The sequence below is a fragment of the Quercus lobata genome, chromosome 10, assembly GCF_001633185.2.
Source record: "Quercus lobata isolate SW786 chromosome 10, ValleyOak3.0 Primary Assembly, whole genome shotgun sequence".
In the NCBI taxonomy this organism is placed as follows: Eukaryota; Viridiplantae; Streptophyta; class Magnoliopsida; order Fagales; family Fagaceae; genus Quercus; species Quercus lobata.
Window position 1 is genome coordinate 37,547,815 of NC_044913.1, and position 72,089 is coordinate 37,619,903.

At 35.2% G+C, this 72,089-nt stretch overlaps 4 protein-coding genes across 4 annotated transcripts in view; 2 read left to right on the forward strand and 2 right to left on the reverse strand.

Annotated features, from left to right (window-relative positions):
• The first annotated feature begins 7,668 nt into the window (after positions 1-7,668).
• LOC115963964 lies at positions 7,669-11,564 on the forward strand. Its single transcript, XM_031083229.1, has 4 exons — positions 7,669-7,827; positions 9,902-10,386; positions 10,469-10,700; positions 10,829-11,564. The coding sequence occupies exons 2-4, from the start codon at positions 9,919-9,921 to the stop codon at positions 11,299-11,301; spliced, it is 1,173 nt and encodes a 390-aa protein (XP_030939089.1). The 5' UTR covers positions 7,669-7,827; positions 9,902-9,918; the 3' UTR covers positions 11,302-11,564.
• Positions 11,565-13,492: 1,928 nt separating this feature from the next.
• LOC115965871 (zinc finger CCCH domain-containing protein 13) lies at positions 13,493-41,334 on the reverse strand. The gene is made up of 12 exons (XM_031085163.1): positions 41,214-41,334; positions 39,156-40,593; positions 38,671-38,678; positions 33,089-33,264; positions 28,213-28,273; positions 28,022-28,120; positions 26,428-26,522; positions 26,044-26,157; positions 21,662-21,729; positions 20,753-20,863; positions 19,989-20,220; positions 13,493-13,728 (listed from the first exon to the last, which is right to left on the reverse strand). The coding sequence occupies exons 2-12, from the start codon at positions 40,481-40,483 to the stop codon at positions 13,618-13,620; spliced, it is 2,403 nt and encodes an 800-aa protein (XP_030941023.1). The 5' UTR covers positions 40,484-40,593; positions 41,214-41,334; the 3' UTR covers positions 13,493-13,617.
• Positions 41,335-46,751: 5,417 nt separating this feature from the next.
• On the reverse strand, positions 46,752-54,673 carry LOC115964156 (glutamine--fructose-6-phosphate aminotransferase [isomerizing] 2). Its single transcript, XM_031083505.1, has 11 exons — positions 54,211-54,673; positions 52,629-52,801; positions 51,528-51,636; positions 50,590-50,735; positions 50,122-50,286; positions 49,117-49,477; positions 48,765-49,015; positions 48,574-48,688; positions 48,212-48,467; positions 47,966-48,134; positions 46,752-47,128 (listed from the first exon to the last, which is right to left on the reverse strand). The coding sequence occupies exons 1-11, from the start codon at positions 54,458-54,460 to the stop codon at positions 47,045-47,047; spliced, it is 2,079 nt and encodes a 692-aa protein (XP_030939365.1). The 5' UTR covers positions 54,461-54,673; the 3' UTR covers positions 46,752-47,044.
• Positions 54,674-71,578: 16,905 nt separating this feature from the next.
• The window catches only part of LOC115964701 (elongation factor G, mitochondrial-like), a 2,530-nt gene continuing 2,019 nt past the window's right edge, over positions 71,579-72,089 (forward strand). Inside the window, exons 1-3 of the mRNA XM_031083962.1 lie at positions 71,579-71,692; positions 71,823-71,911; positions 72,055-72,089. The exon at positions 72,055-72,089 is cut by the window's right edge and continues 32 nt beyond it. Coding sequence (XP_030939822.1) covers positions 71,579-71,692; positions 71,823-71,911; positions 72,055-72,089 — 238 coding nt within the window. The remainder of the gene's footprint in view (positions 71,693-71,822; positions 71,912-72,054) is intronic.

Sequence of the window (72,089 nt, forward strand, 5' to 3'; positions counted from 1 at the left end):
TAAAAAAAGAGATGAAAAATCATAGACAGAGGATGAAAACGCGTCTAGGTACAAGGACCAGTCAAAAAACCCTAGAAGAGGAGTCCAAACGGCACCCGAACGCAAAAGAACAATCGGAGTCCAAAGGTCAATTCGGCACTTTTGAAGTGCCGAACGGCACTCTAAAAGGGCCGAATTTTCCTTGGTTAGGCTTTGGCCCAACGGCCTTCGGGTGACGATAATGCATACCCTTTTCGATCTTTTCATAAAATGATGCATCTGGATTCAAACCCTAATTGTCTGTACCTATTTTTTAGAGCCCTCTGACCTCTATAAATAGAGACTAAACCTCATAATTCAGCACTTTTTTTTCACACTCTGGGAGGCATACATTTTAGGCTCTCAAATTGCCCATATCTTCTGATCCCTTCTCAGAGTGTTGCTACTTAAATTAGGGTTTTTAGGTTTCAAAGAGAATTGCATAAATTTCTTTGAACCCTAAAACACCCTCTCAAGAACAAAGAGTGCTCATGCAAGAGGTTGTTTCTTAACCCTTTTTCTTATGATGTGATGATGCATGTTATATCTCTTTCTTTTTCAAATATCCATAACATGAATTGTTAATTATTATTTTGTTTACAATGTGATTTTTTTTTTATGTGATTGTTATAATCTCTTTCTTGAATGTCAATAATATGCATGTGAATACTTTTTTATTAAAATAAAATAGATCTACATCTTTCTTAGATGTAGATCTGAATTTTTCTTGAAATAAAACAGATCTGCATCTTTTCTAGATGTAAATCTGAATTTTTCTCAATATAAAAACAGATCTGCATCTTTTCTAGATGTAGATCTGAAATTTTCTCAATATAAAAACAGATCTGCATCTTTTCTAGATGTAGATCTGAATTTTTCTCAATATAAAAACAAATCTGCATCTTTTCTAGAAGATCTGAATTTTTCTCAATACAAAAACAAATCTGCACATTTCCTAGATGTAGATTTGAATCTTTCTCAATACAAAAATAGATCTGCATCTTTCCTAGATGTAGATCTGAATTTTTCTCAAACAAAAAGATATCTGCATCATTATGAGATTCAGAACTAAATTTTTCTTCAAATCAAAACTGATTTGTATCTTTCTTAAGATACAAATTTGATATTTTAATACATGCAAATTGTTGAAATAAAGAAAGAGATCATGTACTACTATGTTTGTGTTTGTTTTAATTCATGATTGCATAAATTCATATTATGAGTGAAACTCTCTTCTTAAAAGAAAAATTCTTCTCATCTTTTTTTTACATATAAAAAATAGATCTAATTTTTCTGTCATTAAAAACCATTTTTTATCATCATAAAACATATCTGAATTTTTATCACCAAAAACCACTTTTCTTTCTATATACTACAAAACAGATTTGGTATTTTGACAAATCAAAATCATTTTTTTTAACAATAAAAAAAAAATCTGAATTTTTTTAAAACAAAATAAGAGACTTCATTCATAAATAAATTTGTGTGATTTAATTTTTATTTCACATGTTCAACATATCATTCATGACTTGCATAAAAAGGTTCATTGGTCACAAGAGTCTAGAAGACCAGACTCTGTCTAGGCGAAATAGGTGCCTAACACCTTCCCATTCCGTAACCTAGCCTCCAGATTTAGGTCATTGGTTAAGTAGATCTAGCCTTGTCGTTGTTTTTTTTTTTTTTGGGTAGAATGTAACTAGGACAAAAGCCATGTATTTTGGTAGATTATAACTAGGACCCAAAGCTATGTAACTTTTCAATTTTCCAAATATGTAATATTTATTCAATCAATGAAGAGAACAATTCAGTCATGTATTTGTATATATTTAGTTTTTCTTATTTTTTTTGTATAGAAAAAATAAGTGGCGACTCCATATCACTTACCTAAAAAGAGAGGTGCCCTTAAAGGTACCCGAATCTTTTTTTTTTTTTTTTTAGGGACGCTTTTGTTGAGGTCTCTTACAGAGGGGAAGGAGGGGCCTCGCCGTGGGACACCTGAGGGAACAACAGGCTAGAGGTGTACCGGGGATCCCGTAAAGGGAAGGCTGGGCGCTCCACAACCTCCTACACCTCGCCCTATGCAGACCCAGAAGAGTTTTCACCTTCAAAAGGACTGGGAGTACGCTCCCTCCTTTTTCGTGAGGAAGAAGAAGCCATGGAACGGCAATGCAACAAGAAACAGGGAAGTTAAGGGAGTGAAGGACAGAGAAGAAGGGATAGAGAAACAGAAGCTAGAAGGAAGAAAATAAGTATGAAAATAAAAAATCTTTGGAAGTGAAAAGATGGTTTGAAATAACGATAATAATGGCGCAGGGACAGTTGGAGAAGACGATGTATAAAAAGACGCATCAATTGCCAATATTTAATTTTATAAGAGAGTTATTGGCAGTTATTAATGGGAGTTACAGGGAACATAAAAAGTGGATGGGGAAGTTTTACTCAAACACTTAACTACCACGTTCCGTGTAAAGAGGGAAAGTTGCAAAAGAAGTGTAACACGTAAAAACCGAGATACCAAAGGATAGCAGGGAGAAGCAGGATCCTGAGGGAAGGAGAAAAGGGACCCTAAAGCCAATTAAAACAGCACGGAAGGAATTCCTACAGAAATCAAGAGTCTTGTCTACTCACGTGTGGGCTGCAAGCAACCCACAAGCTCAGGGATCTAAATGTTGAGGTACAAAAAATCATAATGTTGTACCAAGGCCCAAAAACAACGCAAAGGATTGAAAACTAGGAAAAATAAAGCATTTGGGCTTCCAATAAAGAAAAAAAGAGAGGAGAGGGCCAAACCCATTAAGGGTCTATAAGGAGGGGACCCAAACCCAACCCGACCCTCAAAGGTTAGAAAAATCACTGGGGAGCCTGGGAAAATAACTAGGCCAGGATACTTAGGGATTTCCAGGAGCCTGGGATCCTCGGAACATGCAGGAAAGCCAGGTTGGGATTAAGACAGTTCAAGGGGGCGCCAAGAAACACAAGGAACAAGAACAGATGTGTCCTTATCAGCCATCCAATGATACAGAAAAGGGGTCAGAGGGTCTAGAAAGCAACAACTCATGAGCAAGAGCCTAGTACCTCAGGGAACCTAGGAAGAACCAGGATCGAAGGTGGCATGGGATCCAGCCAAAAGGTGGGTCTGAAAAAAAGTGGAATCTAGAAGCCTTGGAGAAGGAAAGAACAAAAGCCAGCCTTCTAGGACCTCCCAGAATGGGAAAGTCAGCAAGAGGCTTTTTGAAGAAGGAACCTCAAAAGAAGAAAATAATGAGGAATAGGGAAGGGATCAACCACCAATGTTGCTGGCACAACATTGGTTCTAGTACTTAGGGGAGCAAAATTGAGGGAATCAGTGGTACCCCGGAAACCCTAAGGTGGCACTACAAAAGGGGAAGCAGCCAACTGTGAAAGTCATTCAGCAACAGTAAATTAGAGTAAAAATTCTTGAGAAAAACTCTATTAGAATTCACTTGGATTCAAAAAGAGAGAAAATGGAGGGAAATACCATCCGGTATCTTCAAGTAGCCACTAGAGAACACACTTGGATTCAAACTTTGCAAGCCTTAAAGACCAGAAGAGCCATCTAAGTCTGTGATTTTTGAACTTATTTAGACCTTGTAACACGTCCTAGTGAACATAATGTATTACATAATCAAGAAAGTAATGAAGTATTTTACATTATTTTAAGGATCTCTAACGCTTTATTTTATGTTCCTTCTTTATTATTTCATTCCTTTGTTGTTCCTTGCTGTTCAATGCATATATTTCCTATATGTTAGCATGTATATGTTGTAGGATTCATGCTCTGTGCACCACCTGGTTCAAAATCAGCCCAATTTAGCTTCGGTGAACCAAGCCCAGTCCCTTAAAACAATAAGTATTGGGCCCAGGATCCTTGTTTCTACTTAGGCATTTGTGCTATAAAAAAAAAAAAAAAAAATGAAGAAGAAGAAGAACCCACACACCCTTACATGAGCGTGCTCTTCCAATGAAAGAATATTTTAGGATTCAAAAAAAATTGTTCACCTCTTTGAAGCCTAAAATACTTTATTTACAAAAAAGAAGTTCCTAAAGTAAAAGCCCCCGAAACGTCTTTAACATAAGGGGAATTGAAAAGTCAGAAGAGAAGAGCCCCTAATTCTGATTTGTTTCCTCTATTTATAGAGGTTGGGATGCTTCAATGAGATCAAATACGAAGTGGGACGCATCCTTATCTCTAAAAAATCGAAAAAGGTAAGCCTTATCTCAATCAGGGAGTCCCCGAGCCGAGCCAAAAATTTGGGCCAATCGGCACTTGGGGAGCGCTAATCGGCACTCCAAGAGTGCCGAATGGCTCTCTTGGGTGCCGAGCCCACGTTCGAGTTTTGGTCCAATTTGGACTCCTTTTTTGAGGATTTTTGAGTTGGGAATTGTACTTAGATGCATTTTTTATTCGTATTCTAAAAAACTAATCCTTTTTTCTTGATATTCAGGTCTTTAAAGTGATAATTATTTTGTAGATAAAAATTCCAAAAAGTCTTAATTATCCATAATTTCTTTGTTATATGATTATCAACTTTATTCCCATGCAAACAAGTCTATTTTTGACATTGGCCAACAACCAATCACAAAATTATTTAATTAATTTTAATTGTTTTAGCCAATCAGAATTAATTTAGATTAATAATGCATGGTCGATTCCACCCAAACAAAATGCATGCAGACCGTGCAAACTTGATCATGTGATATCTTTCAATCTGACGTTCTGATTTGGAAATCAAACACACCGTCATGACCGTTAGAACCTCAAGATCATTCTTATGATATGCATTGAATGAATTAATGCATGTAATGCAACTCTAAATTTTGGGTATATGAATGGTCACTCTAGTCATCTTCCTTGATTAAATTATGGGTGCAAAATCAAGTGTCTACACAAATACTTCAATTATGTTTTTTTTTTTAAATACAAAATTACTTCTTCAAAAAAAAAAAAAAAAAAACCCTTATTCTCACCACCCATTTGTATTCAAATGTTTGATTCCTATTTATATTTGTTATCTATTTGAATTAAAATACTTCAATTATGTTTATATAAAATATATATATATATATACAAAATTTCTTCTTCCAAAAAAAACCCACTACCTCATGTAAAAACTACTCATTCTTATTTCGAAATTTTTATGTTTTTTTTTTTTTAATTCTTTAAAACATTCCAAATTTTTTTATTATCCAAATTCTATGTAGTTATCACAAATCCCCATCCATCCACACTAACGTATATCATTTTTCTTTTGTTCAAATCTCAATTTTTTTTACTTATCCCAATTCTTATCCCAATTAATAAATTCAAATGTTCCATTGGGTTTCAACTTCTTACAGTACAAAATTGCCCTCATTTGAACACGTTAAAATTGCATCTACCCACTTCTATCTCAACTCCCTTTAGCCACTATCAAGCATATTATGTCTCCCACCTTCCTAGTTCTCAAATTCATTCTAATTTAACAAACCCACCAGTTTCATGACAGAATCAAACGCAGCAACCTTTGAAATCCGTTGAATTTCAATATTTTAAGGTAGATTATATCTAATTTATGGAGAAAAGAATTTTTATTGATGTATGTATTTAAAGGTGTTTGTTGTTGACAAAGAACTTGGTGAGAGAGACAGAGATCATCGACTACAAGCCCGATCTTAATTTCTATTGAGGTATGTATTTGATTCATTTGTAATGTTTTGTAATGTTGAGCCTATTTTGATCAATTTTTGGTTTTACCTTTAGCCTAATTGTACTTGCAAAGTGCGTATAATGAATCTATTAAGATAAAATAGTTACTTTTTTGAGAACTTATGTGAACTAGATACTAATTAGAATATTTGATATCAGTTTTATTATAAATTAATTGATTAATATATTTTAAATATTTAATGAAAAAAAGGTCCTTAGATCGACTCAAACTAGTACAGACTCGAATTAATATTTAAATTTAGATATTTCATAATCAATTGTTTAAATTTAGATATTTAACCTAAAATGCTCATGAATTGACCTAATCTAACCTGACTAATGGACTATTTTTGAGGGAAATGAAAATCAACTGTTGGATTTAGACGAGGCAAACGGGCCAGTCGAGTCAGATCAATCCGATTGAGGGTCAAAATGGATTTCGGTAAAAAAATAAAATAAAATAAAATAAAAACTTCATATTTTAGTGAGTTAGAAATGGGTCGGATCAATCGAATTGCAGGTCAAGTCGAGTTGACCCATATTTTTCACATGAAATTTTTTTTAAGAAAACAACATGTATTTTCCATTTGGAAAGTCACACAACAAATTACTTGATGTAAAATGCTTTATTTTGAATTCACCACTCATATCAAGAAGAGCTCAACTAAATAAATTAAAACTTGTTCAATAATTTTAAAATTATACAAAGCCCAACATTACTAACCAAAAAAAAAAATAGCACAAAGAATAAGTAAAACAAATACACAATTTTAATTTCTACACAATAACAACATCTCAAGATATAAAACAAAATTACAAATGCCTTATTGGATAACTAATTAAACAAAAAATAAAAACATATAAGAAATTTACAATATTGAAAACTAATTTTATAATCTATTATCTATTTCAATTTGAGAATATACATTAAATTTTTATTGTTTATTTATTGATATATGGTTTTTTTTTATATATAAATATCATGTTATTGTTAAGCAACACATTCTCCAGGAAATATTATAATTTATTTTGAAAAGCCGTTTATTTTGGACATAAATTGTTAAAAATTAGGCCTAAGCATTCATAATTTATACTAATTTCATTGATATTTTGTCTTTACTCTTTTCACATTTATGAATGTTTCTCATACATGTTTATAATTTTAAATATATGTTTTTAACTCTACTGTAACCATATTATCTTGGTATGTATTTTGTTATTTGATACTTAAAAATCTTCACTAATTATAGAATGTCTCAACCATTCATCTTTCAATTCATTTGCATATAGTTAAGGTCTCAATTGTTTCTTTAAAACTCACAACAAACAATTAAACTGATATTGTTTTAATTTTATTATTTTTTACCCCAAAAAAAGGGTTTAAAAAATGGTTCGGGTTGCAAGTTGGACCGAGTTAATTTGCAAAAAATGAGTCGGGTCACGGGTCAATCTGTTTTTGGTTCGAGTTAAAAAAAAATTTGGATTCGACTTAGTGTTTTTCAGGTTGAATTAGCAAATTTTGACCCGTTGAATTAATTTACATTTTCAAACAGAGAGATGCTACATCCACAACATTTTCACAACTAATCACAGATGGTTAGTTGTTATTGGTTCAAATTTGAACGTAACACTAAGATTACTTTTTTATCCCAACAATAATAATCAGTAATAACCTGTCACATAGGATTTGTTGTAAAAATGTTGTGGACATATCATTTCTCTTTCAAATAACCCACCAATAGTAACTCAACAATTTTAAATAAATGAATTTTTTAGTAGAATGATAGATAAGTAACATGGTCCACGGGACTACAGTATAATTTCTGCCGTTTGCGGCTTTGCCCATTCCAAAAGCTCTATATGGGCCCTCTCTCCATATTCCCTGTTTTCGAACCATACATAAATAAATTTTAAAATTTTAAAAAAAAAAATTTAAAAAAAAAAAAAAAAAAAAAAAAAAAAAAAAAAAAAAGGAAAACGAAACCCTAAAAAAACCCTTTTGATCGGTAAAGAGCATAGCAGTGACTGTGAGTGAAGAATTTTAGAAGAAGAAGAAGAAAAAGAAAAGGGGTTTTGGGGTTTGGCATAGGCATTTCATTCTGGTGAGTTTGCGTTTCCTCTCTGTATATTTATTTATTTATTCGCTTCTATTGTTTCTATCCTCTGTTTGGTTGCCAAGAAAACCCACTAACATTAAATGTGAATTCTTTTTTGTTTCATTTCTTGAAACTATGAATAACTCACCTCTCAGATAAGCCAAAGTCGCTGTATTTGTTTGGCGCAGCCCATAATGTTGATGATTCTGAGGTTTTGTTCTTTGGATTTACGTTGTTAATTCAACACCACTTAACATGTTCTTGCCCACTTTGATATTCACAATATTTTGTTTGATTTCTCAATGAATTTATTATTATTATTAAGCTGGTAAGTAATTCATATATGAACATTGTCCTTAGACTACTTTCTTGTTCCATATTTTCTGTCCCGATCTTTGTTTCATGTGATTTTAAGTTTTGTTGGAGAGCATTTACCAAAAGGAAATGCGTGTTTTGAGAAACAGTGCACATACATATAGTAATTAGAATTGGGAACCACTAGTGAATTCTATTTCAGATTCAGGGTGTTAGTGTTGTGTAGTGTTTTTTTTTTTTCCAACACTGCCTCTCTGGAACCTACTGCATAAGTCTTTTTTTTTTTCCTTTTTTGGTTGTGCCCTTAGAGAATGAAATAACAGAACATTTTCTTCAAAAAATACAGGGAAAATAAGTTTCACACATGGGACTGCCTGAATGAAATCACCGTGACTGCATGAAAATTATAAATGGAACAATGTTTAACTCTTTACCTTAAAATTAAGATACCAAAAATTTCTCTCTTAGATCTTTTTTGAGTGTTCAAGGGCATTTGGAGGTTTCGCCACTTCATCTTTGACAGAATTTTTGGATCCCTGTAATTTTAGATCTTAGCTTTTCTTTTTTCTTTTTTGATGAATAATTTTTCTTTCACCTCTACTGTGTATCTACCTTATTCTAGGGTTTGCTTATTCTTTCTTTTGATAAAACTTCTATAACTCATCGAAAAAATCAGTTACCAAAAAATGATTGCTTGGTAATGATCGCATTCTTTGTTTACCAATCTGGTTTTTTTTTATAATTTGTTTATCCTTCCTTTATGTGAAGTTTTGTAACTCAGCATATTGATATGGGGAACCGTTGATTTATATAGAAACTGAAAATGATGATGGATGCATGACTAATTCCTTCGTCTTGCTTCTTCTTCCTTCATTTTTTCTTCCCTCTCTCTCAGTTCTGTTTATCTATTTGCGTGTGTGTGTCTTTGGGTGACTGACCTCTTGTGGATATGATTTATAGTCATATCAGAGAATTGGAATGATTATGGGCTTTATTGTTATTTTGGAATGACGACAGTTGGGAAAAGTTCTGTGTTGATTTGTTGAGACCTAAACCATGTCTATTGATCCTAGTGCACCAATGAATTTTGTGGATGAGGATGCTTCTTCGGGCTCCGGAGATGATGCAAACATGTTAGATGGACACAAGCGTCAATCTGGGATGCCATCTAGTTCAGGTCGTAGGAAGAGAAGTCGCAAGGCTACTGGTGATGCTATTGTGGATGCCATGCTAGAAATAGCCGCTGCTTCAAAAATGAGGGCAACTGCAATTATGAAGAATGAGGACCGGTTTTCTATAAGCAAATGCATAAAAGTATTAGACGAGATGCAAGGTGTTGATCAAAGGATTTACTTTTTTGCTTTGGATTTATTTGAGAACCCCAATGCCAGAGAAACTTTCATATCTCTTAAGAGTGAGAGACGGTTGCCATGGTTGCAGGGAAAATTTTCTGCTTCCTCTGGTTGAATGAATTGGACTACCTTGTTGGTTTTGTTCTTTTTTGGTTTCAAAGTTATGCTTTGTACAATCATGAAGAATCTTAAGTAACTCTTATGTTTGTAATTAGTTCAACTTTGTGGTTCATGGCTTTGTCACTTTAGTTTGATGATTTAAATGATCTTTTCAGATTTAGTTTCTACTTTGTATTTGTTGATTAACTATGGCCATAAGACATGATTGAACTACTATTAAGAACAATTGATTGTTTATATTCATTAGTGATTGTCTTGTATTGCAAATACTGTATTTTTATTTTATTATACAGATAATACACTTGCTGGCATGGACGACTATGACTTGGATTTGGATGAGATGGAATTAGTTGCAGCAGCTGCTGGCTACTATTATCATAATAGCACAACTAAGCAGCCTCGTAATTTATCACCTCATGGAAGTAGTTTCATGACTGAAGTGCTTAATGGTCATGATGATGGATGTCGGGAAATGTTTCGGATGGATAAACATGTATTTCACAAGTTATGTGACATTCTTCGACAAAGAGGCATGTTACGCGACACGGCCGGGGTTATGATAGAGGAGCAGCTGGCAATTTTCTTGAACATCATTGGTCATAATGAACGTAATAGAGTAATCCAAGAGCGGTTTCAACACTCAGGCGAAACCATTAGTCGGCATTTTAATAATGTGTTAAGGGCAATCAAGTCACTGTCACGTGAATTTTTACAACCTCCTCCTCTCAACACTCCTTCAGAAATCCTTGGAAACAACAGATTTTTCCCATATTTTAAGGTTTATATTTAAGCACCTGCTTTTCCCACCTTATTTCACATGCATCATATTATGTCATTGACTCTATTTTCTTTCATCTCAGGATTGTATTGGAGTCATTGATGGTATGCAAATTCCTGCACATGTCCCAGCAAAAGATCAATCTCGATTTCGTAATAGAAAAGGTATTCTATCTCAAAATGTATTGGCAGCTTGCACATTTGACCTACAGTTCATATTCGTTTATCCTGGTTGGGAAGGCTCGGCCGCAGATTCACGAGTATTAAGGGCAGTCCTAGATGACCCAGATCAGAATTTCCCTCAAATTCCTGAAGGTTTGATCTCTAGTTATTTTTAAATCATTTAAAATGCTACTTGTCTGCCACATCTTATTATTTCTGGATATTACAAATGCTACCCAAAAAATCATCCTTAATTGATCTATTGATGATTTTTCTATCAGGAAAGTATTATCTTGTGGATACTGGTTATTCAAATATGGAAGGATTTCTTGCTCCATATCAAGGGGTTCGGTACCAACTTCATGAATTTAAAGGTGCTAATCAGTTACCTAGAAATGGGAAGGAATTATTCAATCACAGGCATTCTTCTCTAAGGAATGTCATTCAGAACTCTTTTAACGTGTTGAAAACTCGATTTCCCATTCTCAAACTTGCCCCTCAATATGGTTTTCATATACAAAGGGACATAGTTATAGCTGCGTGTGTTCTGCATAACTACATCCGGCGAGAGGAAAGAAATGATTGGTTGTTTACTAGTGTAGAAGGGGTGATGGTGGATGAATTGCCTGAATTTGATGAACTTCCTGATATGCAATTGTCTTCTCCAATACAGGAACAAGTGGCTTTCTCATTACGAGAGTCAATTGCTGCGGCCATGTGGGATGACTTCATAAACAATTGGGATGAGTGGTGATTGTTAGCATTAGCGAACAATGAGTTATTGCTGATGTAATAGAATTCTCTTGATGGAATGGAACATCTAACTTCCTAGGTAAACATCTGTTGTTTGGTTTCTCGTTCATTTTGAAGGTTCCATACGGCATATACTATTTTAAACCCATGTACGTGTCAACTTGTCAAGAAACGTGAATAGAGTTCATATCTAAGGTTTGTTTAGATACTACTTAATGTTGAAAACTGAAAACACTATAGTAAAATAATTTTTTAATGTGTGAATAATATTGTGGGACCCAAATTTATATTGAAATTTGTGTTTGAATGACTTTTGTGTGTTCGTGAACGGTGCCGTGGAACTCATTTTTTCAACAAAACACACAAACGCAAATGTGCTCTCTGTTTCAGCGCAATCCAAATACTCACACCTAGTTACCATCTAGCCCAAAGATGTAGGTAGTGGCAAAGTCAGGATTGTGATTGGAATAAGACGATTGAATTTTTTTTTCTTAATATATATTACATCAGTATTTTGTAAAATTATCTAAAATATCATAAACAAAATTCAATTTGCAATACATGCTTTTTTTAATTTACATATATACAATATAGTTGAGTGGATTAATTTATAACTCAATAATATAGTTTTCAATTTGCCTATCAACCTAGGCTTTCAAGTTAAATTACAACACATTTATTATAATGATTAAGATAAAAGAATATTATTAATAGATTAACAGATGTCTAAAAATTAGACAATAATCATCAAAATGCATAAATATAAATTGAATCAAAATAATTAATAATAATTTATTCTATTTATATGTTATATAATATATTTACCAATTAAAAAAAATAAAGAATAAAAGAAGACAAGCCATACACCACGATGGTTCTAGAACCATAAATTATTTCATAACTTTTTGCCACAACTTTAACATAAAAGATTGTGAGTGGCTGTCTATTACTTACATATAGATCTACTATTTTATCTTCACTACTCACTCTCTACTGCATCTAAAGCAAAATTGAAATAGAACTCAAATTGAAATAGAACTCTTATTCAACTAAAACACTAAGAGAGTAAAAATCTAAAATGTATATTCAAATGGAGAGATGAGAGTAAAGTAGTGCTTGAGTTGCAGTGGGTTTTTCACTCTACAGAATTTTTGTGTGATTCTCTTATCTAGAGATCTCAAGCGGGGCCTGAAGGCCCAAAGGAATCAAAGTTGTGTAATGGGCTAATGGCATACAAGCTAAGCTTGAAGGCCCAATTTGAAATAAAGAATGTGAAAAGAGACTCATATGATATATATACAAGGTTCAATGATATATAAATCTTTGTTAAAAGTAAGCACATTAATTTGGGCCCAAAAGGCCTGTCAAAAATTGAGTTAAAAAAAATAATAATGCAAATTTAGCCCAATTTCAACCCAAACCCGCCAAACCGACGAATCCGACCCGTGGAACCGTTGACCTGAACCGCCGGGTCTAACCCATATATTGAATCGGTTGCGAGTCACGTTTTTGATAACCCGATCCAGTCGGGTCAAATCCAATCAAACCCAAACCTGACCCGATCCAACCCGTGGACAACCCTACCTAAGGAACAATATTTAAGATACTATATCTAAGTTTTGCCTTTAGCAATTCTCTTTTATATTTTCTCGTGTTTGTAAATGCTCTTAAAAATGTCCATTTAGCTATAACTCTTTGGTGTTTATTTGACATCAATTTCATTTTATTTTTGGTAAATTCCATACGTATTTGATGGTTCTCAAATCTAGGATCTCACCCACCAGCAAATACTTGGAAGGGGAGGAGGTAATTGTCGAGTTATAGCTCAATGGTCACTTTCATAATTAGAATATATATATAGATACCAGTCTAGTACCCCCTTTGTTGCTGGAATAACCGAAAAAGAATTTGACCTGAGTTTGATAAACCCAAAAGGGGCAGAAAACAAATCAAAATAGAGAAGTGGGAAGGGCGAGCTGGGAGAATGAAAGAAAGGGCAAGCGATGATTAGTGCAGGATTTAGATTATCAAACTTAATCAATATGACAATAAGAAAAAGTAAAGAACTTAATCAGGTCAGCTGAATTAGAGTGTATGCCATTTTTGTAATTTAATTACGTTGAAAAGTAAAAGATCATGATCCGTATGCAGAAGTTGAAATAAACGATAACAGTATATTGGCTTCTAAAAAATAAAAACAATAACAGTATATTTATAACTTAAAACCTGTATCATTACAAATCAAGTCTTGTTTCATACATCAGATCAGGATTAAATTGTTCCTAAATACATTTTAAGAAAACATTATAAAGACTTGCTAATTCATAGATAGAAAATGAACCCGAGCAAGTGTGTATTCTTTTCCTGCAATCCAAACACCCGTCTGTGACCACTGCACATCTTCCCAGTCAAGATTCTCCTCCAATACCTATTTAGGCAAAACAAGGTCCAATTAAAAACAGGAAAAAAATAATAATAATAATAAATAACATACATGATAGAGCAGAAGATATATGTGGAAGAAGTAACATACACATGCAAAAAGTAGAGACAGATGCAAAGATCCAGCACATACAAGGAGACAATGGAATGACAACAACTATTCATCCATCGAAAATCAATCATTCTTTTAACCACGTTTAGTTGACATTGATTTTGCAGAGGATAAAAAGGGGGGAAAGAGAATAAAGAAGTGACGGTAGTTTTCTACTGTTTGGTAGAGCAGAAAATAGAGAAGAAAAAAAAAAACAAATAGTGTGGCTGGATGTTTTCCACACTGGCCACCATCTTCCCATCTGTCCAAATTGGCAAGCGGAGGAAAATGAGGAGAGAAAACATAATGAAAGTTGGCCCTTATCTCTCATCCCACTATGCCGCCCACGAGTTCCAACACACCACACCAAGACCAACTTCACTCAATTCTTCAACAACCACAACTAAACCCAACTACTATACCCACACACCAAAACAATGAAATTCAAAACACCTACAATAAAAAAAACAATACCCACATAACAAAACATAAAAACTCTTAAGCAAACATCTCAAATCCTTAAAATGCATGTTGATCTATTTAGCTGCATGCATTTGATGAGTTTTTGGATGATAATCATACGTTTCCAATTGGAGTATTTCTTAAAGATTTAGTGTGTTTTATCTGTAGAAATACTAAATTTCACATAAACGGGATTGAGAATCTGGCCTAGTTCCATATCATCAGTGCCGCCACCAATCCCATAAACTAGGTTGCACGGACACGCCATTTTTGGCGTCGTGTCCGCGTCCGACACGTGTCGGACACCGGAACGGGGACGACGCGCCAGATTCCGGTGTCCGGCGGTGTCCCTTTTCTTTTTCTTTTGTTCGCTTCTCCGACACGGCGCCGACGCGGCTCCGACACGGCGCCGACGCGATTCCGACGCCTCCGACACGCCACCAGTGAAAAAAAAAAGAAAAAAATCACAGATTTTGACCGGAACTTACCAATACCGTTGATTTTGTGATAACCCTAAAATAATATAGCAAGTTTAGAGTCTCTTAGACGGAAAGTTGAAACCACATCTCAGATCTTCTCAACCCACCCTCCCTCTGTCGCTGCCGCTGCCGCTGCCCTCTGTCCCTCGCCGGAGTTAGATCGGACCGATCGGCGAGCTCCGACGTCGACGCCGTGCCATCTGTCCTCTGTCCCTTCCGATCTCTCTCTCTCTCTCGGCGCGAACCGATCTCTTCTCTGTTCTCTCTGTCTTTTTTTTTTTTCTTCTTTCTTTCTTTCCGATGTTTACTTGAATCTACTGTTACTTAGACAATGTATAACGCGTTTTGCTTTTGCTTTTGCTTTTGTTTTTGTTTTGTGTTTTTTTTTTTTTTTTTTTTTTTTTACTGCTGCTGTGGCGTGTGGTCTGTGTGCCCTCTGTCGTTTTTTTTTTAATATATATATATATATATTTTTAATATTAGTTATAACTTATAAATTTATTTTGTATGTCCTGCTATAGTTTTATTTATTATTAAAGTTAAATATTGTAGGTAATTTTACTAAAATGAATATTGAAAGTGCTTGAAGATTTTGTGTATTATTGTAGTATTTTGGGTGTTAGTTTACTTATTTGTAGTTCTTACATAATTTAAATTCTAAACATAAATGTATTTTGTCTAAAAATATTAAAAAATATGCCTAAATATAAAATTTAATTAATTATTTAACCGCCGTGTCCCCGCCGTGTCGTGTCCTTATTTTTCAAAAATTGCCGTATCCCCGTGTCCGTGTCGTGTCCGTGTCCGTGTCCGTGTCCGTGCAACATAGCCCATAAACCTCCACAAACCCCTCACTCAACAACACCACCAATCCAGCAAACCTCTGCAAATCCTCACTATCGTCAGCACCACCAAAAATCCTGCAAGCCTCTGCAAATCCCTTGCTCTAGGCACCACCACTATCCCTTAACTCTGTCTTCTAATTGTAAGTCCTTGTTTTGAAAGAAAATTTCTCACCCATTCGACTTTTATTCAACAAGAAAGACGCAAACAGCCATTACAGGTGTTCATGATGGTGAACACAAAAAACAGCAAACAAAAACAACTGAAAACAGGAAAAAAAAAAAAAAAAAAAAAAAAAAAAAAAAAAAAGCAACTTAAGTGGCACTACTAAGGGTAGAAAAGAACTCCAGAGCAGAAGAACAGTTTGAATAACCCCAGCACTTAGCCCATTCAAAAAGAGTATTTTGGCTGAGTGCTTGTAACTGATCAAGCATTCTCTCCAGAACCTCAAAAGAGCACCAGTTTCTTTCCAACCAAACAACCCACATCAAACAACCACGAACCATATTCCAAACATCCGAAGCATATTTTCCCAACCAATTACTCCAACAAGACACCAAACTCTCCACAAAACTTGGCATGACCCATTGAATCCCAAAAGCTTGTAACATTTGCACCCACAAAGAATAAGCTACCAGACAGTGAATGAGAAGATGGTCCACAGATTCCACAGAGCAGCAGCACATACAGCATCTATTCGCCAAAGGAAGGCCCCGGAGCATCAAATTATCAAAGGTAAGAATCCGGCCATGTGCTGCGGTCCACAAGAAGAAAGCCACCCTCTTAGGCACCTTGACTTTCCAAATCCCCTTCCATGGGAAGTAAGGAGCTGAACCCTTGATCTTATGATAGAAGGACCGAGTATCAAACTCACCATTCCTATTGAGGCACCAATGGGGTCTATCCCATCCAATACCTCTTGGGATCCAAGATTGAATGAGTTCTAGGAAAGAGAAGGCAGCCTCAAATTCCCTCTCATGAAAATTCCTAAAAAATCTCACATTCCAACATCTACCACTCCCATCCTCCTAATGAACCAACAAGTCAGAAATAAAGGCTTCCTTGTCACAAGAACACGCATATAACTGAGAATAGAGCAATTTAAGAGAGAAATCCCCCACCCACCTATCATGCCAAAAACAAATACGGGAACCATCACTCACCACAAAAGCTAAGTGTTTGGAGAACCTCTCCCAACCGACATTAATACTACACCAAAGGCCACACCCGTGTGCCCTTCTACAAGCTTTAGTAGTCCACCCCCCTTGACCCTCACCAAATTTTGTGGCAATAACCCTCGGTCAAAGACTAGTACCTTCTTGGCCAAACCTCCATAAACATTTCCCTAAAAGAGCTTGGTTGAAGTGACCTAACTTCCTAACCCCCAAACCACCCATCTCTAGAGGTGAACACACCTTCTCCCAAGCCACCAAAGAATGTTTAAAACACTCCTCCGAAGACCCCCACAAGAATTTCCTCTGAATACGCTCCAATCTGTCAGCCACAGCTACAGGGATGGTAAATAAGGATAGATAGTATGTGGGAAGATTGGAGAGGGTACTCTTCAAGAGAGTAAGCCTACCACCCTTAGACAAATATAGACGCTTCCAACCAACCAGCTTCTTCTCCATCTTCTCCAAAATAGGGTTCTAAATGGATGCAGTCTTGTACGAGGTGCCTAAAGGCATGCCCAAATATTTCATGGGCAAGCTACCCACCCTACAACTAAGAATATTAGCCAAAGCATCAATTTTACCAACCTCCCCCACCGGGACAATCTCACTCTTCCCCACATTGACCTTTAATCCAGTAAAGGCTTGGAAGCAAGACATAGCCAGTCTAATAGCCAACAACTGATCTCTAGAAGCATCGCAGAACAAAATAATATCGTCTGCAAAAAGCAGATGAGATATGCGAACCCCGATAGAGTTCACAGGTCCCACATGAAAACCACGAAGCAGACCACTATCCTCGGTTTTCTTAAGGATCCGAGATAAAACTTCCATAACCAAGAGGAAAAGAAGAGGGTACAGAGGATCTCCTTGTCTCAACCCACGAGAGCTTCCCAAAAAGCCTATCAGAGAACCATTCACAAGAACTGAGAAGCGAACAATAGAAATGCAAGCCTTAATCCACTTCCTCCACTTCAACCCAAAGCCCATCCTATTCAACAAATAAAGCAAGGCATCCCAATTAACATGATCATAAGCTTTTTCTATATCCAGCTTACAAACTACACCCGGAGAATTACACTTCAATCTACTGTCCAGGCACTCATTCGCAATTAACACTTTTAGTCCAAAATTTGTCTTCCACCAACGAAGGAATTTTGGGTCTCCGAGATCAAACTGTCTAAAACCACCCTCAGCCTATTTGCCAACACCTTAGACAGCAACTTGTAAACACTGCCGACCAAACTAATAGGCCGAAAATCCTTAATATTGACAGCATCAGATTTCTTAGGAATAAGTGTGAGGAAAGAAGCATTAAGAGACCTTTCAAAAACTGAATACCTGTGAAAATGCTTGAAGACAGCCATCACATAAGTTACGCACCCCATGGGACTTGAACCCACAACCTTACTCTCCATTTCATTATCAAGCGAAGAGGAACTGTCATCTGAGCTAGAGCCCATTGACCATCTAAAAATAAGCTCAAACAAGAATTCAAGCATTGTGATATACATGTAGTAAAAATATGTTTTGTCCTCAGTTTGGGGTTGCTGTCATTTTGGCCCCTTGTGTTCTAAAATTGTCAATTTACAGTACACCCTCAACTTTGAGAGCAAACTCAATATGCCCCTTCCACCCATCTGTTAAAGTTTTCCGTTGACTTCACTAATTTTATTTTTACCCATCATTAAGACATGCTTAACCAGTATCAAAAAGGCTGAGGATCTGGATTCTGAACCCCATAAAGAGAGAGAGAGAGAGAGAGAGGTTTGTAATTAAGTACAAGTTCAATTCTATACCTGACTTTTAATATTACTCTTCAAATGATAACTTATTTTTGGAGTAAATTTTTGTTTCAGAGTTCAGAACGTGGTTTCTGTAGCTGATTGCGAAGAAAATTGGGTTAATTTTCACTTGAAAGCAAGAATTAGAGAGAGGTGTTGAATTGTCAATCTTAGAGATTTCAAATTTAAAAGAGTTTGATTTCTTCTCTTTTTTGTGTGATTTTATAATCCAAGATAATAAAACATTTGTTTGTGTTCAATTTGTGTATAGCAGATGTACAGATTACATTTCCGAGAGATTTGAGCAGCTTTTTAGAAGGAATCTGAAACCATTTCTATGAAAAACAAAATTAAGAGCAATTTTTGGAAAGAGAGATTAGATTCTTACATTGATTGCTCAAAAATGGAAGAAAATACAACGTAATAAACACATATCTCATTTGTTTCATTTCTGTTCATTTGATTGCTAAGGGAACTGATAAGGATAGGAAACTGTAAGTTTTGAATATAGAAGTTTTTTTAAAAAAAATAATAATTGTAATCTTTAGCTGGGTTTGATGGTTTGGGTATGAGTTTCAAGTCAAGAAGAGGATTTGAATGAAGCTTGGCTATGTTTTTGCACTTTTCTCCTTAGTGGTTTATATGGTGGTTTGTAAGGGTCAAAAAACTCTCAACCTGGAATAAGTTAAGAGTTCGGGTTCCAATTTCATGCTGGGTAAACATGTTTTAAGAATGGGTAATGATAAAGTGAAGTTAATGGAAAACTTTTAACAAATATGGATGGAATGGGCACATTAGGTGTGCTCTCGAAGTTGATAGGGTAAATTGACATTTGAAGAGCATAAGGGACCAAAATGACAGCAAACCCAAACTAAGAGGGACCAAAACATATTTTGGACTGTATATTTCATTTATTATATAGTAAGGGTAAAATAATAAGTTGTCATTTCTTTCCTCAAAATTTTTCTTTGGAACCAAAAAATGAACATCATATTTATTTTCTAACCTCTCACTTTTTCCCTCTTCTACCAAACATACAAGAAGGAAATTTGATATCTTCTCCATCCTTCCACTTTTTTATCCTTCCATTTTTCTTCCCATCAAACAGACACTAAATTGTATGTGTATATATACATAAATTCAAGATACACCTGGTGAAGCTTTAAGCTATGTGTCATCACTCAATATTTTTTATATTGAATGTGAATCTTAACAAATCCACCGTTGAACACAAAATTTGTCATGCATGTTAAGAATATAGAGAACATGTAATCCAACGATGGGATTTTTTAAATATTTAATCCAATAAAAAGTTATTAAGCGGTGTAATATTACTTATTAGAGTTATATCAGGTGCATATATAAGAGAGAGAGAGAGAGGGAAATCAAAAAAGAAAATTGGAGATGAGGGTTACCTCCACATGTTCAAGCGGAAGTGGGATCCCAACGGACCGCATGACTTTCTGAGGAAGGGGCTTCTTACAGCGAGACCATCGAAATACATCAATGACCATGTTATCACAATCATTTTTTTCACCATTTGCGGGATGCGGGTGATGATTCTGGGACTTCTCTGTCTCCACGTCATGCATCTGAGATGCCGGTATAGCTTTGACCATTTTCTCTCCAGTGAAACAGAGCTCGTACCTTCAGATAATATTCAAATATAAAAAAAAATAAAAATAAAAAATAAAAAATAAAATAAAAAATAAAATAAAAAAAACATAAGAGAGAAACCTAGAAGTCACCACATGGACTTCAACCTCCAGTACCTTAAAATTCCAGAAATTATGTGTCTACAATACCATAAAGAGTATCTAGGCAATCAACAGAATTAATAACCCTTTTCTACCATTTGAATTTTGACATCAGGCAAATATAGAATTTTGAAAGCATCTTCCAGCCAATTTTATAAAGCAACGAGAACAAATGCGAATTTGCATTTTAAACTTGAGAAAGAGGATCAGATGGGAGAAACCAAGCTAGAAATTGGCCCCAAAAAAAAAGAAAATACCTTCATGAACTCAGGTTCCTTATCCATTAAAGTCATCCACCCCCCCCCCGGGGGGGGGGGAAGGTATATACCATAATATAATAGCCATAAACCATGAGGTCTCTGAAAACATGAAATCCAATATATTGATAATCAAGCTGCATAAGAACTTAATAAAAAGAATACCTGCATGAATGTGTTTCTAAATACAAAACTTCTCCCTTCTTCAATCTTGCAGATGTATAAAGGGGTTTTTTCAGACCCTTGTCAGCAACAATGCTTATACTGTACTTAATCCTGAAGAAATTCACAATGTATAGACTGTGAGTTGAGCATTAAAGGCTTACAAAACAAACAACAAAAGAAGCTGCAGCAAGAACAATAGAAGCTACTAAATGAAGTCCTGCATCTACAAGCAGTTGTTATGAGTGCAAAACAGAAATTAAGTTCAAGTCTTGAGCTTTGATCCTCCGTTATTAGACATTGCTATTTGTGACCAATTAAAAGATGATTGCATTAACAAAAAATCATAGCAAATAAGCTACAGTTAGTTACCTCAAAGCAGATAAACCATAATCACCAACAATGTATATAAAGCAATGCACACAATATGAATGTCAACAAGCACCCATTGAGAAAAGTTAAAATTTTTATTTATAGCTTAAAAATTATATGTTCTAATTCCGCTCAGATCAAAACAATAACAGCTTGATTGAAGATCCACAATTATCATTTTGATATGTGCCAGCCTACTATGAAGCCTCTTTCCAGACTGAATAAAGGAAACAGAGTTCACAAAAGACCCAAAGAATTCATTAATAAATAAGTATCAATATGGAGGGTGGGATATGGTTTATAAACATATGAAGATGGTCACATAAATATACTTTGACCAGACAGTCACCCACATTTTCTTTTATGGAAATAGATTCCCTACCAAAAAAAAAAGGCTACCACTCCAAATGTCACACACACAAACACGCAAAAGCACAAGCACACAAACTAAATTTTAGAATAGATACTTTCAACTGGATATAAATGCATCTCAAAGTATTAACTTAGTGTCATGCTCAAAGAGAGAGAGAGAGAGTATACCAGGGCTCATTGCAGAGGTTGTACTGTATCGTAACTTCTCGTACAAATCTCTGTTGCCGCAATGCATTCTGAAGAATGAAAGCATGACAATAATCAGTAAAATTCATATCCAATAATTTTCCTAATAATCAGGAAAATTCATATCCAATAATTTTGTGTTTTGAATTGAACAAATTGCATCCCAAGGAGTAGCACAATCAACTTGGGACCACACTTCATATCACAGAGGTCACTAGTTTGAATTTCCCCTTCCCTCTCTCCTTGAACCAAAACTTATCCCAACAAATGAACAAATTGCAATTATGCAAAGGTAAGATTTCTACTGTTTGGTGATGCTTCCATGCCTTATTGCTTCTCTTTTTACCTAACAGAGCACAATATAACTCTAGAGAGTTCTAGAAATCATTTGAATAATAGAGCAGACAATTACTAATCAATGTGAAAAGTTTCTAAACAGTAGACCATCTTCTGACCCTTCTTGCCTCATTAAATTGTATTGAGGATCTAAGAGCTGCCTGACTTCTTTCTTTGCTGGCCATTTTAGGCTTCATGGATCTCCCTGAGTAGTATGTGTGAGAAGTGACTAGTCACTTTCTGAGTAAGTTTCAATCCTGGTTAATGCTTTTGAGACAAATGATTTCCAATATGGAAAGACCCATTTTTGACTGGGAGGTCTCAAATAACTGTAACAAGAGTGCACATATAAACCCCCAGATGAAGAACCTTAAAAAAAGTATGAGAATTTTGACTACCATTTTTGGATTATGCTCTTCATTATATTACATCTCTTCATCTAGTTTACATTTAAATCTTCCAAAGAAGTAATCAGCCACATATATACAGCAAATATTATATACCACTTAACTTTTTTATAAGTGAGTTTTTAGCCCTAAGTAGAGGTGGAATTGGAGATTCAAACTAATGACCTCTACTTCATGAAAATTCCATTGAAAACTTAAAAATAGAAAGACTATAAGATTTGTCAGTGTCCACCATTGGTTATGGATTACACTTCTTTCACACCACGCCCTTTCCACAATCCACAGTTCATACCACCATAATTAAAAACTGCATTCGCCATGCAAAAATAATATACTTATAAAAAATGCAATAATAATATTTACCACTACCCAAGAATACATTTATAATTAAGAAAATTCATCCAAGCTTAGTGTATTCAAAGAAACAAATAAGTTTTAAGCCTTCTAAGATAGTCCATGCAAATCATTTTTCACAAGTGTCACTTATACAAGAAGAAAAAGATTATCCTAGTGCACTGCAAGCTTGGAGATATGAGAAACCCCAGACCCAAATATAAACTTATTTACAACTTAAACTTCTAGTCTACACTTGACACAGGACAACCAGAACAAAACTAAACAACAGAAAAAGGGATATGACCTCGGAGTCAGCACCTAGGCCTTGCTTGGAGTCTGCATCAAACGGGGAAACCACTAGAAGTTAGCACCTAAGGTGAACCTAGAGTCAACACCAAACCAAACATCCATTTTTTTCATTTATCAAAATATCAGCTATCTCCTCAAGGAGTATAATAAGTTGCTTATAAAGGATTGCTAAACCCTAGTTCTAATTGGCTAGGAAACCCTAATTACCTTATTACAAAAATAACCTTACTTCCAAATTAAAATACTAATAGCCTAATAAACTACTAAGACCTAAAACATAAAGATACATTTGACTTGCAAACATAAATAATATTAAATAATAATCTTTTTGCGTCTCCCGCATCATTCTCCTCTGGTTGGAGAAAACTCAACCTCGAGTTTTAAAGCATTGAAGGAGTAGAATGTTGATAAGTAACACTTGCTTCAAGTCTGGAATCACCTTAGGGAGCACGGAGAAAAGAAAAACCTTGAATTCCACCACATCAAACTCATTTGGAATAACAAAATCAATGTGTGGAATCAGTTTAATCTCATCTTGAACCTTATGAACCATAGGAAACAATGTAGTTTTAACCTCTTCGACTTCACCAAGATGTAGATCTTTAAGCACTATGGAGGGTTGATTAGAAGCACATTCAACTACTTCAATTTTCACATCATGTGCACCCTCCAGCTTGCTAGGTAGTTTTTGGGTGGATGCCATTATCTTTTCTAGTTGGGCATTAATCCTAGTGATTATTTGCTCTCCCAGTTTCCACAAAATAGGTGAAACATTCTGATTTTCCTTTTTTACACTAGCAAAAAGTGAACTGAGAAGATCCAAGGAAATGTCTTCACTTTCATCTATGACCAGATTCATAATTGTTTCTATGGCTGAAAGTCCAGCAAGTGGATGGTTGGACCTAATTATCTTCAAGAAACTTTGAAACATCTCAACAACCAATGCATCACTCAAGATCCAGCATCACCAAGCATAACTTGACCTTTGCAATGGTATCAAGAATTGAAACCACCTTCTTACAAGAGCAAGTAGACACATGAGACATATTTTCAAATGCTGTCAAAATCAATTGAAATATTTCTTTCATTTGCTCATCCTTATATGGGGCATCTGGTGCTGTTATCCTTGTAATCTCAATAATGCAAGATAAAACTAAAACCTTCACATCCATTTCAACATGTCACAAAAGTTTATTAGTGATTAGTGCCTTCACTGAGGGTAAAAGTGCATTTCACATTGATTTGGATGGTTCTTTCTCCACATAAACAAATTTTCAACTTTATCAAGAAGAGTGAAGAGATCATCAATGGAGGAAGGAGGGTTAAGGAGTGTATTCCCAGCCTCCTTAATCTCCTTCTCAAATTCTCTATCAATGGCAATCATTTTCAGCTCAAACTTGGAGTCACAAAACACCGATATGGAAAATTTCGAAGTTGAAGTACACTTGATGTGCACAGGATGGCTTTTGGGTTTAATGGGTTAATATGGCTGCTTATATGTTTTTTAAATTGAGCCAGGGTGGGTTTTGCAATGGATGGGTATAGGACTGGGCTGTTTAGTTAATTGGTTTTGATTTTTTTTTTTTTTTTGGGATAGTGGTGGGCACTCACTTAAAGGCTTGGGTTTAAAAATGACTTGGGTTGGTTCGTTTTAATTGAACTGGGTCAGGGAATACTAAAATCAAAAAAGGCTTCCTAATTGGATGTGTTGAAAGCAAGAGAGGGGAACTTGATTAACAAATGGGTCGAATTAGGAAATGGTCTAGGTTATAAAAGTGGGTCGGGCCAGCTTGATGGTTTTTTTTTTTTAAATGAGAATGGGTTTAGACAAGGCTAGTGGGTTACCTCATGAGATCGGATCGATGGAGGCTGATGAGATTGCAGTGGCGTGACACTGGGCAAAACTAAAATCGTGGCGGTGCAGAACAGAGGTGACGGTGAGGACCAGTCAAAGCGGCGGCTCACAGAGGTGGTGGTGGTGGCATGCATAGCAACTGTCGTGAAAGGATTCAACCAAATCTGAACGTGGTTGCTTGTTGGTGGTAGTGTGGCACAATTGCAGCACTCTTATTTCTCCTCTCTATGTTTGTGGTCGCAAGGGATTTGGAGACTTGATTGTGGGTTTTTGGATTGGAGTCTTTGGTTGGCTTGAATATCTGGTCTTCTGATGGATGGCACAACTATAGGACAGCTTTTTGGTACTAAGTAGGGAAATGACAAAGATAACTTTCTAGTGGTGGAAAACACGGCAGTGATGGGGTTTTTTTTTTTTTTTGTGATTTTTCTAGTTCCGGATTGACTACGGGATGCTTCAGACAGATCGATGTTTGCTCTAATACCAAATATGACACAGGACAACCAGAACAAAACTAAACAAAAATAAATAAATAAAGGGATATGACCTAGGAGTCAGCACCTAGGCCTTGCTTGGAGTCAACACCAAGCGAGGAAACCACTAGAAGTCAACACCTAGGGTGAACCTGGAGTTAGCACTAGACCAAAAGAAACCAAACGTCCATTTTTTTCATTTATCAAAATATCAATTATCTTCTCAAGGAGTACAATAGGTTGCTTATAAAGGATTGCTAGACCCTAGTTCTAATTGACTAGGAAACCCTAATTGCCTTATTACAAAAATAACCTTACTTCCAAATTAAAATACTAATAGCCTAATAAACTACTAGGACCTAAAACATAAAAATACAATTGACTTGCAAACATAAATAATACTAAATAATAATCTTCTTGCGTCTCCCGCATCAACACTAGCTTGATCTGCAGTCAAATGCTCAACCACTGAGCTATGGACCCACTGTTAAACCTTTTGCTCTACACTAGCATAAAAGTAGAAATGTTGAAAATAAAATAAAATCCTGATAATGTAGGCAGCCATGTAAAAGAAGTTCTAACATGCAGAAAAATCAACTAAGAACATAAGTCCAAAAAGTTAGTTGAAGAGAAGCTGTCAGGTAATACCGAAGCTGCGGCCCTAGTAGTCATTGTCCGCTCAACAGCCACTGGAGCAAGGGTAGGCTCCACTGTTGATGTATGTGTAAGACAAGGCTCAAGATCAATCGTTCCTCCTCCTTTCTGAAATCAAAAGAAAAAAAAAATGTAAGATAAAACATCAAGATTTCCAGGCCAACAATATTGCAATAATTTCCTAAATTGCCGATCTGTGTGTTTAGATTACTGATTAAAAATAGAGATACCATTTACAGAGTCAAATAAAACTAACATTAAACCAAAAATTTATACAATCATCATTGAAATTAAATCAAGAAGCATTACAGGAATTCCATAACTACTCCAGAGGGCAACAACGGAAAAAACAGAGAATCTAACTAGACTTTTTACAACCTTCACAATGCAGCAACGCTCAACACGGTAACTACAACCAATTGCCGCACCCCAAGCACGTGAACGAACATTGTTTCTCAAAGTGGAAATGTAACCTAATAAAAAAGTTAGTAGTGAAGTGTTAGAATTACACAAACAAAACATGAGTAGAATTGATCAAAAGATAAACATAAAAATTGCAATGGCAGGAATAAGGTAAAACCTAAATTTAATAAATGCTCCATTCATTTCGCTGTAAAATGTTTTTAGTAAAATATTTTACACATTTTACAGTGTTTGTTTTGTTGTAAAATGGTTGGTCAACTGTAAAATATTTTCAGTCAATGGTAAAACCCAATGCAAAAAAAACATGTAAAACGCTTGCGCTCAAAATGAACATAAAACATTTTACATATTTCAGCTCTCTCACCCTCTTGGCTCTCTCACCCATATTTCAGCTCCTGCATAACCCTCTCAGCTCTCTCACGCATCTCACACAGGCCACCCATCTCCACTGATGCCACCCACCATCATTAGCGCTACCAACCTTCATCACCGCCTCTTCCTTGCACAAACCCTTCTCCTATCCATTCTCTTCTCTCTTGCAGAGTCCCTTGGGATCCGACTGGTGAGCAGCTGTCTTGGGTTTTTGGTGGCTGCTTCAATCTCGCCAATCTAGCTGCTGCTGGGTTTGCTGGGTTGTTAGATTTTCAGATCATCTGGGTTTTTGGGTTTCTGATCAGGGTTTGTGGGTTTTTTTTTTTTTGGGCTTTCTGATCTGGATTTTTGGGTGGTTGGTGGTGGTTTTACATCTGAATATATTTTACAGTGAAATAAATGGAGCTTAAATATAATAATAACAACTGAATTTTAGGAACTTGCTTACAATTACAGATTAGGAATCTAATTTTCATATATAATTAAAACTGAAGCCTCAAGCCAGGAGGGTCAGAGGTTACCAAGTGACAACCATAACGTAGGAACAGGACCTGCTTGATCAAAGGGTTAGAAGATTTCCAATCTATATTACAATTCTCCCACATTTGAGGAGAGGAGTGTAATTGAAATGGGCAAGACTTAGATACAATACTTAGGTGCTGTTCCTTAAACTTTTAAGATTCTACCACGTGAATTTTTTCTTATGAAATGAAAGTGTATTTTTTAGTTAAGTAACCATATGTCTAAATCTTAAGAAGAGCTAAGAAACACCTAAGGTACTGTACCTAAATTTTGTTCTATTGAAATTTATAACTGGAAACTCCATTAATGTGTGATATTGGAAACCTCTCTTTCATTCTTCCTCTCTACTCAAATCTGCACCATCTGCAACCATTTCAACCTATAACCAGACCTGGAGAAAATAAGCTTCTAAAATAGTTCTTTTCTTGCCAGATTTGATCAGAATCCCATAAAACTTCTCTTACAGCCTTGAAATCCCTAAAACACTTACATTTTCCTGACCTGAATAACCAATTAAACCTTCAGCTATGGACTTAAAGCACTACAGTATCTGCATCTCACTCATATTGTCAAACTCCCATGTATTACAGGACTACAGTGTGTTTCAAACATTAATTTATGCAGAAAATCAAGGTAGAATTGAATATAGACTTACAATCTTGTGGAGGTAGCACTCGGATTGTAGCACGCAACTCTTGGATAGCAGGTGGAGGAGGGGAAGCAGTAGGGCGGCAATAACCTGTATGCATCAGAACTGGAATACAAGAACTTCAAAATTAGTTTTCGCATTCACCATATTCAATGATGAACAGTACCAACTCTATGACTATTCATAGTACCACATACCAGCAACAAGATCTGAGTCATCAGTGTATATATCTGTCCCCCATAGCTGGCCACCTCTGACCTGCACATAATGGCTTAAATAACTAAGAATGAATATACAGCATGGCTAACAGAAGCGTATATTGAAGTTGCAACCCCAAACTCTGATACTGGCAATAATGGGAAGAGAGCAAAGAAAGATATTGATCCACAAGGAGCAAAAAAAAAGTCATTCTTTCACCGCAATTAATTAATTTCATAAAAGAAGAGCAAAAATTCCCTGGTTTTGATGGGTTGCACAACTCATGCACCCATACCAAATTGAACCTTTGAACTCACCCTCCAACCATTTCCAATATGGGGGGATATGTCATTTCACCCAAAGACTATTGACAAGAAGCAAGAATACTCTTAACGGCTCTTAGTTGCCACAGTAAAAACTTTGGCCAGCCCGATCTTCCATAGAGCTGTGATGCAGGAATCGGAAAGACATTTTTATTTTAATCTAGATTTATTTCACTTTGGAGTTAATTGTATTTTTACTGGTCAATTGGATTTTATTTTTAGGTCTTAATAATACTTTTTTGTGAGGCAGACTGTGAGGGAAAGGCAGAACTGGGATGTGAAAATAGGGAGGTAAAGTTAGTGAGGACTTTTGTTCACCAGCTAGAGTCTCATACTCCTCTAAATGAGGATGGGGATTGAGTGAGGTGAAGCTTGAAGAAGAATGGAGATTTTGAAATTCACTCTTTTTATAGTACTTTGAGGGGATCCTTTTTTGATTGTTTCCCTTGGAATGGCATTTGGGGTGTGAAGGCTCCACGTCAGGTTTCCTTCGTTTTTTGGATGGCCGCATGTAGGAAGATTCTCACAAGTTATCATTTGAGGAAAAGAGGTTTCACAATAGTGGATTAGTGTTGCACGTGCCTGTGTAGTGGGGAGGATGTTGACCATCTATTGATTCATTGTGAGGCTGCTTCCCAGTAATGGAGTTCTGCTTTTAAATCTTTTGAAGTCTCTTGGGTCTTACCTAAGAGGATGTTTTGATCTGTTGGTTGGGTGGAGAAATTGCTTGGGGAAGCATTCATCAAATATTTGGAACTTGGTATCGCAGTGCGTGGTGCGGATCATTTGGAGGGAGTGTAATAATCATATATTTGAGGATTTGGAGAGTTCAAAGGACCAGCTCATAGCATTGTTTGCAGGCACTTTGTTTCATTGGTCTCGGCATCTCGCACTTGGGGACTCATTTCTAGTGATTTCATTCCAATGTTCAGACTCTCTTTTCTCTTGTACATAATTTCTTTTTTTGTTACTTGTACATATATTTTTTTTTTTGGGCTATTTCATCCTTTTTGCATGAAGTAGTCCTTTTTTCAATCAAATTATTATTACTTATCAAAAAACATTTTTTCTATGATAAAATACTATTTTTAGTCCTTAAACTTTACCAAAAGTTTGTTTTTCATCCCTAAACTTTAAGAAGTTCATTTTTCATCCCTAAACTATTAAAAAGTTCATCTTTCATCCCTAAACTATTGAAAATATTTTATTTATGTCCTTAAATTTTACCAAAAGTTTGTTTTTCATCCCTAAACTATTGAAAAAAAATTATTTACAAAGTTTAGAGATGAGAAAAGAACTTTTTAAAATTTAGGGATTAAAAACAAACTTTTGCCAAAGTTTAGGGACCAAAATAGTTTTTTTTTTATAAGTAAGATATATTGATATCAAAAGGGAAACACCCTAGTACTCAGGGAATGAACAAGGGGACAACAAATCAAAAACAAAAATTGCAAGAATCTAGGAAATCAATAAAAGCAAGGAAAGATTTGTTTTGCAAAGTAAACAACCAATCCAACAAAATTCTAAAAAAGAATAGCTTGAGGTCCGGAATAGATCTCTCAATATCTTCAAAACAACGACTATTTTTCTCCCTCCGAAGACACCACATTAAACCATGAGGAACGATGGACCATATATAACCATTTCGATGACGACCAAAGCTGCCTTGCCAACACCCTAACAGCCCCAAAACAGTACGAGGCATAACCCAAGATACTCCAAATAAACCCAAAACCATAGACAATAGATCCATAGCAACGGGACAGTGAAGGAAGAGATGGTCAACCGATTCACCATTACTCTTGCACATGAAGCACCAATCCAAAATCCACACCTTCCTTTTTTGCAAATTATCAATCGTCAAGCATTTCCCTAAGGCAGCAGACCATAGAAAGAAAGCTACTCTAGAGGGAATCTTCTGCTTCCAAATACTTCTCCAAGGAAAACCGAAGATAGTAGGACTAGCTAAAATTCTATAATAATCTTTCACCAAGAACCCCTTATCTTTGCTAGGAATCCAACACATCTTATCCTCACCAAACCCCCTTATTGAAGAACTGTATATGGTTTCCATGAAGCTTGACAAAGCCTCTAATTCCCAAACATGCACACCCCTAAAGAAACTCACATCCCAAAAAAGGACTCCATTGGGGGTTTCATAAGCTCAGCCACACTAGCCTCCTTATTCCTGCAAAATCTGAACAGGTTTAGGGTAGCTAACTACAAGAGGTGTCTCTCCACACCAACGGTCTTGCCAAAACTTCACCCTAGACCCATCACCAATATCATACAGAATATGGCGAGACAAAGAAGGCCATCCCTGACTGATACTCTTTCATAAACCAACACCGTAAGGACCATTAACAGATCTGGTACACCATCCCCCCCCCCCCCACCAAACATCCATATTTCAACTCTATCACTTGTCTCCAAAGGGCATCCTTCTCAATCTCAAATCTCCATAACCACTTCCCAAGTAGAGCCAAGGGTAGTTTTGTAATTCAATAATTAACTTTCTTAGGTAAACTGGAATTAGGGTATAGTCCTAGTAATCTATATAAGTGTGCTATTGTACTACTAAGGAGACAAGTTTGATTAATTAAAAAACTTCTCTTGCAATTTTTAAAATGGTCAAGTGCTTAGTTTGACCAGCCCTAAATGTTGACTCCTAGGTTTATTTCTTGTTTGGTGCGACTCCTAGGTTTTCTATATTTATTTTTTGTTATTCAATTTTTCTTGTATCCATTTTGCTTTTGTCATTCATCAATTTGGTTTCAGAGTTTATTGTTCTACATCATAAGGTACCAATATATGCAATGGTGAAGATAAAATCCTAATCTTCAAAACCATCAAACCACAACAGACCACTAAGAACACATCAAACCCACTACATAAAGTGTACTGCACCAACATATTTTGGTTATAATTTTGTTTAGATTTAATGCCCAAGGGCCCCTGCTCCATGCAGCAGATTAATGGTTCTGCCTTGCCCCTTGGTAGGTGCAAGATGGGTTTGTCAATGTCACCCTTTTCCAGACAGGATTCATTGCATCACAGTGAAGGATTCTTCTGTTTCTAGCCAACTTAACAAGCATACACAAACTCCTTGTCCAACACAAATTTTCGAGAGAGATTCTCCTTGAGAAAATCAAAGCCACATATGATACATTTTAACTACTTGTGCAGTTGATACATTTTTCTTTTCTTTTTCTTTTTTTCTTTTTCTTTTTTTGTTTTAGGAAAAAGCAATAAACAAAAGGAAGAATAGCCAAGGAGTCCTTCAAACAATACAATATGCCAAAGAAAAGAGGAATAGGTCATAAGGAGGATCATATTATGCCTCAAGTAATATTTTTTTATTAGTAAGTCACAGATGCACCTGGCGTATCTTGAACCCACAGTCTCACCCTCCAGCTTACCTTCTTTTTTAATAATTTTATAGTTGGGGGTGGAGGGATTTGAACAATGGACATCTCACTTGGAAACAACAGGACCCATTTGAGCAACAAGACTCTTGGCCACCCTCCACCTTACTTGAACAATGGAAGGTACCATTTGAACTAGAGCTCATATGCATAATGTTTTAAGTAGAATCATCTCCTAATTGAACCCTTCCATTCAGCAAAGGATGTGTGCAACTCCAGTTGAAGATCAGTGCACCCATAGAAGAACCCAATACCAAGTTCTATACATCCTTTAATTTGTGGATATAAAATTCCATTAGCCTCCACAAGCTACTAAAACTTAGAATAATTCCAGAACACTCATACCAATGATGAGCCTTTATTTTCACTTTCAAATGGGAACTGGCCAGATTACTGTTCAAGCTGTTTGATCAGATTACCATAATCTCTCTGCATTTTAAAGACTCCTGTCATACAAAATTCTTGTTCTTTACAGAACCAAAACAAAAGGCAATGATCCTTGAAAATAGGTAGACACAGAGTTATGGCACAACCATAGTGTGGTTAGAGGAAAATATCCTCTTTGGAAGCCTAAGATTAAGGGAAAGTACAAGAATAGGAGCTTAGTGTAGTTAATTAGGTTCTTAGTATTTTATTTTATGTTTTATCTAGTTTGTATAGAGGTCTTCAGTTTTATTTTACACTCTTTGCTGGCTTTGGTTTACAGCCACCCCCAAACATACAAATATTTTGAAGGCATGGAATAGACTAACTGGTTAGCTAGTTAGCTCAGGATACTACAAGCATTCTATCAACAGTTTTAGCATTTTAGCTTTGAGTGAGTTGCTTTCTGTGGACACTTTTACAAGTTTATGATTATCAAGATCTCCTCATGATAGACGGAATGATGATCTAGACCTTTTTTTGGATAATGTAGGGAACCTTTCTAATGATGAGCCCTAAGTGCCTCTAACCAATAAAACCTACAGGCAATTGACCCATTACATTCTAAAATAAAGCCCATAAGATTCCCAAAAGTAAAAAATTGTAACCAGTAAAGAGTTTGCAGAACATTTTGAAAATGACCTTATGCAAGTTACAAAAAGCTATTAATCAATGTCATGTACACATGAAGCATTTGACCTTACTTGGCGATTTGTAGCGGTAACATGCTCAGCTGGAATCCGGATTTCAAGCGTAGGACCGTTTAAAGAGCTTTCTCCATTTTTTTCAGCTTGTGATGCTTTGTACTCCTTCCACAATTTTATCAGTTCTTGCATGCATTCGCCAACTTTATAAACAACAGAAGATACTTCAGCTTTACCTGAAACACTCCCAGATTTTAGAATATAATAGACATGCAAAGGAACCCTATCTAATACCTACATTGGTCAAAATCAATCAACTTCCAATATATACAATAATGGCTCATAATGTGTTATGACAAATGAAATATGAAAGTGAGGAAAAAAAAATTACTGACGATTGCACTTGCTCTGGATGCTAAAGAGGAGAGGGTATCTCTTTCTGATGATGAGAAGCGCGATAAAGAGAGAATTCGCTTGGAGATTGAGAGGATGGCGTTGTTGGAGGAGATTAGTTGGAGACAAAAATCAAGGGTGCTATGGTTAAAGGAGGGGGACAGCAATACGAAATTCTTTCACCAAATAGCTAATTCTAATAGAAGGAGTAACAGTATTGGCAGTTTAATCTTTGGTGGAGTGTTGACATCTAATCAGGAAGTTATTGAAGAGGGTATTGTTCGGTTCTATAAAAGTCTTTACTCGGAAGATAAGCACATTCATCCTCATCCGGATGTGCTGAATTTTTCGAAGATTTCTGAGGATAAGGCTGGCTGGTTGGAAAGACCGTTTGAGGAAGCTGAGATTTTTGGAGTGGTCATGGATTTTGATGGTGATAAAGCTCCTGGACTTGATGGATTCCCTATGATGTTTTTTCAGGCTTGTTGGGCCATTATCAAAACTGATCTTTTGGAGGTTTTTCAATTTTTTTTTGATAATGCTCAGTTTGAGAAAAGCTTGAATGCTACTTTCATCTCTTTAATTCCTAAAAGAGCTGATGCAATGGAGGTAAGGGATTTTCGGCCTATTAGTTTAATTGGAGGGGTGTACAAAATTATTGCTAAAGTTTTAGCTAACAGGTTGAAAATGGTGCTTGGGGATATTGTTCACGAATATCAAAATGCCTTTGTCAAAGGAAGACAAATTTTAGACTCTGTTCTTATTACCAATGAATGCTTAGATAGTAGGCTAAAGTCAGGAGTTCCTGGGGTGTTGTGTAAGCTGGACGTAGAGAAGGCTTATGATCATGTAAATTGGGATTTTCTCATTTATATGTTGGATCGTTGTGGCTAAAATGATAAATGGAGAAGATGGGTTTTCTTCTACATCTCTACTGTTAAATTCTCCATTCTCATTAATGGATCTTCATGTGGTTTTTTTTATAACTCTAGAGGTTTAAGACAAGGTGATCCATTATCCCCGTTATTGTTTGTCATTGCTATGAATGCTTTTAGTAAAATGTTGGATAAGGTAGTGAGGGATGGGCTCATGTCTGGTTTTAGGGTGGGTCCTACAGGGAACTCTTTGCAGGTGTCCCATCTTCTATTCGCCGATGATACCCTAGTCTTTTGTGATGCTGATCTTGGTCAGATTCTGTTTCTCCGGCTGGTGCTGTTTTGGTTTGAAGTAGTTTCTGGGCTGAATATTAATATGGGCAAATTTGACTTGGTCCCCGTGGGTGTGGTTCCTAATTTAGTAGATATGGTGGATGTGCTAGGGTGCAAGCAAGGCTCCTTTCCAATGCAGTACCTAGGTCTTCCTTTGGGTGCTAATGTCAGAGATAGATCTGTTTGGAATCCAATTTTGGAGAAGGTGGAGAGGAGGTTAGCAGGTTGGAAATGTATGTATCTCTCAAAAGGAGGTAAAGTTACTCTTATTAAGAGTACGTTGTCCAATCTTCCAACTTATTTTCTCTCTCTGTTTCCTATCCCTGTGGAGGTTGCGAACCATATTGAGCAACTTCAACGAAATTTTCTCTGGAGTGGTATAGGGGATGTTAAGAAAACTCACCTAGTGAAATGGGCCACAGTTTGCACTCCTCTTCATTCTGGAGGTTTAGCTATTAGAAGTTTGAGAACTTTTAATAAAGCCTTGTTCAGAAAGTGGTTATGGAGATTTGGGAATGAGCGACAGGCCTTGTGGAGGAGAGTGATAGGGGCAAAATATGGTTGTGAAGGGGGAGGTTGGTGCACTCTTCCTGTTATTGGCCCTCATGGTGTAAGCTTGTGGAAGTCTATTAGTCGTGGTTGGCCATCTTTTGTTCGTCACATCCAATTTGAGGTTGGGGCCGGTTTTACTGTTAGATTTTGGCAGGATATTTGGTGTGGGGACGCTTCTTTGTGTGCGCTCTACCCAAGACTTTTTTCGTTAAGCCGAAATAAGGAGGCCTCTGTGGCTGAGTTGATGAAGTTCCCAAATGGTGTTATTTTTTGGGATCTAACTTTTAGAAGATACAGCGAAGATTCGGATTTGAAATCCTTCTACAGTTTAATGTCTAGGATTTATGGAGCTTCTTTGAAAGGAGTTGGGGACGATAAGATGTGTTGGAATCTTGCTAAGGGTAAAGGTTTTACTGTTCGTTCCTATTACCGGGTGCTGACTAATAGTGTCAATCAGTCTTTCCATTGGAAGACTGTTTGGAAGTCTAAGGTCCCCTCTAGAGTTGCTTTTTTTGTGTGGACTGCAGCTTTAGGGAATATTTTGACTATTGATAATCTTAGGAAACGGCAAATTTTGATTTTGAATTGGTGTTGTAAAAGAAATGGAGAATCTGTTGACCACCTCCTTATCCATTGCCCTATTGCTTTTGATTTATGGTCTATGGTGTTTACTCTATTTGGCATTCATTGGGTCATACCGAAAACAGTGGTGGATCTGTTGGCTTGTTGGCAAGGAAAGTTGGGGAGGCATCGGAATTCGGCTATTTGGATGACTATGCCCCATTGTTTGATGTGGTGCATTTGGAGGGAGAGGAATAACCGGCATTTTGAGGACTTAGAGAGATCAATTGCAGATCTTAAACTCTTCTTCCTTAAGACTCTTCTAGATTGGGTTACAGTGTTTGGTTTTCGTTCTTTTTCTTCAATCCATGGTTTCATGGACTTTTGTACTTTTAGCACTTGATTTGTATATGTCCTTGATGTATACTTCCTGTATACTCAGGTGACACCCCTCTTCTTTTTAATATATTCTTATTACTTATCAAAAAAAAAATGAATATTAAAATTTTTATAAAAGGAAAGAAAAGAGTGAGATCCTAGCATAAGAAAAGTAGAAGGAAAAAAAACTGATATGAAAAATTACAAACACCTAAAATTCCAGAAATGAGAACAATTGACACCCCCAATTGCCTTCAACCAATTGATAAAAAAAATTAAAAAATAAAATAAAAACCCTTCAAATATGTATCAGCAGAAGAATCCTGTCTTCTAAGTCTCAATCCTGCTGGTGCTTCACTAATGATACAACTTCAGACTAACCAGTCATAAGTCGTGTGAAAAAAAAAAAGGCAAGATCATTGATGAGCAGTAGGTCTGTTATGAGAGCAATCAAAAATGAAATTCTACTTTATTTGAAAGAAATATGGAGACTACCAGTGAGACAAGGATCACCACCTATGTAGCACGGGTGCGTTTTAGGACTCGGGTGCGGGTGCGGGTGCGGGTGCGGGTGCAGGACTCGGCAATTTTTGAAAAAGTAAGGTGCGGGTGCGGCGGGACTCGGCGATTAAAAAATTATTAAAAATATTTTTATTCATATTTTCTATATATTTTTACTATTAAAATATTTTTAAAAAACACATTACTATGCTTTGATTCACAAAACAAAGAAAGAAGAAGGCAAGAAACACATTAATATGCCTATGAGGTGAGAATTTCGGATTTTCCGGCCAGATTCAAGGAAGATTTCGGCCTTTTCCGGCATGTTTCGGCCGAATCGGTCGCCGGCTGATACGACCCGATATGGCCGATACAGCCCGATTCCAGCCGAATCAGCCCAGTTCGGAGCGAATCGAAGCCACGTCGGCGCGAATCGAGCCGAGTCGGCCCGAATCTGAGAAAAAAAAAAACTCAGACGCGGCACCGATGCGCGGGCAACCGCGTCGGACGCGGGTGCGGCACCCTCCCAGCCGCGTCCGTGCTTTCTAGATCACCACCAACAGAAAGAAGTTAAGGAATTCATTAACTACATCAAAATATAACATTGAACCTGAAGCTACAAAAGAGAGGAGCACAGGAATGTCGTGTGTGTGTTTAATTTAAGAGAATTTTCTAAATGGCACCAATATTCAAAGGTCTCAATTGTTCAGAATTTTTTTTTTTTATATAAGTAATGAAAAATATATTTTAAAAGAAAACATACCAAGTACACTGGGGGTGTACTCAGGGAAAAGTACAATTAATTCAGATTAAAATGCTCAAATATATCTAAAAGAGTAATACATTGAGGAGAATGAAGAAAAAGGCTTTAATTCAAGGATAGTCCGCTCATGTCCCTCAAAACTTCTAGAATTCCGTTCTAGCCAAAGACACCACATAATGCAATGTGGCACAGCCTTCCAAAAAGCTATGTTTATATGTCTGCAAAAAGAACCCTTCCAAGCTGCGAACATATCAATAACTCTCTTCAGCATAATCCATTGAAGTCCAAATAAACAAAACACCATCGTCCACAGCTGAAAAGCTATAGGGCATTGAAGAAGAAAATGATTAAGATTTGCATAGACTTAGTGGGTTTTGAACCCATGACCTCACTCTTCAATATTCTTATGAAAGAAGTAAGTGCCATTTGAGCTAGAGCTTATTGGTCTCCCTTGCGGAAGATTGAAGACTATAAATAGGAATTTGTTCTTCTTTAGTTTGAGTGGCTTCAAAGATCTTCTCCAAAGTACATTCTCTCATTGCTTAATATTTCCAAATTCTAGGATAGATATTTACATATCCTAGTTCTAAAAATAGTTTAACTCAGCTAGTAAGGAAAGAAAAGGTATAATTTAAATATTGGAAGAATTATGGATGCTTAGAAAAAAAGAAATTTACGTTTTGGCTGAATTTTCAGGTTTCAATAACAATGAATTTGATAAAGATTTTTCCTCTATCACTCCACAAACCACCTCCCAAGACCCCCTCCCCAAACAAAAAAAGAAGGCAACAACATAGTTGATAACTCAGGATAAGCTTTACTGGAGCTGAATTTTTAGGTTTACTGGATAGCATCTCCCAAAGCGTCAACAGCTGCAATCAGAACTCAGATAATGCTGTGCATGCACACCCATTCACAAGGATGCGCATTCCCTAGTTTTGCAATATCATCACTAAGACAATTGTAATAATAGTAAATTATATTCCAAAAAGATAACAGATATGCATCAAACAATAGATATCAAGACTAGCACACAGAGGAAAAGCTTGCTTAGTATCATATGTATTCTAATTCTCAGATAAAATTAAATGCTAAAGCCCAAAGTAAAAACTAGAAGTACAGATATTAATGCAAATAAAATTATCACAACATGCAAGGTAATATTGGAGCTGCACAAATAAGAGTAACTTCTATAGAAATTTGAATTCATTCACCAGCACACAAACTCTGTTACTAGAGTGAGTGAAAAGAAGTTCCATTCGACAAGACAGAACAAAGCAGCTTACCTTGAGACCTGAAAAACAAAACAAGGCAAACAAAATCAAAATGTGTTTAACCACCATGGGGAAAAAAAACAATATTAAGATTTCCATTGAACAATAATAAGTATCCATCAAAGAGAGTATACATGTAACTTCATCTGCAAATAAATTAGTAAAATGAGGAAAAGCATTGTATTCACATCATTGATTTATATGGTTGAAGGGTTGACTTGACAAACAAGGTTTATTAACAAATTTAGATGCAATATTAATGTAATATTCGCATAATTGATTTATAAAATACATAATACCCACTTTTCTGAGGTTAAAATGTTGATTGACAAATGTGGTTTATTAACAAATTTAGGTCCAATATTACAGTTTGTGCATGCATGAATGGATATGTAGAGCTCATTTTCACATACAATTTTTAGGAATACAAAAGAAATTCTTTTAAGATAAATAAGCTTGCAAGTAAGACAGCAACCAAGGAAAATAGTATGACACACCCTTCATTGTCTGGACCACGAGACCTAAAACGGTGCTCACGGTTTGCCACTTGAGGGCTGCCCCTTGGCCGCTGCATCCTCTTACGTTGTTGAACTCCATAATTATAGACTTCCCTTTCCCTTTCAGTTGCCCCTTCCCCTTCTGCACATCCGTCATCTAATTCTTTATCATCACACCTACGCTTTTCAGTTCTATCTCCTTCAATATCATTGCTTTCTTTCATCCTCTCTCTTGCTTCCCTATCAACATTTTTCCAGTTATCAAAATCTTTCTGCTTCTTCTGCTCTGATGCCGGATTTTCCTGCTCAGGCATTCTTAAAGATCCATCCCCTAATTCCTTCTCATTCTGAGAACTCTCCTTGTCTACTCCATTCCATGAGTCTCTCCTGGTATGATCCTTCTCTCTCTCCCTTAGCCTTTCCCTGTCTTTTGAAAAATCCTTCCTCTCCCACCTCTCTACATCTCTTTCCTCCTTTGTTGATTCTTTGTACTCACTGCTGCTATTAGCGACTTGCATACCACTCCTACGATCACTTCTATCCTTATCTCTTTCTCCCCAATCCCTATGCTTCACATCTTTCCTCTTTCTATCCTTATCTTTCAATTTCTCTTCACCCTTTGAATCAACTTTGTTTTCCCCAACAGCCTCATGAGCTTCCACATAATCCCTCTCTTCAGTTGCTGATCCTTCCTTTCCAGCCTCAATGGTGCCTTCTGAATTACCACGTGGACCAGTCCAAAAATTTAAATTAACTCCACTTGGGGCATCAGGATATCTTTTTCCCCTGTGGTGTTCTTTTGATTCTTTCCTATTCAAGTGACTATTTGCTGCACCATAACCATCCTTCTCCATCTTTGCATCACCTTTAGGATCATTATAACTTTCCCTATCATATCTTGTTTCCTTATTATCATCCCCTCTACTTTCAAATCTTACATCCTTTTCACTCTTTGCAATCACAGCGTCCCTCGTCACCCAATACGGCTCTCTCGTATCAGTCTTTAAATCTCGGTTCTCAAACTGTACATCTCTACTATCCTTGGAATCCCCCAACTCCAACCTGTTTTCAGGATGATCTACATGTGAATCATTCAAAGGAGGTTGCATCCAATGCGATGAACGAAGAGGAGATCTTCTATCCACATCACGAGGTTCAGTCCGGGGAATCTTAGGCATCCGAGCATCTTGACCCATCTCATATGGAGAATGGTACTCACCTGAAACTGTAGATGACAACTTAGGGTATCCGCCCGAATCCTCATGTGGGTATTTCGAGGACGAGGAATGACCACTCTCTTCATGAGTTCTTTTAGGAACTCCACTCATAATGAATTTCCAGTATAATTACACAAATCAATCTTTTATCCAACACAACAGCCAAAACTAAATCAGCTTCTCTTACTTCTCAAATATTCAGAGCATTTGATAATTACCACCTACAAGCCCAAACAAAAAAAAAAAGTCTAATAAGGTCAAAACAACTTCACATTACAGTAAAAATCATTCACAATTAAACAAAAATTACATGAATTGTAAACTCTTAAAGTTTTAATTTTTAGCTTCCGTTATGACCAATCGACCTAAAACATTATACTACCGTACTTTTTTTTCTCAGCAACCAAACAGAGGAATAACGAATTCTCTTCAAGGATACCACTTTCTCTCTCTCACAAAGAAAAAAAAAAAAACCTTTTTACACATTGTGGAAAACAAAACAATTGCCTAATAGAATCCCTTTACTAAGGTAGGGAAGCAGATGCTTTTCATTCCAACTTCCGAGCTATTTTCTCGGCTGCAAAAAGAGCATTAAACCAATTGAAATAGGAAGAAGAAAAATAAAAGGGACATTGCTAAAAGAAAATTTTAACCTTTTACTCTCAGATCTTCAAGAAGCTTATATACATATATATATATATATATATATATACACACACACACAAATAGAGAATGAATGAAACGGTATCGTTTTAAGGCGCTTAGAGCAGAAGGAAACCCTAGAAAAAATGAATTGAATAAGAAAGAGTGTGCGTGAGAGAGAGAGAGAGAGATTAGTGACCTGTTTCTCGATCATCGGTCTCTGTGACTCTTTCTTTTCTTTCTGTCTTTGCGTGTTGTGTGTTTGAGAGTGCGAGCGCAGGACACACAACATTTTTATCTGACCTTTTAATCCGACGCCGTTTCGGTTACGATGAGATGGCTGCATTCGGGTATAATTGAACCGTGCTTTGTGGGCAGACCCTGACCAGAAAAAGGGTCCGGTTCCCAGTTTTTACCGGACCGGTTTAGGGTCTGGTTTGTACCGGCTAATCCAATCCAATTTTTAAAACCAAGGGGCAAACTTCCACTTTTCTCTTTTCTTTTTCTTTTTTCTTCTTTTACAACTTACAAGCAGCTAATTTAAAAAAGAGTTTTAGAGAAATCTAATCCAAAAACTCCACTTTGCTTCTATTTTAACTAATCTTTTATATTTATATTTATATATATATATATATATATATACACACACATACATACATATATGTATAAAAGTCTATAAAACCCTGATTTAAAATGAAAACACAAGTAATACTCATTGAGCAAATATCACATGTAAAGATAATGTATAACAGTCCAGTTGGTTATCCAAAAGGCAAAAGAGGTTCTCTATGGTTGGTCTAAGTCAGGATAAATAGCAAGAAAGTGATCGTGGTGTTCCTTAAGGTAATTATAGAGGACTCTAATGATTTTTTTGGATCTGACTTCAAGGGTCAAGGTCTTTATTTGGTCTTTTATGTATGGAGGAAGGATATATATATATATCTCTTTACTTTATCCCTGTTTTATTTAAATATTATTATTTTTTTCTCTGTCTATATATTAATATTTTTTTCCTTCATGTCGTCCTCCAATTTCAACAATTGTTCTTCTGAACTTCCAATCATATTCCATCAAGTTAAAATTACTTTAACAATTTTTTCTCCCCATTTTTGCCACTATCTTTATTGCAAATATTGTTTGTCTTTGTCTTTGATGTTGTTGTTGTTGTGATTTTTTAAGATAAGGAAAGTAGCGGAGGAGTCCACGGGATGTAGGAGCAATGGGTGATGGGAGGTCAATTGAGATAGATGAGATGATCAATAGGTAAAGAGGGAGGCATTTTTTTTCAAACACCCTAGCAAAGATGGCAAAAGAAGGATTGTTGGTTTTTAGGACACAATTGGTGCAAATGCGTGTGTAGCTACCTCTACAGCAAACTATGTGGAGAGGACCAATGATCTGAGGTGCCATAGCCATTGCATGGAATTGCTGATGGTTGATTTGGTTGGTGATGGTGAATCAGAGAGAGATTAGGGAAAATATAAAATAACAAAAAAGGGGATATTGGGCTACAATAACTCAATATATTGAGTTACTGTTCACAAATTACTTTTTGACTAAAGCTTATTTAGCCTAATGTAAGAGCTTCTTAGGTGAGTTTAGCTACATTTTACCTCAAAATTTTTAGTTTTTTGAGCTTGGTGTGACATGTGAGTGCTCTAATAAGCACAATAATAGTAAATAAATAAATAACCTATTACACCCTAATGATGATATTATTTTAATGGGTTTAGCTTCCTTTTAGTATAGCGACATAGGTACAACACATCAAATCAAAGAGTTTGTTCTTCTAAATCTCGTAAATAATCTATGATTACTTCTATATTAAATGTTACTGCAATTTCTCTTTCAATGTATAAAATCAAAGAGTTTGTTGAAATATCATCTTCCATTTTTTGTACGAAACCTAATTTTGATAATATTCATAGTTTCAATGCTCACTTTGTAGTTGTAGTAGAAACTAAATGCAAGCAAAAGTATAACTACTCTATAAGCAAGTTGGTAGACTTTTAGTATTCAGGCCCTCCTACCCATTGGCATAATTCAAAAATACTTGACAAATTTTTGAAGTTCTAATGCCAAACTACATTATGCTCATATTGATGAAGTTCCATTTCTAACGCTTTTTTATTTATTTATTATTATTTGTGAAGCCTTGAGATTAAAACTTGTTTACGAACAAGCATATATTATAAAATCTAAAATATTCATGTGCCTCTCAAGGATCTAGAGTCAATATAAGTACAAGTAACTATGGGCGCAAATGCTCGCGACAAGTTTGGGTATCCTAGTAGGAAGTACGCCTCGGTCTAGGGTGGATCAGGTGGAGGGTGTAAATGGAGTTGGTACCTAGATTAGGTCTAAGAACCATATATATAGCGCCCTTGTGGAAGGACTAATCTTTACCAAAACACGCATCCGAAATGTAGGTATGGAGATGGGAAGGTGTTAGGCACCTAACCCCACCTGACTCGTAGGTCAACTCCACTCATTGTGTTCCAAATCCTAGTCCCATCAAATGGCTTTCTAACATGTCATTCTAGACTCACACACACTTGAACATGTATCTAAGCATTCAACATGGCATTTCATCCCATTGCATCACATGGTATAGTCCTAGCATTCACCTAATCAATTCATGTATTTTCCAAAGGCAGTAGACATCAATCAAGGCAACAACATCAATAAGGCAACAGCATATGATAATAGCATTCAATCAAACATATACAACATCCAAGCGAGGCATCAAAGCCTTCAAACATAGATATCATTCATGTCACGCTCGTTACTCAAAGAAAGATGCATGCTCATATTTGTATGCATGACTCACCTCACTTACCTTACTACATCACAGCACCTATGCATCAATGCATGTTCATGTTATTATTCAAGCATGTGAAACCCTAATCCATAATCTAACAAATAAACCAAAAGAAAATGTTATCTCACTGACCTAAAGACCTAAACATACAAAACTAAACCAAACAGGAACAAAACATGTGAAAGAAACTGATCAAAGAAAATAAAACTAGAAGAACCTAATTTTGATTTTCTAGACACGAGCATGCGTGCGTATGCACGAGGTATGCATGCGCATCCCATGTGCATGTGTATGCATGCATGAAGCATACGCACGCATACACGCCTAAAAACACAAACCTAAAAAACATAGAATAAATAATTAAAATTGGAAATTTAATAGCCTATCATGCTGCTAATATGAAAACTAAACAACCTAAACTAACAAAAAAGATATTAAAGCAATATAATACAAAAGAAAATTAAAAAAAAAATGAAAAGACAAAGTTTGAACCTTTACCTCAACACTAAAACTCTTTTAGAACTTTGATTTGACTGTTTCCCTCGGTCAATCTAATCAAGAACAAAAACAAGAAAACAAGTAAGCTTAAAAACTCAAAGGTTAAGACCAAAATAAGTCCCAACCAAATAAACTTTAACTTGAGGATGTTTTAGTATAAAAACTCTCTCTTTAATTCACTATTTTCTAGTGAATTCGGTGTATATCGAAAAAGAGCCTTTGGGGCCTTTTATAGTGATCATATAGGGGTGTACAGCAACTCTCAAAAGATGTGGGATTCACTTTACACGATTTTATGTCCAAAAACTTTCCTTACAGGTATTCTAAAATCCTACATGCGTGCGCATACTCGAGGCATGCATGTGCATGCTCCATGTATACGTATGGATACTTAAAGGCATGCATGTGCATATGCGTGTATGCGTACGCATGCTTAGGGTTTGCCTTGCACATTTTCTTTACCAAAATCATCCTTCAAGTCAAAGTTTCACAAGATTGGGTCCTAAATCAATTATGGGCCTTTGAGTGATGTCATTATTGGAGAACGAGGACTTGGATTGTAAGGGGTACAAAATAAGATGTCTATAGTAACTTCATAGCATACTCATTAAACCAATGATTTTAATTCCTATTATCGAAAATCTATTATAGCATAAAAAATGTTTACTTGATAATAATACTCAATTGTATAATCATCTTGTTGATGACAAGCTTGACATTGTCTCTTGGCATAATGAACATTCAAATTTGGGATGTATATTGCATGCCACACAAAATGATACCACACTGGTAAGTAAATCATCACATCAATCATCTTTGAAATTTTGGATGGTTTCTTTAGCATATGAAACAAGATACATATCATTTAAAAGGCCTTGATTAGCACTACAAAGTTTGAAAAAGTATATCAATAATCTCCAAAATTTCTTTCATGAGATGCAACATGAACACAACTTCAAATAAAGTCAATGCCTCTTAATCTGAGTCCACTTCTCATTTTGAAGGAATAGCTCTTTTATTAATGATTTTGAGTAAAACTACACATGTACTTAACATTTTTATTAAGATAGAAACCGACCCAAAGTAAGAACTCCAACGAGAATCCATAACTTGTTGTAAAGTGCAAATTTGATTAAGTCCATCAAGTTCATCACTTTGATTAAGTCCATTAAATCCATCAAGTTCATCAATACCAACTATATATTCAACTTCATCATCTTTTGGCAACTTCTAATTGCTCATTATGTTTATATAAAGCACTAATAACATTGACAATTGAAGTCAATTTAGTAAAAAAAATATTGTAACAAATGTTGATAACTTCTCATGCCAATTGCAAGCTACATGAACAATAAATGTAGTGAGCATATGGACAATCCTTTTGAAATCGAAGCTTGTAATCCTTTTTGTTGGGTATACACGTGTGAGTGAAGTCCCATATTGAATAATAATGAGAAGAATGAGTAGTTAATATAATATAATCGAAAACATACTCATTGGGCTTAAACCTTTTAGGTTAAAGTGTGTTTCTGTATGTTATATTTATTATTCTAGGAAGCTCTTCAAGGTGTTTATATTAGTGTGTTGTATTATTACCTTTAAATATTTTGAATATATAAATTATGATGAGATAATAATGAATATATCACACTTTTTAGGGCTTACGCCACAATGTTAGTGACATAAACAAGCCCCAACTCGGCCATGTTTGTGAACAATCCTTCATCAACAATTATGCATCATTTTGCATCCCAAATTTAGATAAAGGATGGATAAATAAGTTAGTTTTGCCATTTAATAATATAGCTTGACGTTGAAATAATAATGTAAACTCATAAAACTTATCCCTGAGGATTTACTTTTGAATAATGCTCGGAATACAAACTATTTTACAAATTGCTGATATAGTGAGTAATTATTGATAAATGAAAAATTAATATTAATGATGGGCCTAGATAAAAACCAATAAGAGGTTGACCATATTAACATTTTGTAAAAATGTTGTAAAATAGTTTGTGACTTTTGCATTACTCTTCACTTTTTAATGATAGTTTCCCTTTAAGGAAACAGATTGTTTCTCTCTTACGTTGTGCTTTGTCTATTTGTGAGGTATCACACATAACATCTACTAAAACATCAAATACCTTCCAGCATAAGTTCCCACAGTGGAAGTCTAGTCTGTCTAGATGAGTAGCTGAATTAAAAAATAAAACCACATTATATTTTTTTTGGTTTCCAGAAAAAAAGTATCTGACGTTTCAGATATATGCAACAACACACTCACAATATGTGAGCCCCCAACCTAGGGATGGAGGCAGCAAAGCTAACACCATAAACTTTCAAATCTTCAAGACTTTGACCACACTTGCTTATGCCCCATTTGAGCTCTAAATTAAATTTTCTCTTACTGCCATGATCTTAGCCACATAATAACTAGATTTGACTGTATAGAACTCATTGTTGGAATGTGACCAAAAAATAGCATCATTTGATTGTTTTAATGATCCTATTTCTGATAATTTACAATACCATATTATAACCTCAGCATAAATACCAGAAAATGCATCTGTGTTGCCGTTTACATAGCCAAAAATATACACAAAAAAAAAAAAAAAAAAAAAATTCTAAAGGTGCCGTTTGGTTTCGGCTGGGATCCTGAATTCTCTCATTGTGTAAAGAGTCAAAGACGCATGAGTTTGGTCAGCAGAAATCTACTGGGTTGTCACACTCTTTGCCAGGTTCCGAGGCTGATCAACATTGAACCCCCTCAAGACAGTGAGATGATATGCTAGCAACTGCACCCAGAAAGGATGAGAATCAGAACTAATTACACATATCAAGCTTGCTTGATGCAAAGCAGAAAAAAAAAATGCTGGTAAAATTGGCAAGAATGAAGAAATATACAAGAAAATATAGAACTGTCAACAATTGTGGATGGAAAAGTAGTAATACGATTCTATATTTTCTTCTCTATTGCTCTATCTTTTGGGAAATAAAATGGTATATGAACTATGAAGGCGTTGCATTCAAAGACAAACCTCTGAAGATTGAAGAAAAAGAATGTCATAGATGCATTGTACATGTATTCCGAAAAAGCAAATTCTTTAGAGCTAGAAATTCTAAGTAACATGTGTCTTGTCATTCTTAAACTTTTAAGAGTTATTGCAACCTAAATACATTCAAAAACATGTGCACAGCACTGACTTGCAAGGGAAAAGATTGACATCCAAAGAAGATAGCATAAATGATGAACGAAAAGTGTAGATGCATAAAATGAGTAAAACCAATTATGCTATGGCCCCAATTGCCAGGACACTCTACACATGGTTATCGAACTAACTACTTATATCTAATGGTCCGTTTGGATTGAGGGAGAGGGAGGGGAAGTAGAGTAGAGTAGAGTAGATTTGGCCTAAAATTAGCCTATTTTTAGCCAACTCTACTGTACTTCCCTCCACTCCCTCTCCTTCCCCCCTCAAATCAAACAAGCCCTAAATGTTTATCATTACTACCCTCACATAAATGATTAGGATTCAAGTCTTGACATCAGTAGAAATTAACCGACAAACTCTAATTTCAGATTGCAGGAAAAGATAAAAAGTAAACATGCTGAAAAATTGCAGGAAATATACCTGTAAGGGGATTATATTAACAACAGGTTGAAGACAATCCTCAACCTGCGGAACTTCAATTGCGCGACAAGATTCCCCAGGGCACACTGCAGCAGCATCTCCTTTTGAACACATCACTATTAGCCGACCTTTGCGGGCATGAAGTTGCTGAATTACAGACTGCTGCTTGCTGTCAACAAAAGAAAGATGTCAGTATGAAACTAAGAATTTTGGGTGACATAGATGCTCCTATGATAGAACTCTAACCTGAAGCAAGCATCACGAGTAGCAATCACAACAATAGGGAGATTTTCATCAACTAGAGCCAAAGGACCATGTTTCATTTCACCTGCAAGTATTCCTTCACTATGCATAAGAGCCACTTCCTTTACTTTCAAAGCACCCTCCAGGGCAGTTGCATAATTGTATCCTCTCCCAAACACAAGGAGTGACTGCTCAGCAATCAATAGTTTTGCAAGATCCTTCATTTCCTGATCAAGCTGCAACACCTCTCTGACTTTGTCTGCAAAAACAAATGAGAGAGAATTTATTTTTTGATCATTGGCCTACTTCTTTGAAAAAGACACTACATCCCAAAGTAATGTTAAAGAGAGAAGCTGAGTACTTACTTGGCAAGTCAATCAGACCGTCTATTGTAGCTTCTCTTTTGGCTTCATTGGAAATGGTATCACCTCCAATTGCTAGCGCTAACATGGCCATCACTACTATTTGACTTGTGTATGCCTATTAAAGATAGTGATAACATTAAAAACTGACAACATAAACAACCAAAATAAAATTTGTATGATTACAATATTACCTTGGTACTTGCCACACCAATCTCAGCACCAGCATTTATATGTACGCCACAATGCGTATGCCTGGCTATTGCACTACCGACAGTGTTTGTTATGCCAACACATAATGCACCATTTTCTAAAGCATATTCCAATGCAAGTAAAGTATCTGCAGTTTCACCAGATTGACTAACAAAAACAGCTGTGTCTTCTCGATAAATTGGTCCTTGCCGATCCAAGAGATCACTAGCAACTTCCATAGTAACAGGGACACCTGTAAATTTTCATATAAAACAAACAAGAAAAAAAAAGTTTAAAAAAAAAATAATGGAGTTTATAATCTGCAAAACCTTACTGACAGTCACAAAGTAATACCAGAAAGTTCTTCCAAGATGGGTCTTGCAGCTAAAGCAGCATTATAGCTTGTTCCACAACCAATGAAAACTATCCGCCTGCTACGCCTAATTGTTTTAAGGTGATCTTTCAACCCACCCAAAAGAACTGTCTTGGCTTTGTGGGAGCCTCCATGAATTAGCCTCCCCCTCATTGTGGTTGTCAGAGATTCCGGTTGTTCGTGAATTTCTTTCTGCATATAATGCTCATACTTTCCTTTATTTATTTGCTGAACCTCCATCTCAAGAACAGATAATGCACGTTGCACAGAAGCAGGCCTAGAAAAGGAACCGCCATGTTTTCCCTTGTCACTATCGAACTTCAGGATTGTTACCCCTCCATCCTGAAGCAAAAACCATCATGAGAACAATTGACAATTACAAATTTATATGACACCTTAAGTTTTGAAATCAATATTAACGAAATTAGAAACAGAATTAGTCTCCATAATGTCTTTAATATGACAACAATACATATAGCAATATTACGGCAAAGAAATGCTTGCGGGTCTTATTTTTTCCTTTTTCTCTCAAGACCTAAATAGGTTTCCGGTCCACTGAGTAAAAGATTCATAGAAAAGAGGCCATAAAACTACATGTAAGCCATCTATTTCTTAAAGGAAAGGTGGAATAAACAGTTTGATCTGCCTTCGCTCTGCTAGATTGGAGTTGGGCAGCTCCCAGTGACATCTTTTTTTGATAAATGAAATTAGAAGGTGCTACAGAAGTTATATTTGGCCAATATATTGAGCCTATGCGTATGCGTAGAGAGAGAGAGGATGAAATAATGCAAAGGATACATTGGGTGTATTAATTATCTTCCAAAGGGCCTAAATTTCAGTCACTATAGATAAATATGAATTTTTTTATCTGCCAAAATCACAAAACATGTATATACAATACAGGAATAAGGCACTTGCCAAGCCCAAAAGACAAGTGGGAAAACTCGTAAAGTACATAACATACACAATAAAATGAAGTACCGTACCTTAAGATGAACTACTTCACCATCCTCAATAACCAAAACTTTCTTTGTGTGTTCAACAACAGCATTGGCATCACTGGATAAGAAAAGTTCTTTGGGATGATCATTCTTTGAGAGGAATTTTTCATCATGAAATGCTGATGCATTGTTCATGTTTTCTGTTAAATCCTGAGACAGCAGCCGTGATGGACAACCAGAGAAAAATAAATCAAATCAGACAGAAGGAAGGTTACATTTAATTTATGCACAAAATGCAGGAGATTCATAACCAAAAAAGTGTTTGCTAAGTTACACAAGCACCCTATAAGTTTTAAACCCTAGACTTCATCCTCTACCTCATTCTTAAGACGGGAGAAACAAACATTTGAGCTAAAGCTACAAAAGAGTTCATAACAAGGATTTGGTGGCATAAAATCATACTAGTAAAAGCTTAAATCTTTTCACATTTATTCTTGTATAACATCAACTTACTTTGACACCAAGGAGCAATGGACTGCCACGTTTGCAAGCAATCAATTCATTTGGATAGTGCCGGCTTTTAAAAATAAGAGCATAGGCTCCTTCAAGATGCCTCATAACTTCAAGCACCACTTGACTAAATGTGACAGTCTGATCACCTGCAACATAAATGATCAAATGCTCTAAGCTAATGTCACTTAAATTATGTTTTAAAATCCAAACAAAATTGAAAAAAAAAAAAAAAAAAAAAACCCCTTCAGAAAAACACCAGCAATAAAATTATAAAAAAACACAACATCCTGAGAAACATCAGTACAAGCAAAACATCATTATTGGGTTAACTAATGTCAGTGAAGAGAAAAAAGTATGGTGCTTTCATTCAAAAAGATAATATATGGCCTTAGATAGGTCCAAATGGTTTACTTAACTTGAGCATTTAATACTTAATTGACTAAATGAATTCCAATCAGACAAAAGCATTTGCTACATAACTAGTTTGCTACTAGTGGGTTATAGTCATTTCCCTATGAAAAGTGAAATTAGTTTTCAGTCAGCTTCATATAAAGAGTGAGGCTGCCATTTTGCTCCTCCAATTTCGCTAAAATTGAGAGAAACACCAGACAAGCTTAGAAGAGGGGCCCACTTTATAGCACAAGCTCTATGCACTGTACATGTATGTACATAGCTACCACATACAAAAGTGCATGTCTTTTGCTAATTACAGTCATGCATATATGCAGATGTATAATATGTTTTCATCAACATGACTGAAAGAGTTGTAAATAGAAAGATAATGCTATAATCTACCCAGAAATCTCCATTGATATTCTAGAGCTATTTTACTACTTCATTGGCAAAGTAGCTGTACTAAATGAGTTTCTTAAAATTCACAAAAGCACTTTTCTATTATTTAAGCTAGCAAACAGACTTTATTCACAAGTTAAGGTCACCTTCTTCATTTGCTTTGTCAAAAACAAATTTGGTAAGCTTTGGAATTACTTCTGTGTCTGTTTCAGATTCAAATGTGAACCCATGTCGGACTAGAGTTTCCTTTAAGACCTGAAGATATAAAATATAAGAAAATAACTCAGCGAAAGCCCATAGATAAGTTTACATATGCAAATTGAAAACGCTGTTTCTTTAAATTGAATACAATTCAAAAGAAAAAAAATCCACATGAACATTGTTGTTATTATTACAAAAGCACATGCATTATCTACTCCACAACCACAATGACTACTGTCTCAACTCTCAATCACATGGCTAACATGTACTGCACAGCTACCATCACAACAACCAAGTACTCTACAGTAATAACCACTATGTGTTGCTATAGCAATCATTCGACTGCCTCAATGCCACTGTAACCTCCTCCACCACCATCCAATAACCAGGGTTCAATATCCTGCATTGATGGCACACCTGTCGGACTCACACACAATCCCCATCACCTTTTCGACACCATGCTCACACAAGCTATCCCAAATTAAGTAAATACTTATTATTACCAAACCATTGATGAAAAGCATTTCCAAATGTGTCAAAAAACTAAAACCCAAGAAAAGCAACAGTTTTTTTTTAGAACCTAAAAACCATGAACAAATCTAGAAATGGCTTACATGGACTTGAGAAACGCTTCTCATATGGAATCTAGTATAACTGGAGTAAGATTTTATAAATCAAAATATGAATCAGGAAAAAAAAATTGACCTAATTAAGGACGTGTAAAATGAACTCCATATCCATTTGCAACAGTTTGATCCTCACCAAACAGGCTACAAACATAACCTCACAAAGCAATAGCAATAGCAAAAGCAAAAGTAATATAATATGCTACTTATATTACTTAGCCATTCTTTGGTAGAGACTCAAGCCAAGTCCAAGACCAGCAGCAAAAAATGCTGTCTACTCCCATGAGAATTATAGAATTGAGAGAACACATCAGTCAAGTAGAATGCATCTTAGAGGACTATTATTACCAAAAAAGATCTGTAAGGGAATTAAAAATAATAAAGAAAGGAAACATCTTGCTGCAAAAATATTAAGCAAACCTCATAGTTAGTAATAACCCCGTTATGAACAACCAAGAAGTCATTTCCATCACCAGAGCTTTGAGGATGGCTGTTCCTCGGAGCTGGCTCTCCATGGGTTGCCCACCGGGTGTGCGCTATGCCAGCATGGACAGAAAAGGATTCATCCAAATTCAAATCTGTTTCAGCAACCTCTGAAAATACCAAAATCACCATTAGTTATATATATATATATATATATATATATATATATTGATAAGTACGTTTTCACCCCAAGGGACTCAGGAAGGGGAGATTCTAGTGACATATGCTTCATGGGGCGTTGCCCCCAACCAATTATGTTATCCTTTAGAGTTACCCTTAGTTCTACATTCATTCATGTTAAAGAAAATATAACAAACTAGATTGGTCCATTTTATTGTCAAATACACATGAGCTTGTTTGCGAGCTTCTTGACTAACTTATTCTTTTCCCATATAAAGTAAACAACACAACTAAAAAATTTTCTCCCTTCACAAATCTATGCTATATATTTAATAAATAAATTATAGTTGAAATTATATTATTTGAGTTAATTAGATGGTATGGTTTTCTTTGTTGATAAATTAGTTAGATAGAATGAAATTCATTTATGAACCTATAAAACTAGATTTACCAAAGTTGTATTTTTAAAAAGTATACATAATTTTTACCACAAAATGGACTATTTATGTATCAATAAATTATAAAGGCTAATTTGCTATCTTAGGAACCTATTTAGAAAATTACACAATCTAGTATCAAGTTTATATATGAATAATTTCATGTATTTATACATATAAATATACAGGATTTTTTTTTGAAGAAAATAAACATACAGAATATTAAGTTAAGTTAAAATTGCAATAGCTTATCCTTGGTCGAGCATAGCAGCCGCATATGATATTACGTATATTCAAATAAAGCCTCATATTCGCATTATAAAAAAAAAAGTTTCATACTCACGAACTTGTTCACAAACACATTATTATGTTTGTACTCAGCTGATTTAATAGTCAAACCTAAAATTGGACTTGACCTTGACTTGTTTGCTAAATAGACAAACGTAAACAAATTTTTTTCCAGAACTTTTAAAAAGGAAAATTGAACCCCCCCATAAAAAGAAAAAGAAAAAGAAAAAAAGAAATGAGAATGCATTGCAAACAGAAAGATTGAGACCCTGACCCTCCATGGCCCACATCCCAAAAAGTTGAATTAGATCAGATGTTAAACGTTTTTAACATTTTGAAAGAGAAAGTCCATGTTTATTCCAACAATTTCTCTCCCACCACTTTTATTGTAGCAATTTGGGTGTGTCAGTAAGTATTGTCAATTGGGTGTGTTGTTGATGACAAATACATCACTATTCCCCATCAATCATATCTAGAGACAAAATTAAATGTTACAAAACAATATAATACACAGTTTCATCGGTGAAAAAACATATGGAAAGGCAAAGAAATTAGAAACTGTAAAAAAGAATCATTAATTAAAAATCAGACAGAATTCTCGGAAATTAAACAGAGCATCAAAATCAATCAAAACCCAAAAAGGAAAGAAAATCAGAGACAGAGAGAGAAGGGACCTTGATAGACGGATTTGACAAGGGACTCGATGTTGCCCTCTCTGCGAAAAACGAGAGGGGGCTGAGAGACGGTGGAACTGTGGGAGGAAGACGATGATGGAATTGGATCGGAGGAATTTGAATCGATGGCGATCCCAGCAGAATCGTAGCCTCTGTATTCCAAACGGCGGAGGCCATTGAAGAGAACCTGAAGAATATACCTCCTCTCTTTGTTCACATTGTAATTCAAATACGCAAATATTCCACACATTCTTTTTCTCCTTCTCTATCTTGCTCTTGCTTCCTTCTTCTACTTCTGCGAAATTTAAAAAGAGAGAGGGAGGAGTGGACCGGTTGGACAGATTTGACTTTCTGACTTTCTGACTTTCTTTTTTGGGTTTTTCAAGAAATAAATATGGGATTTTTTTTTTTAATAAGAGAAAAATGGGATTTTGTTTGTCGATTAGTTGGTTGGGTTTCAGTTTTTCAGTCAGTTACAAATCAGGTCGAGTTAAGAGATTAGCCCGTTTGGTTAGATTAATCTATTTGTATTTTTTAAAAATATGTATAATATTATTTAAAAATTAAAAATATATATTTAAATACGTATACTGTATAGTCCTCTGATTTGATTTGAGAATACTTTAAAAAAACAATTTAAATAAGGATAATTGTGTAATTTGAATGTGCATCATAACTTGCTGTTGTGGCACTACATGATTAGCCTCAACACCAAAGTCATACGTGTTTTTCCAGAATTATTGGCCCGACTGGGCCTGCCTGCATACACAACCGGTAGGCAAACACTTTTTTGTTTGTTTGTTTGGTTTTTTTTTTTTTTTTTAATAATAATAATAATAATAATAAAAATTAATAATAGGGAGTGCAAAGGGGGACACGGTCATTTGGGGGAAATTTTCAAATTTGGGTAGTTTCCTCACCTTTTCCCGGACCTTCACGTGTAGTTAAGGAAGGATACCTATCTTGTCTTGTATAGAAAATACAGAAGAAGGAAGGATATCTATCTTCTATTTATTTATCTATCTTTTTTTTTAGAAGATATTTATTTATCTATCTATCTATTTATAGAAATAATTCAAATTTCATAAATAATTATGGCAATAATTCAAATTTCATAAATAATTGTTGATCTATATCATATCATATCTAATTATATTATATATTTGCACGTGTGATGAGTTTTTTTTTTTTTTTTTGTCTATTATCGTAATTTTTATTTTTAAAATTTTTTTGGATAAGTTTGTTTTGGAGCATAAATTAGTAGGAGAGTGTCATATTTTTGTAGGCATATTAAGTTGTTGTCCTCAAGTTTTTTTCCATTAAACCTAAGGTTAAGGGTTTTTTTTTTTTTTTTTTTTGATAAGAAAGGTTTATGGGGTATTTTTGAACTGCATAAAAATCCAATTCAAAGAGATGAATCATCTTATAAATAATATAGATAATATTTGAATCTCAAAAGGGCTATGTTGACGAAAATTGTTAACCCATGTTTAACAAATATTGTCAAATTATGTTTAACAAACATTGTCAAATTATGTTTAACAAGAATTGTTATTTAGTCAAATTCATCAAACATAATTTCACCCATAGGCCTTTTGGCATATGAGTTTTATTGATGTGAGTAGCATCCATTCAAGATAATGTGTCTCTTAATTACAATCTATTGTTTCAAGAGAAGACTCTTTGATTCCAACCACGTTGTCTTTGTACATAAATTTATTTATTTTCATGTTTAAGGGGATATGTGTTTTTATTTATTTGTGGCTGCACCTAATAATTTATTTAGGTTGCTTACGTACCCTTGACAGAGATCAAGCCAATTCGTAATTCTTAATTTGAGGTTTTAGATTTAAAATCCTCAAATATGATTTTTCCCAATTTAAATAATGGACATTTAAGTCAAATACTTGGTGTTTAATTAAGTATTGACTTAATTTTGCTTTTGGGTGAGATAATTGGTTTTAATCTCAAGGATAAGTCATGTTTTTATGGAAATTGAACCAAGGATTCCCTCTTTGAGAAGTCGAATGTCCAAGCAATTTTCCCTTTCTTTCATTTGCTTCTTTGTAGGAATTTTAATGATATTTTGATTGAGATTCCCAAATTTAATTAAGGGAAAGAGAACTCCTTTGTTTTAGGAATTTTATTTTTTATGAACATGTTTTAGGAATTGGGAATTGAAAAGTTTCCTCGAATCAATTTTTATGGTCATTTTATTTTGTGAATTATTAACTCCAATATTGATTAAGAAATTAGGAATGCCAAAGAATTAGTCATGCTGGAATTTGAAGGAATTAGAATCCCCACTTTATTTAAAATAATTTTGGGAGTCAAGGACTCCATTGAAATGTGGTAGAGTCAAGGACTCCATTAATTTGGTAGAGTCAAGGACTCCATTAAAGTATGGTAGAGTCAAGGACTCCATTAATATGATAGAGTCAAAGACTCCATTAATTGGGTAAAGTAAGAGACTCTATTAATTTGGCGTAGAGTCAAAGACTTAATTTTGTGTAGAGTTAAGGACTATTAATTTGGTAGATTCAAAGACTCAGTTTAGAAAACACTTAACTAAAACTTGAGAGAATTTTTATTTGATAATTTTCAAATAGGATTTACGAATAAGGGACTCGTATCAAAGCTTCATGTATGGAGTTAGGAACTCCTCATGAAACCCAACCCTATTTGTTTTACCAAACAAAAATTCAGATTTGAAGAAGAGGGAGAGGGAGAGGGAGAGGGAGAGATTTTCGTAGAAAAGGGACTGATAAAATCCCAACCTAATGCGTGTTGCTCCTTTGCTTGTTGCTCTCTATCTCTGTCTATGTCTCTCTTCTTCTTCTTTTTCTCTCTATATTTTTGCTGTGTGTTTTCTCTCTATCTACGTGCTTGCTTTCTTTTTTTGAAACCTGCTGAAGTCTCTTTAATTAATAGAGGAATTGAAAAACCGTTTCCCCCTTTTTTTCTCTTTTAACTGATCAATTCATGGAGTAGTTTGCGTCAGTTTCTCTTCAGCAGTTCCTTATTTGTGTTCATTCGTGCCCACTATTAAGCTTTTTGCTCCTTTTTTGTTTGTTCTGTCTTATTTTTCGTTTGTGTCATCCCCACTTTTCAACTTTTCAGCTTTACTTTATTTTTGAATTTTTTTTTTAAATTTTAGCCGGCCCCACCATTAAGCTGTGTTCCTTGTTTCCTAATTGTGTCATCACATTTTCCATGTGGCTTACACTTCTCTTATAAGTGCATGCTCAAAGGCATTTCTCTTTCTTTTGGAAAAAAGTTAATAATTTGCACCCATTATAATTTTGGATTACTACATTTTCTAATCACAAAAAAACTTATGAGTGATGAAAATTTATTTCACTTGCAAACTTATAATACTCATCACACTCCCAGATTTTTTTGTGATTGGAAAATGTAGTAATTCCAAATTATAATGAATGCAAATTATTAACTTTCCAAAAAAATAGAAGAGCCTCAAAGAGGCTAGTGTTTATTTTATTGAGTATAGTTGTAGTCTTAAGTTACAACTAATTTTATACTTAAACTTTGTGCTTTTTTTAATAGCATTTCAAACACAAACTCTCACTAACGTATTTTCAAAAGTTTTCCCTTTTTATTTTTATATAGGAATTCAAACACAAACAAAACTTGAGGATAATTTAGTAAAAATATATTTTTAACTCCCACATAAAACTAAACTATTCTTTTTTTCATCAAATCCTAAATTCTAACCTCTTTTATCTCTCCCTTTATTTTAAAAAAATTGTTGTTTCTTTAAAATTTCAATTCTCAGTTTAATTTTTTTTTTTTTTTTCTAAATCTCTTCTTCCCTATTTGAAAAGTATATTTTCTATTTGAATTTGGTTACTTCTTGGTCCTTCCTTTCTTTTCTTTTTTATTTTATTTTGTTTTTTGTTTATTTTAAACTCAAATACTCTTAATTGTTCGGTTACTCTTTTTTTTCTTCTTCTTTTTTTTTTTATCTTTTTTTTTGGGGAAGTACATTTTTTTTTTTTGGAACCATTTAGGGAAGTGTGTTAGGTTACTTTAAAAAAAAGAAAGAAAAAAATGTCAAAAAAATAAAAGAAAAATTCTCCTCTCAAAATCACGATTTTTTAAAATCACAAACAAAAATAATTGAATTTAAACAAAGTGATAAACATCAATTCGTTATTGATAAACTTCTCTGATTCAAATCCTTTAAAAAGAGTTTGTGTTTGAGTGAAAAGTTTGAAAATAGCCACACACAAAAGGAAAAGATAAGCCCCCCCCAAAAAAAAAAAAAAAGAAATTTGATATACGTAGATAAGTATATTTTCAATTTGTATTCGGTTACTTCTTGGTCCTTCCTTTTTTTTCTTTTTCTTTTTTTAAACTCAAATAGTCTTAATTGTTTGGTTACTTTCTTTTTTTTTTTTTTTTTTTTTTTTTAGGGAAGTATGTTGGGTTACTTTAAAGAAAAGAAAGAAAAAAAATTATCCTCTCAAAATCACGATTTTTTTTTTTTAAATCTCAAACAAAAATAATAATTATTATTTTTTTGCAAGCAAACAAAAATAATTGAATTTAAAACAAAGTGATATAATCATCAATTCGTTATTGATAAACTTCTCAGATTCAAATCTTTAAAAAGAGTTTGTGTTTGAGTGAAAAGTTTGAAAATATCCACACACAAAAGGAAAAGATAAGCAAAAAAAAAGAAAAAACTGATACACATAGATGCAAATGACAAAGGTATACAACAAACACTCAAATAGAGTTTTATGCCAGAGTGATTCCTTTTGGGCTTTATTATACGTATAGACAACTTAAAAAAAAAAAAAAAAATTTGTGTGAGTTAAAACTTAAAACTGAAAAGTTTGAAAATATCCACACAAAAAGAAAAATGAAAAAGAGGAAAAGATAACGAAAAAAAGAAAAGAAAAAGAAAAACAAATACATGTTGGTGCAAAGGAACAGAAAAGAAGAAGGAAAATATAAGAAAAAAAAAAGATTTTGAGGCACGTGATATTGAAGTCAATCACAGGTAATAAGCAATAGTCAAATACCATTGAATCCCTATAAAAATCTCATTCACCCACAGGTAAGTACACCTCAAATTCTAAATCATTGGTAGTCATGGAAGGTAAGAACTCAAACAATAGTCAATGATAAAGAAAAGAAAGAATAACTTGCAATTTAGATTAGAGATGCAGAAGATAGAACTTGAAAAGCCATTTGAATTGTGTAAATTATGTTGGATTGTTTAGAACCCAAATCTGGAAATAGAAGAAGAAGAAAGAAGAGGATGAGACTGAATGTGTGTAATTTGAAGAAGAATGAGAGTAGATGTTATTGGGTTGTAAACTGGCAAAGCGTACGTGGGTTTGTGGGTTATTAAAGTAAAAAAGTTTTATTTTACATATTATTCCTGTTAGTTGAAAACTTGTAAGTGAATGATATATGGGTATTTTAGAACTATGAAAATGAGAAATCCAGACGGAAGAAACCCCTTAAATAGTAGTATAGATATTTGACTAAATGGTGCCATGTCCCACCTGCATGACTGCATTCTTTCCCATTTCTATTTATTTATTTATTTTATTTGATGGGCACATTGTGGCAGTATTAGTTAGCTTTGGCTTTGTTAATTTTGAAGAGGGCGTTTATTATTATTTTTTTTTGTCTCACAATATTGTCCAAAATTTATATATAAATTTTTATAAATCTTGCTTAGACATTTTTTTATATACAAATTTGTTATGGCATGTGTTTCTCTGTCTCTCGAAGAAAGCTCTCTTTAGCTCTCTCTTAGACAGTAGAATAGGGGGTCACTTTCCTTTATGGAGGTGTTTTAGTCTTTCTTTGAATTAACAACATTAGTTCAAAGCTTATGGGGTTCCTCTTTTTGTGGGATTCGTGGGAAACCCTTTTTTTTTGTGTGTTTTGTGTTCAATATCTCTATTTTCTTTTTCACTTCCAGCTACCATGGATGAGTTAACTTCCAATTGGAATCGTCTGACCCTTTCAGATAGGGAGGGACCAGGTTGTTGTCTTGATGATGAATTGAGCTCGCAAGAGTTCTTCTTGGCTACTAAGTTTTTAACTAAGAGGGCGGTCAATGTGGATGCCATAGCAAAAACTTTTACTCCACTTTGGCGCTCAAGGAATGGTTTTCAAGTCCGTAATTTGGGTAACCATATGGTATTGTTTGTGTTTGATAACAAAGAAGAGGTCGAGAAAGTGATTCAGAGTGAGCCGTGGAGTTTCAACAAACACTTAATGGTTCTAGAAAGGTATGATAAGAACAATTTAGTCAAGAAGCTTCAATTCAACAAGACTACTTTTTGGGTGCAAGTTCATGGCCTCCCAATAAAGTTTATGAATGCGAAGGTTGCAGCGAAAATTTGTGAAGCCTTAGGAACGGTGTTACCTTCTACCAATCAGCAGGAAACTGAGGGGGGCAACTTCGTTCTATTAGAGTGTCTTTGGACGTCACTACTCCTTTGTGTAGAGGGTGATTGGTTTTTATAAGAAGAGATAAGGAAGTGTGGGTTAGCTTCAAATACGAAAGGTTGCCAAACATTTGCTATTGGTGCGGTTGTTTCGATCATAATGATAAGGATTGTGAGGTGTGGTTCAACAGTGAAGGCACTCTCACACTAGAGCAAAGGCAGTTTGGTCCAAGTCTTAGAGCAACACCTTTTTTCCCATCAAGAAAGCAGGTTGTCTTGGTCCTAGGTTTTTACAAGTCAAGGCAATGCTCAATCCCAAAAGTCAGCCCCACCATCCATGGCTGAGTTGAAAAAGTAGAAAATGGGTGGTTCAACTACTCCGGAGCAGACGAGTAGCAGTATAGACGAAGAGGGAATGAAGGAATCAATGTCATCGAAGGTATTAATTATAAGCATTCAAAGCAATAATCATAAGATTCTAACGGACCATAGTCAATCCCCTGCCAGCTGCACCTCTCTTCCAGCCACACGAAGCTTTGAATGGAAAGTAACCGATTCAGACAATGCATTAAATGAAAATAATCACCAGCAATTTCCTAGCCAAGCAGGTAACGTCAAACAGCCTTTAAATACAACTTCCTTACCTTTTTCAACCATGATTTCAACCCCAACCATTAATATCAATCCAGCTCACCTGAACCAAAAAGGAGATTCATTACCACCTTCAACCTCGGTTTCAAGTCTTTTACTCACTTCCAAAAATGATAGCCAAGAAACACGTGCTCCTCACTCAAATAACCTTAACCAAAATGGAAATATCCCACAACCTTTCACTCCGGACCCTACCCCAAATTTAACCCCAACACGTGACCCCTTTACACCATGTGCCAAACCTGAAAACCCTAAGGTCTCACCACAGCCACCTAAACCGAAATGGACCAGGATTGAGAGACCAAACCACTGAACTTTAGTTAACCCCGCCCATACATCCCTAACCTTAGGAAAAAGAACACCCATGCAAGCTGAATGCTTTCTTGTGTTACCAAACAAATGTCAACAGGTTTCAAAGGAAGCAATAGAACAAAAAATAATATTGGTGGAGGTTGATGCTCAGCCCGCCAATCACAATGAATTGCTTAATTTGGAACTGTCGTGGGCTTAGGAACTTGCGTACAGAGAAGTAGCTTGGAGATATGACTTAGGCAAAAGACCCCTCTGTCGTGTTTTTAGCCGAAACATTGGCAGACAAAGCAAGGCTAGATATAGTTCAACGAAGCATTGATTATGAACACAAATGGGTAGTACCGAAGGAAGGCCGTGGAGGTGGTCTTGTTCTATTTTGGAAATCAATAGTAAACTTGGAGGTGATAGATTCATCACAATACTACGTTAACACTTGGATTGATAGGGGTTCTGAACATGAGTGAAGGTTCACTGGTTTTTATGGGGAACCAGATACATCATAAAGAATTGAAGTTTGGGACAATTTGCGAACTTTAAACCACCATCCACAAACCCTGTGGCTATGTGCAGGTGACTTCAATGAACTCACTTGGCAGAAGGAGAAACTAGGCGGGGCTATCAGACAACATAGGTAGATGCAACTCTTTAGAGATGTTATTGATGAATGTGGGTTCTTGGGCCTTGGATTTATGGGTAATCGATTCACATGGAGCAAACATTTTGAGGATGGACATTCAATTTGGGAACAACTTGACCAAGGTTTGGCTAATGATGCTTGGTTTCTGAAAATCCCGGGTTCGATTGTTCAACACCTACAAAGTATCTCCTCTGACCATTATCTGCTTTTGATCAACCTGTTGGGTTTAGATCCTCCCCCCAAAAAAAGAATTTTCAGGTTTGAGGAAATGTGGCTATCAGATGAACGTTGTACAGAAATGGTGGAAGCATCTTGGTCTTCCTACTCTGTGGGGCATCGTGACAGTGATATACTAAAAAGGGTGGAGATTTTGTGGCAGGGACCTAGCATGGTGGAACCACAACATTTTTGGCAATGTGAGGAAGGAATTAATAAACAAAAAAGCTCTCTCGGTGAAGGCCGAATCTACTGCTATTGTAAGTGGGCAAAATGGTCGGGTTAGAGAATTAAAGGAGGAGATCAATATTCTGCTGGATAGAGAAGCAAGAATGTGGAGCCAAAGATCACGTACTCTTTGGCTAAAAAATGGGGATAACAACACTAAGTTCTTCCATTGTTGGGCTATTAAGAGACATAGGGAAAATAAAATCCGGAGAATTATGGATGAGAGCAACACATGGAGAGTAGAATCATAGGAGATAAATCTGGTGTTGGTAAACTATTACAGGGAGCTCTTCTCTACCTCAAGGCCGAATCCCCAATGGCCTCAATTAGAGCACATTCCTTCGATGATTACTGAAGAAATGAACTCAGCTCTAACTGATACCTTTACAGCTTTCGAAGTAAAAGAAGTCTTGAAACAGATGGCACCTCTCAAAGCCCCGGGTCCTGATGGCATGTTGCATTTGTTCTTTCAGCATTTTTGGGGAGTGGTAGATGCCGATGTCACAAATTCAGTTTTATCTCGGCTCAATTCAGGTACCATCCCATATCCGTTAAACCACACTTTTATCACCCTAATCCCAAAAATTAAAAACCCTGAAAGTGTGAGTGATAATCGCCCCATCAGTTTATGTAATGTCTTGTATAAAATTTTCTCTAAAGTGTTAGCCAATAGATTAAAAAAAATTTTACCAAGTATTATATCTAAACACCAATCATCCTTTACAAAAAATAGGTTGATAACGGATAATATCCTTGTTGCTTATGAGTTACTTCACTATATGAATAATATGAGAACACAGAAAACAGGCTACATGGCTGTAAAGATAGATATGAGCAAAGCCTATGACCGTGTGGAGTGGGTGTATTTGGAGAATGTCATGAGAAAAATGGGGTTCAGTGAGAAGTGGATTGGCTTAATTATGGTGTGCATAAAGACAGTGACATACTCTATCCTAGTCAATGGCGAACCCTAAGGCCCCATCCAACCTACCAGAGGGATTAAACAAGGGGATCCACTTTCTTCCTTTCTCTTCTTGTTGTGCACGAAAGGTTTACATGGACTCATACAACAATTTGTGAGAGTGGGGGAGTTAAAAGGGCTATCCATTAGCCGAAATGGCCCTTAACTAACACACTTATAGTTTGCAGACGATATTCTTCTTTTTTACAGGGCAACCATTGAGGAGTGCAGAAAAATATGGAGATTTATGAGGAGGGGTCAGGCCAAAAGGTGAACAAAAACAAAACAACCATTTTCTTTAGTAAATCCACTCCGAAAGGCACTAAGGTCGAGATTAAGGAGGTTTTGGGCTTACAAGAAATTGTACATTATGATAAATACCTTGGGTTGCCATCTCTAGTGGGAAGGAAAAAGAAGGAGAGCTTCAATTTCATCAAGGAAAAAGTTTGGAGGAAATTATAAGGTTGGGAAGGGAAGCTTTTATCTCAAGTGGGGCGGGAGATCTTGATTAAAGCAGTCATTTAGGCAATTCCAACATATGCTATGGGGTGCTTTAAAATTCCGTTGGGACTTTGCCATGAGATTGAATCAATGGTTAGAAAATTTTGGTGGGGTTAAAAAGGAGATAAAAGAAAAATTCATTGGTTGAAATGGGAGGAAATTACAAAATCAAAGATGGAGGGGGGTATGGGTTTTAGGGACCTAGCAATGTTCAATGATTCTTTGTTGGCAAAACATGCTTGGAGGCTCTTGCAAAATTTAGACTCGCTCTTCTATAAATTTTTCAAAGCCCGGTTCTTCCCAAATTGTTCCATAATGGAAGCTAAAGAATCATCCACAGGGTCCTATGCATGGAGGAGTATTTTACATGGGCAAGATGTGCTACTTAGAGGATGTAGGTGGAGGGTGGGAAATGGGAGGTCTGTGCACATTTGGCAGAATACATGGCTGCCATGAAAACACCCAACCAAGGTAATTTCTCCCATCATTGATTCCATGGCAGATGTAAGGGTTGAAATGTTGATAGATGAAACGACACACCGCTAGAACCATTCAGTCATTGATGGTGTTTTCATTCCTGAAGAGGCTGAATTGATCAAGTCCATGCTGTTGCCATAACAAGGGGTGGAGGACAGACTTTTTTGGCCATTCACTCAAATTGGGACATATACAAGCAAGTCGGGGTACTGGTTCTTGAAGTCGGAGGAAGAATCTACTGATATTTCAGCCCGGTCTATGGAAGATAGGGAGTTATGGTGAGGTATTTGGTCACTGTAGGTACCAAACAAAGTTAAAAATTTCATATAGAGGGCTTGCCGAAACTCTATGCCCACCAAGGAAAATTTGGTGCGTCGAACCGTTATTGAAAATCCTTTCTGTGATTGTTGTTCTTGTGCTAATGAATCTACCTTCCATGCTTTGTGGTCCTGTGGTGAATTGGATGTAGTTTGGGAGGACTTAACCTTGTGGAGTTGTCGTAATTCACTCAGCTTTATTACCTTCAAAGAGCTGCTGTGATGGCTAATCAAACACTAGCACCAACTGGAGCTCTTCTCGATCATAGCTTGGTCTATCTAGACACAATGAAACTAGGTCAGACTTAATAAACTCAGCTGCAGTCCGCATCTAATCACCCAACTGGCTAAGGAATGACTTCAGCAATTCCAAGCAGTTAATCCGCACCCTTCTTCAATTCGGACTGTCCCTCCCACGATGCAGAAATGGCAACCACCTGATCACAGAATGGTGAAGATTAACTGTGATGGGGCTAGGTTCACAAAGGAGAATAGAGCAGGGATTAGGGTGGTCATACGTAATAGCGAAGGCTTGGTTTTGGGCTCACTGTCTAAGCAGATTTCCCAGGCATACAACCTTCTGGAAATTGAAGCGATGGCTGTCGCAACTGCAATGTAGTTCGCTTCAGGCCTAGGACTTCAATGTGCCATCCTTGAGATTGACTCATTTGTGCTGGTGAAGGCTTTGCATTATGATGCAGAGTTCCTATCAAGTTCCTATCAGCCGTGGGCTTAATGTTGGATGAGATTAGACATAAGGTTAATTTTTTTAATGAATTACACTACTCTCATGTAAAGAGGGAAGGTAATATTGCTGCTCACAAGTTAGCTCGTCATGCTATTTGTGTTTAGAATGTTGTAGTGTGGATGAAGGATGCTCCACCACTTTTATTTCCTGTTGTATTGGCTGACATAGCCAGTTTTTCTTAATAAAATAAGTTATGTTCTTCCTCCAAAAAAAAAAAAAAAAAAAACACTACAAGAAATCTGAGCAATTGCGGCGGGTGCAAAAACCGCCGCTATATGTCGCCTATTGCGGCGCTTTTTTGGCCCGCCGCTGTACATGAGATTTATTGCGGCGTTCCATATGCCCGCCGTAATAGCTCTAGTATTTTGCGGCGTACTACAGCAGCAGGCTGATGACCCGCCGCAATAAACCTGTTTTAGCGACACTCAACTTAGATATAGCGGCGGGTCAATGAACCGCCGCAATAGCTCAAGTATTTTTGCGGCAGACTACAACGGCGGGCGAATGACCCGCCGCAATAGACCTGTTTTAGCGGCATTAATCTTAGATATAGCGGCGGGTCATTGACAATGATCCGCCACAATATGTACTCCTTTTTGCGGCGGGTTGGACCGCCGCAATAGACATTTAAATTTCCCTCTATTTTTTCGTCTTCCCATTTAAAGATCAAATAGTCAATTACACCCGATTAGCATGAAAATTGGCATGCATGTTAAGAACATATAGAAAAATGTGATCCAACAGTTGGATTTTCAAAATTTAAATTCAACAATAAGTTATTGGTTGGTGTAACATTTTTGAGAGTTACATCAAGTGTAACTAGAACCCAACGATATATTTCTAAATTCGATGTGAATTTTGACAAATGTACCGTTAGATTACATTATCTTCATATATTTTTCATGCATACAAAATTTCAAGGTGATCAAAGATTAATAGTCATGTCATCAATCAATTGTTTATATTCAAGTTTTTGAAATTTAAAATAACGCATAAAAGATGAGTTAAAAGATCAAATGGTAAATTACACCCGATTGGCATGAAAATTGGCATGCATGTTAAAAACAAATAGAAAATATGATCCAACGGTTGGATTTTCAAAATATGAATTTAACAATACGTTATTGATTGGTGTAACATTTTCTAGAGTTACATTAAGTGTAACTTGAACCCAACGCTATATTTCTTAATTCGATGTGAATTTTGACAAATCTACTGTTAGATTACATTATCTTCATATATTTTTCAAGCATACAAAATTTCAAGGTGATCAAAAATTAATAGTCATGTCAACAATCAATTGTTTAAATTCAAGTTTTTGTAATTTAAAATAACGCATAAAAGATGAGTTTAAAGATTAAATGGTAAATTACACCCGATTGGCATGAAAATTGGCATGCATGTTAAGAACATATAGAAAATGAGATCCAATGGTTGGATTTTCAAAATTTGAATTCAAAAAAAAGTTATTGGTTGGTGTAACATTTTTTAGAGTTATATCAAGGGTAACTTGAACCTAACGCTATATTTCTTAATTCGATGTGAATTTTGACAAATCTACCGTTAGATTACATTATCTTCATATATTTTTTACGCATGCAAAATTTCAAGGTGATCAAAGATTAATAGTTATGTCATCAATCAATTGTTTAAATTCAAGTTTTTGTAATTTAAAATAACGCAAAAAAGATGAGTTTAAAGATCAAATGGTAAATTACACCCAATTGGCATGAAAATTGGCATGTATGTTAAGAACAAATATAAAATGTGATCCAATGGTTGGATTTTCAAAATATGAATTCAACAATAAGTTATTGGTTGATATAATATTTTTTAGAGTTACATTAAGTGTAACTTGAACCCAACCCTATATTTCTTAATTCAATGTGAATTTTGACAAATCTACCATTAGATTACATTATCTTCATATATTTTTCAAGCATACAAAATTTCAAGGTGATCAAAGATTAATAGTCATGTCATCAATCAATTATTTAAATTCAAGTTTTTGTAATTTAAAATAACGCAAAAAAGATGAGTTTAATGATCAAATGGTAAATTACACCCGATTGGCATGAAAATTGGCATGCATGTTAAGAACAAATAGAAAATGTGATCTAATGGTTAGATTTTCAAAATGTGAATTCAACAATAAGTTATTGGTTGGTGTAACATTTTTTAGAGTTACATCAAGTGTAACTAGAACCCAACGATATATTTCTTAATTCGATGTGAATTTTGACAAATGTACCGTTAGATTACATTATCTTCATCTATTTTTCATGCATACAAAATTTCAAGGTGATCAAAGATTAATAATCATGTCATCAATCAATTGTTTAAATTCAAGTTTTTGTAATTTAAAATAACGCATAAAAGATGAGTTTAAAGATCAAATGGTAAATTACACCCGATTGGCATGAAAATTGGCATGCATGTTAAGAACAAATATAAAATGTGATCCAACGGTTGGATTTTAAAAATATGAATTTAACAATAAGTTATTGGTTGGTATAATATTTTTTAGAGTTACATCAAGTGTAACTTGAACCCAACCCTATATTTCTTAATTCAATGTGAATTTTGACAAATCTACCGTTAGATTACATTATCTTCATATATTTTTCAAGCATACAAAATTTCAAGGTGATCAAAGATTAATAGTCATGTCATCAATCAATTATTTAAATTCAAGTTTTTGTAATTTAAAATAACGCAAAAAAGATGAGTTTAATGATCAAATGGTAAATTACACCCGATTGGCATGAAAATTGGCATGCATGTTAAGAACAAATAGAAAATGTGATCTAATGGTTAGATTTTCAAAATGTGAATTCAACAATAAGTTATTGGTTGGTGTAACATTTTTTAGAGTTACATCAAATGTAACTAGAACCCAACGATATATTTCTTAATTCGATGTGAATTTTGACAAATGTACCATTAGATTACATTATCTTCATCTATTTTTCATGCATACAAAATTTCAAGGTGATAAAAGATTAATAGTCATGTCATCAATCAATTGTTTAAATTCAAGTTTTTGTAATTTAAAATAACGCATAAAAGATGAGTTTAAAGATCAAATGGTAAATTACACCTGATTGGCATGAAAATTGGTATGCATGTTAAGAACAAATATAAAATGTGATCCAACGGTTGGATTTTCAAAATATGAATTCAATAATAAGTTATTGGTTGGTATAATACTTTTTAGAGTTAAATCAAGTGTAACTTGAACCCAACCCTATATTTCTTAATTCAATGTGAATTTTGACAAATCTACCGTTAGATTACATTATCTTCATATATTTTTCAAGCATACAAAATTTCAAGGTGATCAAAAATTAATAGTCATGTCATCAATCAATTATTTAAATTCAAGTTTTTGTAATCTAAAATAATGCAAAAAGGATGAGTTTAAAGATCAAATGGTAAATTACACCCGATTGACATGAAAATTGGCATGCATGTTAAGAACATATAGAAAATGAGATCCAATGGTTGGATTTTCAAAATGTGAATTCAACAATAAGTTATTGGTTGGTGTAATATTTTTTAGAGTTACATTATGGGTAACTTGAACTTAACGCTATATTTTTTAATTTGATGTGAATTTTGACAAATCTACCGTTAGATTACATTATCTTCATATATTTTTTACGCATGAAAAATTTCAAGGTGATCAAAGATTAATAGTTATGTCATCAATCAATTGTTTAAATTCAAGTTTTTGTAATTTAAAATAACGCAAAAAAGATGAGTTTAAAGATCAAATGGTAAATTACACCGATTGGCATGAAAATTGGCATGCATGTTAAGAAAAAATAGAAAATGTGATCCTACGGTTAGATTTTCAAAATGTGAATTCAACAACAAGTTATTGGTTGGTGTAACATTTTTTAGAGTTACGTCCAGTGTAACTTGAACCCAACCTTATATTTCTTAATTTGATGTGAATTTTGACAAATCTACCGTTGGATTTCATTATCTTCATATATTTTTCATGCTTAAAAACTTTCACGGCGATCAAAGATTAATAGCCATGTCATCAATCAATTGTTTTAATTCAAGTTTTCGTAGTTTAAAATAAGGCATAAAAGATGAGTTTAAAGATCAAAGGGTAAATTACATCCGATTGGCAAGAAAATTGACATGCATGTTAAGAACAAATAGAAAATGTGATCCAACGGTTGGATTTTGAAAATATGAATTCAACAATAAGTTATTGGTTCGTGTGACATTTTTTAGAGTTACATCAAGTGTAACTTGAACCCCATCCTATATTTCTTAATTTGATGTGAATTTTGATAAATCTACCGTTGGATTACATTATATTCATATATTTTTCATGCTTAAAAAATTTCACGGTGATCAAAAATTAATAGCCATGTCATCAATCAATTATTTTAATTCAAGTTTTCGTAGTTTAAAATAAGGCATAAAAGATGAGTTTAAAGATCAAAGGGTAAATTACATCTGATTGGCAAGAAAATTGACATGCATGTTAAGAACAAATAGAAAATGTGATCCAATGGTTGGATTTTCAAAATATGAATTCAACAATAAGTTATTGGTTCGTGTGACATTTTTTAGAGTTACATCAAGTGAAACTTGAACCCAACCCTATATTTCTTAATTTGATGTGAATTTTGACAAATCTACCGTTGGATTACATTATCTTCATATATTTTTCATTCTTAAAAAATTTCACGGTGATCAAAGATTAATAGCCATGTCATCAATCAATTGTTTTAATTCAAGTTTTCGTAATTTAAAATAAGGCATAAAACATGAGTTTAAAGATCAAACGGTAAATTACATCTGATTGGCAAGAAAATTGACATGCATGTTAAGAGCAAATAGAAAATGTGATCCAACGGTTGGATTTTCAAAATATGAATTCAACAATAAGTTATTAGTTGGTGTAAAAGTTTTTAGAGTTACATCAAGTGGAACTTGAACCCAACCCTATATTTCTTAATTCAATGTGAATTTTGGCAAATCTTCTGTTAGATTACATTATCTTCAATGTGAATTTCTAAAGTTTTTATTTTTTATTTTTTTACGTGGGTCTTTCTTTTTACTTTTCTTTGTATTGAAACTTAAAGTGAGTCCTTTTTTTATATATTAAAAAAATCTAATGTGAGGTCTAAAAAAAAGAAAAATTTATAATTATTTTTTGAATACAATACCCAGCCAGCAACCACCTCAAAACATTTCAACCCAAGCATTTCAGTAAAAAAAAAAAAAAAAAAAAAACCATCTGGACCAAAAAAACCCAAACAAAAAAACGTTCACCGATGAGCTCCGTTGAGCCAACCGTTGCCGATGAAGCTCAACGGCGACGCTTTGGCGAGCTAAATCGTCGCCGTTGAGCTTCATCGGCGAGCTGAAGCTCAACGGCGACGCTGATCGTGACGCTCAGCTCGCCGTTGAGCTTCATCAGCGAGCTGAAGCTCAACGGCGGCACTTCAGCGTCGCGAACATGACGCTCAGCTCGCCAATCACGACGCTGAAGCGTTGCCGTTGGTTTGTCGAATTGATTTCTTAGCTTGTTCATGCTGGTTCAGATTTCCTGGTTTCGTTTGGTTTTGATTATTATTATTATTTTTTTTGGGGATTTGAATTTTAGGGTATTGGAAAAAGATTACTGGAGGACTATCCAGATTTATGCCACGCTTTTTTGAATTTGTTGTAAGTATTCTATTCTATTCTATTCCTAAATTTCTTTCTTAATTCTTGTTTGTTTTAGGCATTTTTATTTGTAAATATGTTTAGGTAAATGTAATATATTTGATTGAGTTTTTATTTTTACGGTTTCTGTTCAATGTGTTTCTTTTTTTCTTTTCTTTTTTTTGATAAACTGTTAAATGTATTGTTGATATGTATAATTTTCATAATTGGAGTACACCACTTTTGGATGGTGTACTTAGTTATTTGCCTTGTCCAACTGAAGTCAGTAGCTATGCTCTTGGCCAAAGTAAGAATGAAGAGAACGTATTGGGTTGATGAAAATAAATTTTTGTTTTGAATCTTCTGTACTTTCATCTCTTATCTAAAAAATATTTTGTACAATCATCTGTTTTATAACCTGACTGGGGAATTGATATATTTTATTCTCGTAAAGGTCACATTGTCTGGAACTCCAGATGGGCCTCTTGTGGTGTTAGCTTTTAAATTGGAGGAAGGGTGCTTTGGTCAGTTGACATATATGAGGTATGCCTGTCTAAGAGGTATATTTTCATTTTCTTGATAGTCCAACTATCTTATTATTTCATTCATGTAGTGGCAATGTTAGTACTCAGACATGTAGATGAGCCATTATACTAACATGGTTTTTTATTGTATTTTAAATGAAGAATCTATGAATGTGTCATTTGGAAGGGTGATTTTA

Coding starts and splice junctions, on each gene's coding strand:
- LOC115963964 (XM_031083229.1), top strand. CDS start 9,919: ATGGACGACTATGACTTGGATTTGGATGAGATGGAATTAGTTGCAGCA. Junction 10,387..10,468: donor GATTTTTCCCATATTTTAAG/GTTTATATTTAA, acceptor CTTTCATCTCAG/GATTGTATTGGAGTCATTGA. Junction 10,701..10,828: donor TTTCCCTCAAATTCCTGAAG/GTTTGATCTCTA, acceptor TTTTTCTATCAG/GAAAGTATTATCTTGTGGAT.
- LOC115964156 (XM_031083505.1), bottom strand. CDS start 54,460: ATGTGTGGAATATTTGCGTATTTGAATTACAATGTGAACAAAGAGAGG. Junction 52,802..54,210: donor TGTCAAATCCGTCTATCAAG/GTCCCTTCTCTC, acceptor TGGTATTTTCAG/AGGTTGCTGAAACAGATTTG. Junction 50,287..50,589: donor CATTGCTCCTTGGTGTCAAA/GTAAGTTGATGT, acceptor CTGCTGTCTCAG/GATTTAACAGAAAACATGAA.
- LOC115965871 (XM_031085163.1), bottom strand. CDS start 40,483: ATGAGTGGAGTTCCTAAAAGAACTCATGAAGAGAGTGGTCATTCCTCG. Junction 21,730..26,043: donor CTACTAGGGCCGCAGCTTCG/GTATTACCTGAC, acceptor TTCATTCTTCAG/AATGCATTGCGGCAACAGAG. Junction 20,221..20,752: donor TTAGAAACACATTCATGCAG/GTATTCTTTTTA, acceptor TATTATCTGAAG/GTACGAGCTCTGTTTCACTG.